General features: G+C 44.4%; 3 protein-coding genes and 1 pseudogene across 12 annotated transcripts in view; all 4 read right to left on the minus strand.

Annotated features, from left to right (window-relative positions):
* Positions 1-4,001, minus strand: part of LOC124010777 — an 11,664-nt pseudogene extending 7,663 nt beyond the window's left edge. The window contains exon 1 of one of the 2 annotated variants that reach the window (XR_006834489.1): positions 3,845-4,001. The product of XR_006834489.1 is annotated as a glutathione peroxidase 3-like, transcript variant X2 (transcript). The remainder of the gene's footprint in view (positions 1-3,844) is intronic. The other variant, XR_006834488.1, reaches the window with a different exon arrangement.
* Positions 4,002-15,096: 11,095 nt separating this feature from the next.
* LOC124011196 (E3 ubiquitin-protein ligase synoviolin-like) lies at positions 15,097-27,774 on the minus strand. Of its 2 annotated transcripts, none has more exons than XM_046324309.1 (16): positions 27,590-27,774; positions 26,671-26,816; positions 26,477-26,569; positions 26,004-26,156; positions 25,786-25,834; positions 25,244-25,347; positions 24,940-25,066; positions 23,012-23,111; positions 22,758-22,823; positions 22,467-22,583; positions 20,845-21,005; positions 17,790-17,939; positions 17,397-17,534; positions 17,016-17,199; positions 16,806-16,909; positions 15,097-16,376 (listed from the first exon to the last, which is right to left on the minus strand). In XM_046324309.1, exons 2-16 carry the CDS (start codon positions 26,800-26,802, stop codon positions 16,177-16,179), a joined length of 1,878 nt encoding a protein of 625 aa, XP_046180265.1. In that variant the 5' UTR covers positions 26,803-26,816; positions 27,590-27,774; the 3' UTR covers positions 15,097-16,176. The 2 variants fall into 2 exon arrangements, with proteins under 2 accessions (XP_046180265.1, XP_046180264.1); XM_046324308.1 differs by having other exon boundaries at positions 27,396-27,653.
* A 1,499-nt stretch (positions 27,775-29,273) lies between these two features.
* On the minus strand, positions 29,274-53,044 carry LOC124010921 (mothers against decapentaplegic homolog 5). 7 transcript variants are annotated; one of them, XM_046323726.1, is made up of 10 exons: positions 52,896-53,044; positions 48,074-48,164; positions 47,507-47,704; positions 43,640-43,855; positions 42,626-42,904; positions 41,174-41,296; positions 37,470-37,571; positions 30,981-31,202; positions 30,427-30,683; positions 29,274-29,883 (listed from the first exon to the last, which is right to left on the minus strand). In XM_046323726.1, the coding sequence occupies exons 3-10, from the start codon at positions 47,691-47,693 to the stop codon at positions 29,740-29,742; spliced, it is 1,530 nt and encodes a 509-aa protein (XP_046179682.1). In that variant the 5' UTR covers positions 47,694-47,704; positions 48,074-48,164; positions 52,896-53,044; the 3' UTR covers positions 29,274-29,739. The 7 variants fall into 7 exon arrangements, with proteins under 7 accessions (XP_046179682.1, XP_046179681.1, XP_046179686.1 ...); XM_046323725.1 differs by having other exon boundaries at positions 47,851-48,164; XM_046323730.1 differs by having other exon boundaries at positions 41,234-41,296; positions 42,632-42,904; positions 47,851-48,164; positions 52,896-53,043.
* An 11,976-nt stretch (positions 53,045-65,020) lies between these two features.
* Positions 65,021-72,089, minus strand: part of LOC124011591 (transforming growth factor-beta-induced protein ig-h3-like) — a 41,212-nt gene continuing 34,143 nt past the window's right edge. Inside the window, exons 9-17 of the mRNA XM_046325044.1 lie at positions 70,970-70,977; positions 69,939-70,075; positions 69,282-69,412; positions 67,925-68,049; positions 66,477-66,488; positions 66,228-66,330; positions 66,048-66,097; positions 65,866-65,893; positions 65,021-65,783 (exon numbers count right to left, since the gene is read on the minus strand). Coding sequence (XP_046181000.1) covers positions 65,722-65,783; positions 65,866-65,893; positions 66,048-66,097; positions 66,228-66,330; positions 66,477-66,488; positions 67,925-68,049; positions 69,282-69,412; positions 69,939-70,075; positions 70,970-70,977 — 656 coding nt within the window. The 3' untranslated portion in view covers positions 65,021-65,721. The remainder of the gene's footprint in view (positions 65,784-65,865; positions 65,894-66,047; positions 66,098-66,227; positions 66,331-66,476; positions 66,489-67,924; positions 68,050-69,281; positions 69,413-69,938; positions 70,076-70,969; positions 70,978-72,089) is intronic.

Here is a 72,089-nt window from a genome sequence, read left to right on the forward strand (position 1 = left end):
GCCCAATTTATCTTACCATTTCTACCAAACCAGTTATGATGTTCCTGTGCACATTTTCGTGGAACAATTTAATTTAAATTATAATAACGTATCTGTTCTATTGCCAACTAGGTAAAATTAGCCTACATAAAGCCAACAAATTAAAATATTGCAAGTAGAAAATATATCCTATAAATCACACTGGCTAAGCATGGGGGTTTGTTCATTTTCTTCAACTGCATTTATCTCTCTACTCCTGCAATGAACTTGAAACATTGTATCAACTATCAACTGGGTCTGGCTTGAGCTAGGCTATCGAACTTGCAACATTGTATTAACTATTCTGGGCCCTCAAAGTTGCCCTCTGTAACGGCTTTATTCTTCCTCTTCTGAGGAGGAGGAGTAGGAAGGATCGGAGGACCAAAATGCAAAGTGGTATGTATCCATAATGTCATTTAATGAGAATGAATACAGAATACAAAAAGAACAAGAGAAACAAAATGAAAACCGAAACAGTCCCGAATGGTGCAAACACTGAAACGAAAAATATATCACCCACGAAACACACGTGGGAAAAGGCTACCTAAGTATGATTCTCAATCAGATACAACTAACAACACCTGCCTCTGATTGAGAACCATACCGGGGTACATGGCACCAGCCCTACGCATGGTGTACATAGCACCAGCCCTACGCATGGTGTCCCAATCCCTGCCAATGAAAAACATCCTCACATCATGATGCTGCCACCATCATGCTTCACTGTAGGGATGGTGTTCTTGGGGTGATGAGAGGTGTTGAGTTTGCGCCAGACATAGTATTTTCCTTGATGGCCAAAAAACTAAATCTGACCAGAGTACCTTCTTTCATATGTTTGGGGAGTCTCCAACATGCCTTTTGGCGAACACCAAACATGTCTGCTTATTTTTTTCTGGCCACTCTTCCGTAAAGCCCAGCTGTGGAGTGTACGGCTTAAAGTGGTCCTACGGACAGATACTCCAATCTCCGCTGTGGAGCTATGCAGCTCCTTCTGTGTTATCTTTAGTCTCTTTGTTGCCTCTCTGATTAATGCCCTCCTTGCCTGGTCCGTGAGTTTTGGTGGGCGGCCCTCTTTTGGCAGGTTTGTTGTGGTGCCATATTCTTTCCATTTTTTAATAATGGATTTAATGGTGCTCCGTGGGATGTTCAAAGTTTCGGTTATTTTTTTATAACCCAACCCTGAACTGTACTTATCCACAACTTTTTCCCTGACCTGTTTCAGCTCCTTGGTCTTCATCGTCTCGCTTGCTTGGTGGTGCCCCTTGCTTTGTTGTGTTGCAGACTCCCTTTCAGAACAGGTGTATATATACTGAGATCATGTGACATATCATGTGGCACTTAAATAAAGTTCAGCTGTGTGTAATCTAACTAATTATGTGACTTCTGAAGGTAATTGTTTGCATGAGATCTTATTTAGGGGTTTCATAGCAAAGGGGGTGAATACATATTTCTGAATACATACTACTACTACTTTTTCATTTCACTTCACCAATTTGGACTATTTTGTGTATGTCCATTACATGAAATCCAAATAAAAATCCATTTAAATTACAGGTTGTAATGCAGTAAAATAGGAAAAACGCCAAGGGGATGAATACTTTTGCAAGGCACTGTAGGTTGTGAGCTCAAAAGTGTCCACAATGAGAATGGTAAAGGACTGTACGCTATATATATAAAAACAAAAGTATGTGGACACCCCTTCAAATTAGTGGATTCTAATATTTCAGCCACACCCGTTGTTGATAGGTGTAAAAACAAATGCACACCGCCATGCAATCTCCATAGACAAACAGTGGCAGTAAAATGGACTTACTGAAGAGCTCAGTGACTTTGAATGTGGCACCATCATACAATGCCACCTTTCCAACAAGTCAGTTTGTCAAATGTCTGCCCTGCTAGAGCTGTCCAGGTCAACTGTAAGTGCTGTTATTGTGAAGTGGAAACGTCTAGGAGCAACAACGGCTCAGCCGCGAAGTGGTAGTCCACACAAGCTGCCAGAAAGGTACCGTTCTTTGGACTCCGGAGCAGTGGAAACGGGTTCTCTGTCTGGAGTGATGAATCACGCTTCACCATCTGGCAGTCCGACGGATGAATCTGGGTTTGGCGGATGCCAGGAGGACGCTACCTATCCAAATGCATAGTGCCAACTGTAAAGTTTGGTGGATGAATCATGTCTGGGGCTGTTTTCCATGGTTTGGCCCCTTAGTTCCAGTTCATCACACAGGTGTTGAGGTCATGTCTCTGTGCAGGCCAGTCAAGTTCTTCCACACTGATCAACAATCCATTTCTGTATGGACCAAGCTTTGTGGACAAGCTTTGTGGGGGCATTGTCATGCTGAAACAGGAAAGGGCCTTCCCCAAACTGTTGCCACAAAGTTGGAAGTACAGAATCGTCTAGAATGTGATTGTATGTGATTGTATGTTGTAGCGTAAAGACATCCCTTCACGCGAATCAGGGACCTTCTGCACACATCCACAACAGTCACCCACGAAGCATCGTTACCCATCGCTCCACAAAAGCCGCGGCCCTTGCAGAGCAAGGGGAACTACTACTTCAAGGTGTCAGAGCAAGTGACGTAACCGATTGAAACGCTATTTAGCCCACACCGCTAACTAAGCTAGCCGTTTCACATCCGTTACACTCACCCCCCTTTTGACCTTCCTCCTTTTTCCGCAGCAACCAGTAATCCGGGTCAACAGCATCAATGTAACAGTATAATTTTAAACCGTCCCCTACACATCCGTTACACCAGCATCAAGTGGAAAGCCTTCCCAGAAGAGTGGAGGCTGTTATAGCAGCAAAGGGAGGGGGACCAATACCATTTTAATGCCCACGATATTTGAATTAGATGTTCGACGAGCAGGTGTCCACATACTTTTGGTCATGTAGTGTATATTGGATAAATTACGTAACCAAACAAACATTGTAGATTCACACAATTAAGTTATGAAACAATGAATGCGAGTGAAATGGCGGGAGAGAGACTCTGGAGAGAGACGTGCCTTATGCATCTTAGCCGCACTCACCTTATTGACTCAACATTTTAAATTATACCCAAGGAAAATTATTTTCACACACAGGCTTACTGTAGGCCTAAGGAATACTCTCACAAACGGTGTCGGGTCCAAAGCAGTAGTCACTTATGGAAAAGCAATGCAATTGAGAAACTAATGCAATTTCACTTATTTGATCAATTTTATCAAATTACTTGGCTACCAAGACAAATAGTCTCGCGGCACGCGTGCTTCACGGACTGTTCCATACGCAATGGATTAGTCCGCTGAGACAGGCGCAAATCTGTCAGGAAAGGTATCTCATGTGCCATGAAAAATAAAATAAATTGCGACTGCTTGACAACAACAACAAAAAATCTCAGTCGGCCAACAGTTTATTGACCAAATAATCAACTAGTCGACTAAACTGGGTCAGCCCTAATTGTATCTGTCGGATGGTGTTGTTGTTTTTTTACGATTCTCAGGTGGCCAGTGGTTTTCTGGAAACGTCCATTCTAACGACGTGTCACTTACAATGATAGTAAGATAACAGCCGAGTTTTGCGTAATGGTTCGCGTGACGCTCCAAGGATAAGTCAATGTTTAGTCCCCCGATAGAAATAATAAATTTAACAGCAACCACTGGATTGTGAAATAAACAGAATCATAACTGACTACACCAAAACGATAAAAACAAAGTGCCACCTGTAATATATTAGCCTATGTAGCAATTTAGTTCTCCCAACCATATTTTTCAAATGAAATTATATTGTGTCAATCGTAATATCACTAGGCTATATAATATATTAATCAATTTACAGAAGGGAAATTACCTGACTGAGTGAGTAGCCTGCAGCCCAGGGCTTTAACAGCCCCAGTAGAACCAGAGGTAGGACCCACATACTCTCCTGCATGCCCCGCATCGTGAAAGTGAGAGGGACCTGTCTGCTCCTTCTCCTTCTCCTTCCCCTGGTTAATCATATATTCAGTGTGATCTCTCCACGCAGTGACAACAAGCTGACGCACATTTCACTCTCAGCCAATACAAATCCAGAGCCCAGTCTCCAATGTTATTGTTTTTCTCTCACTGGGGTTCGTGTTGTTATTTATCACTTTTATAATGCTGAAGACTGCCTTTTGACATAGAGTAGACATCCAAGGAGGTCTGTCGCCACACACACTGACAAATGACAAAATAGATATCGAGAGGTCAGTCACCACACGCTATTCACAGCAGCACATCAGCAGTTATTTTTAGTCTTTTCTCTTCTAATCAAAATCTGATGTCTATCATCATCACCATGTTTGATGTGGCAGAGATACATTTACAATTAATTAATTATACTAAATAGGCAACCATAATGTGTTGGGAGAAGTAGGCCTACCATAATGTGTTGGGAGAAGTAGGCCTACCATAATGTGTTGGGAGAAGTAGGCCAACCATAATTTGTTGGGAGAAGTAGGCCTACCATAATGTGTTGGGAGAAGTAGGCCAACCATAATGTGTTGGGAGAAGTAGGCCTACCATAATGTGTTGGGAGAAGTAGGCCTACCATAATGTGTTGGGAGAAGTAGGCCAACCATAATGTGTTGGGAGAAGTAGGCCAACCATAATGTGTTGGGAGAAGTAGGCCTACCATAATGTCTTGGGAGAAGTAGGCCAACCATAATGTCTTGGGAGAAGTAGGCCAACCATAATGTGTTGGGAGAAGTAGGCCAACCATAATGTGTTGGGAGAAGTAGGCCAACCATAATGTGTTGGGAGAAGTAGGCCTACCATAATGTGTTGGGAGAAGTAGGTCTACCAGAATGTGTTGGGAGAAGTAGGCCTACCATAATGTGTTGGGAGAAGTAGGCCAACCATAATGTGTTGGGAGAAGTAGGCCTACCATAATGTGTTGGGAGAAGTAGGCCTACCATAATGTGTTGGGAGAAGTAGGCCTACCATAATGTGTTGGGAGAAGTAGGCCTACCATAATGTGTTGGGAGAAGTAGGCCTCCCATAATGTGTTGGGAGAAGTAGGCCTACCATAATGTGTTGGGAGAAGTAGGCCTACCATAATGTGTTGGGAGAAGTAGGCCTACCATAATGTGTTGGGAGAAGTAGGCCAACCATAATGTGTTGGGAGAAGTAGGCCTACCATAATGTGTTGGGAGAAGTAGGCCTACCATAATGTGTTGGGAGAAGTAGGCCTACCATAATGTGTTGGGAGAAGTAGGCCTACCATAATGTGTTGGGAGAAGTAGGCCTACCATAATGTGTTGGGAGAAGTAGACCTACCAGAATGTGTTGGGAGAAGTAGGCCTACCATAATGTGTTGGGAGAAGTAGGCCTACCATAATGTGTTGGGAGAAGTAGGCCTACCATAATGTGTTGGGAGAAGTAGGTCTACCAGAATACATCATGTCACTAATGTCTTGCCAACATGGCAAAATAAATAAATATATATATTTAACTGCCTCCTTCAGTTTTCTGCTGTTACCATGGTGAGCTGAGCCTATTGAACGTGTCTAGAACATTTGTTAGTTATGGGCAAATGTTCTCATTAGACAAAAAACTGCCCAGTCATGGTGATGATTATAGATTGTTTGTATAGAACATTTGTCTGTTATTGCAAGAACATTCTTAAGAACACATTTAGCTCAGTCCTTTAAAAGGTTCCTAAAATGTTTCATTATGTTTTGGGAACAGTTTGGTGAGAACAATGTGGGGACAATCACAAAATATATGTTCCCAAAACACAAAAAAAACGATCCAGTTTCTTTTAGGGTGCAAAAAAACATTCACCTGACTTTACAAGAATGTTTCCAGAACACATGTTGTCAGTCTTTAAAAGGTTCCCAGAATGTTGTTTCATTCGGTTGTGAGAATATGTGGACATGACGACGAGATTGTTCCCAAAACACGATGGACATTTGGACAGCATTTAATCCTACAAAAAAAAAACATATTTTCCTTTACACTTCATATATTGACTATCTGTACATAGGGTTTAAATAGGGTGTACATAGGGTTTAAATAGGGTTTAAATAGGGTGTACATAGGGTTTAAATAGGGTATACATAGGCTTTAAATAGGGTGTACATAGGGTTTAAATAGGGTGTACATAGGGTTTAAACCTGCAATGTTTGGTCCCAAGCCAGGTCTTTCATCCTCTGCGCCACCAGGGAAGCTTCTTTTTTCATTATGGCAGATCATGAATTCCATGCGTATTTTTTACCCAGGGAAATACTGGTTTTTGGGTTATTCATTTCAGTTATTCACTATAATTTCATTTATTCACTATAACTATCATTTTACCCACCCATGTTTATAAGGTATTTTATTTAACTAGGTTAAGAACAAATTAGTATTTACAATGATGGCCTACGAACACTGCCTCGTTCAGTGGCAAAACAACAGATTTTAAAATTATTATTTTTTACCTTGTCACCTCGGGGATTCGATCTTGCAACATTTCACTCTAACCACTAGGCTACCTGCCGTACTCAATACTACGAGTGCTGATCTAGATCACTTTAGCTCGCGAAAACCTTTCTTCTCCGTATGTAGTGTTTTCAGCGGTGACATCCGCCCACGGCTACAGTTGGTGTAATATATTTTTACTTTAAAGATGATTTTGAACTACAATTCAGACGGTGTGTTTTATAATGTTTAGAAATGTCAATAATCATCGTTTTCAAACTGGTTTTCGAAAGTGATGATTTCAAAATAATCTTTAAAGTAAAAATATATTACACCAACTGTAGCAGTTTGGCACAGATTCATATACTGTGTGTGCCTCCAGTTGGCTGGCACACACATGTTCAGAGCATGCTAGATAGCTCATTAGCACTGATGGCTGCCTGTGTCTTCCTTAAACAAGTGATGTAAACATGGAGTTATCGCTGTGTTGGTACACTAACCCCACTAACCCTAACCCCACTAACCCTAACCCCACTAACCCTAACCCCACTAACACTAACCCCACTAACACTAACCCCACTAACCCTAACCCCACTAACCCTAACCCCACTAACACTAACCCTAACCCCACTAACACTAACCCCACTAACCCTAACCCCACTAACACTAACCCCACTAACACTAACCCCACTAACCCTAACCCCACTAACCCTATATGTAGTAATTTAAGTAATTTAACCTTTTTCTAATGTGAATGATATGATCCTTATGTTTCCCGAAACCGTACCCACCAATCAGGTCTTTATGGTAGAGTGGCCAGATGGAAGCCACTCCTCAGTAAAAGGTACATAATAGCCAGCTTGGAGTTTGCCAAAAGGCACCTAAAGGACTCTCAGACCATGAGAAACAAGATTCTCTGGTCTGTTGAAACCAAGACTCTTTGGCCTGAATGCCAAGTGTCACATCTGGAGGACACCTGGCACCATCCCTATGGTGAAGCATGGTGGTGGCAGTATCATGCTGTGGGGATGTTTTTCAGTGGCAGGGACTAGGAGACTAGTCAGGATCGAGGGAAAGATGAACGGAGCAAAGTACAGAGAAATCCTTGATGAAAACCTGCTCTAGAGCGCTCAGGACCGCAGACTGGGGCGAAGGTTCACCTTCCAACAGAACAATGACCCTAAGCACACAGCCAAGTTAACACAGGAGTGGCTTTGAGACAAGTATCTGAATATCCTTGAGTGGCCCAGTCAGAGCCTGGACTTGAACCCGATCTCTGGAGAGACCTGGAAATAGCTGTGCAGCGACGCTCCCCATCCAACCTGACAGAGGTTGAGAGGATCTGCAGAGAAGAATGGCAGAATCATATGAATACAAGTTATTTAAAGGAAAACCTATCAAACTAAAATCACATTTCATAAGACGTTCAACACCTGATGAAGAAAAGAGTACAGAGATGAGGACCGATGCAAAGCCAAGTGTACAGAGAGAGATAAGAGAGAGTACCTTGGGATCAGAGGAAAAGTCCAGTTGTACACACACACTGACAGACAGGACAGACAGAGAGACAGAGAGACAGAGACAGAGAGAGACAGGACAGACAGAGACAGAGACAGAGAGACAGAGAGAGACAGAGAGACAGAGACAGAGAGACAGAGACAGACAGAGAGAAAGAGAGATAGACAGAGAGAGAGACAGAGAGACAGAGAGAGAGACAGAGAGAGACAGAGAGAGACAGAGAGACAGAGAGAGAGAGAGACAGAGAGAGAGAGAGACAGAGAGAGACAGAGACAGAGAGAGAGAGAAGCATTACCACTCCTTAGTGCATCCAGCCAATACTCTTGGGTAGTACATATAGGCTGAGTACGACAGAAAGGCTCCTCCAACATGCCTTTTCATTTATTTAAAGCTGCATTTCGCTCCAGCCTTTAACAACGTTCCACCCATGTAAGAAAGAACTGCCTTCCCCTTGTTCAGTGAAACGTGAGGAATGGGAGCACTGCAGTTACTCTGTCTGGACTCCCCCGTCCCCCCATCCCCTCTCCTCCTGCTCCAGTCCTCCATGCCTTCACTGCAGTTACTCTGTCTGGAAAATGGAAGAATACAGACTGAAACAGGGAGGGACTTGTCCCTGGACTTGTCCGATAAGAAACACCCAATTTCCATAGCGAAATAAATTAAAATGTTTTCCGTTGTGTGCCCTAATGAACACGACCTTACTCTTTCCAGACCCACTCAGGCATCAGTAATATACAGACGGAGAAGGCAGGGGAAAGCCCAGAGAGACACCAGAACATGTAAACAAAACAAAAAAAACAGAACCAGGAGACGGGCAACACCGACTGAAGGACGCCTCGGGCATCAGAGGCTCATCTAGTTGCAGATTGGAAAATTGAAATGCCTTTTTAAAAATTAGATTTTAATGTGTGTGTTGTGCCTTTAGCTCCACACCCTCAAACAAGAAAATAAAAAATAAAATAAAACATTTGGTCACAAAAAAAAGAAAGGAATGTAAAAAGTTGTCAATGGTTCAACAGGATAACATGATATCAGAGGAAAATGTCATCCTGACATGTTTTTGCAAAAAGGTCAATTGTTTTCCTTAATACATTGCAGTCAATGGGAAAAGATGTCACAGGGTAGCCTAGTGGTTAGAGCGTTGGACTAGGAACCAAAAGATTGCAAGTTCAAATCCCTGAGCTGACAAGGTACAAATGTGTCATTCTGCCCCTGAACAGCCAGTTAACCCACTGTTCCTAGGCCGTCATTGAAAATAAGAATTTGTTCTTAACTGACTTGCCTAGTTAAATAAAGGTCATTTTTTTGTCCTGTTTATGTATGTCTGTCTCTCTCTACCTCATCTTTATCCATCCCTCATTCTCTTCTCTCACCCTCCGTCCCTCTCTCACTCTCCCCCTTCCTTCCTCTCTCCCCATTCCCCCTTCCCTCCTCTCTCCCCATCCCTCCTTAACTCACTCTCCCCCTTCTCTCTCCCTTCACACCCTCCATTCTCTCTCCCTCCTTCTATCCCTGCCTCCCCCTCCCCTCCCCTCTCTCACTCCCCTCTCACACCTCTTGTCTGGCTGTTGACTCTCTCTCCCCTCTCCCTTCTCTCTCCCTCCTGCCCTTCCATTATTTTTCCCTGCCTCCCCCTCCTCTCATCTCTCTCCCTCTCCTCCCCCCTTTCCCCATCCCTCCTTCCCCCTCTCTCCCCCTCCTCTCTTCTCTCCCCTCTCCTCCCCTCTTTCCCCATCCCTCCTTCCCCCTCTCTCCCCCTTTTCTCTCTCTCCCCCTCCTCTCTTCTCTCTCCCTCTCCTCCCCCTCTTTCCCCATCCCTCCTTCCCCCTCTCTCCCCCTTTTCTCTCTCTCCCCCCTCTCTTCTCTCTCCCTCTCCTCCCCCTCTTTCCCCATCCCTCCTTCCCCCTCTCTCCCCCTTTTCTCTCTCATCTCTCTCTCCCTCTCCTCCCCCTCTTTTCACATCCCTCCTTCCCCCTCTCTCCACCTCCCTCACTCTCCCCTTTTTCTCTCTCTCCCCCCTCCATTCTCTGTCTCCCACTCCTCTCATCTCTCTCCCCTCGCCCTCCCGCATACAGGCCGACAGATGGACAGACAGGCAGACAGACAAACAGGCTGGCAGGCAGGCAGACTGAGCTAATATGACTAATTTCACAGTGAGCTAAGACGCTAATATTTGTGTAAACTCTACATAGTTGTCACCGAGTAGGCTAATACCCCATTTAATGGGTGCACACTCCACATGTAAGGCTATACAGTGCATATACCGTATGTATGACCCCAATGCAATTATCCTGTCTAATAAATCCACAGTGGGATTTGAACAATTTGTTTGTTTATTGTAAAACATATTAATTATTGTACTTATTTGTAAGTTATATTACAGCATAACAACATACCAACCTTATCTAGCCCAAATTCCACTATTGTGGCTAATTCTCATTGTGTCAAGCTTCACACAGGTGCAGCTGGCCACCTGACTGACTGGCATATCTATAAACGACTATTTACCAGTTGTGCACTCTCAAGCTCCAAGAGTCGACTTTTGTTTGTTTGTGGGATGTCTGTAGACACCGCAGAAGTTGCGGGCGGTTTTAAAATGGTATTTTTTTCCAAGCATCTTACAAACACTGTCAGCAGCGCCTCTAGTTGCCTCCTTCAACCGACTCCGAGCTGGGGTCGTTCGTTTCACACCTCAGGCCCTCCGCCTGGGCTGCGAGAGGGCGGAGAGCCGTTTGAGAGAGAGATGAATGTGCTGCCAACAGACAAATCCGGGAGGCAAATCCGGTTGGCGCACACACCTCAGGCCCTCCGCCTGGGCTGCGAGCCGTTTGAGAGAGAGATGGATGTGCTGCCAACTGACAAATCCGGGAGGCAAATCCGGTTGGCGCAGGCGAACCTAATGATTCAACTCGTTTGGACAGAGGGCAGGTACTATTAAAATGCACTCAGATCGGGAGTATAAGCGTTCTGACCTTTGATCAACGCTGGGAGCAATATTTGGTTGTTAGGGAAAATGTATGGGAATAAAAAGTACATACATTTCTTTAGGAATGTAGTGAATTAAAAGTTGTCAAAATTATAAATAGTGAAGTACTACTTAAAGTAGTGCTTTAAAGTATTTTTACTTAAGTACTTTACACCACTCCCTAGTAGTCTTGTTGTGTGTTCTATGTCAGAGAAATATTCCTCTCGAGGCGCATTTAAAGTTACGAGTTCCAAAGGAAGGGAAACCTGCATTTCTGACAAGCAGTCGATGCACAACAATTCATGCAATCGCGGAGAAAACAGACGTTTTGATGGCCTTTGTTAAAGAGTGGGGTTTCCCAGCTTTCCACTACGTTATTTCCCAACTCCTAAATATGCGCGAACTGCACCATTTTAAACCCGGAGTTTTTAGCAGCGTCATTTAAGCACGTTACCACTTGCAATTGGCTGTGAGTGTTGGCTGTGACAGTGCTGCTGGAAAATATACTATTTTAAAACCGCCCGCAAGGGGAGAGTGGGGCTAAATGTAACACGGGTCAATTGTAGGGTAACACGGGGTAAAACGCCACCCTTACCTCCCAAAAATGTTTGGGGGAGTGACTTAAAAAGACATTGTGATGAGACAGGTGACAGTTTTCGTTGAGCAAGAGTAATGGCAACCAGGGAAAGTGTTGGGGAGGGAAATGGTGACATTCAGTGGTTTCTGTGAGAAGTACAGGCAGTGGACCTATTACCCTAACAGGTAGACCTACCTATTCACTGTGTCTATGCAGGTTTTTTGGGAGGACATAAATTCATCATTAGGATGCTAGCTAGTTAAAATATCAAATTTGGGATATAGCTAATGATTAGCCCATTAAGATGAATACAGATAGACAACCCCATGCTTCAGACTCTTAATTAATCTTTAACAAAGAATTTTACCAATATATTATTGGAGTTATTTCTGGAGGTGGAAATTATATTTTAAATGGTGTCAGCATCATTTTAATTCAGTTTATTTTGGAGTTGAATTGAATGAGTAGTTCCAATTGAATCAGTACTATGTGGAGATTGGTATGTATCTTCTTTCCCCAGGGAACAACAGTGTGCCAGACTGCAGTACTAGGAGCATATGTAATATTGCTCTTGACAAGTAGAGCATGCTACAACCTGCCTGTTCTCATACTGTCCCAGAATCACAGAGTGGAGTCCAGACAACATCTCTGACCAGTCTATCACAGTGCCATCCGTTTTGTCACCAAAGCCCCATACACTACCCACCATTGCGACCTGTACGCTCTCGTTGGTTGGCCCTCGCTTCATACTCGTGCCAAACCCACTGGCTACAGGTTATCTACAAGTCTCTGTTAGGTAAAGCCCCGCCTTATCTCAGCTCACTGGTCACCATAGCAGCAACCACTCGTAGCACGCGCTCCAGCAGGTAAATCTCTCTGGTCACCCCCAAAGCCAATTCCTCCTTTGGTCATCTTTTCTTCCAGTTCTCTGCTGCCCATGACTGGAACAAATTGCAAACATTTCTGAAGCTGGAGACTCACATCTCCCTCACTAGCTGTCAGAACAGCTCACTGCACCTGTACATAGCCCATCTGTAAACAGCCCATCTATCTACCTACCTCATCCCCATATTGGTATTTATTCATTTATTGTGCTCCTTTGTACCCCAGTATGTCTACCTGCACATTCATCTTCTGCCGATCTACCACTCCAGTGTTTAATTGCTATATTGTAATTACTTTGCCACCATGGCCTATTTATCTCCTTAACTTACCTCATTTGCACTCACTGTATATATACTTTTTGTTTTCTTTTGTTCTACTGTATTATTGACTGTATGTTTTGTTTATTCCATGTGTAACTCTGTTGTATGTGTTGAACTGTTTTGCTTTATCTTGGCTAGGTCGCAGTTGCAAATGAGAACTTGTTCTCTACTAGCCTACCTGGTTAAATAAAGGTGTTCTCTACTAGCCTACCTGGTTAAATAAAGGTGTTCTCTACTAGCCTACCTGGTTAAATAAAGGTGTTCTCTACTAGCCTACCTGGTTAAATAAAGGTGTTCTCTACTAGCCTACCTGGTTAAATAAAGGTGTTCTCTACTAGCCTACCTGGTTAAATAAAGGTGTTCTCTACTAGCCTACCTGGTTAAATAAAGGTGTTCTCTACTAGCCTACCTGGTTAAATAAAGGTGTTCTCTACTAGCCTACCTGGTTAAATAAAGGTGTTCTCTACTAGCCTACCTGGTTAAATAAAGGTGTTCTCTACTAGCCTACCTGGTTAAATAAAGGTGTTCTCTACTAGCCTACCTGGTTAAATAAAGGTGTTCTCTACTAGCCTACCTGGTTAAATAAAGGTGTTCTCTACTAGCCTACCTGGTTAAATAAAGGTGTTCTCTACTAGCCTACCTGGTTAAATAAAATAAAAACTAAAGAGCTTCATTCATAATAGTTAACATACAACAGTGGAGGCTGGTGGGAGGAGCTATAAGAAGGACGGGCTCATTGTAATGGCTGGAATGGAATTAATGATACGGTATCAAACATATGGGAACCCCGTTTGATTCCGTTCCATTTTACTCCATTCCAGCCATTACAATGAGCCTGTCCTTCTATAGCTCCTCCCACCAGCCTCCACTGAAATACAACATGGTTTAAATTGATTCAGCGCCATGGCAAGATGTCACTGAGAAAACTGTCCGTTAAACCCACTGTTCCTAGGCCGTCATTGTAAATAAGAATTGATTCTTAACTGACTTGCCTAGTTAAATATAGGTTACATTTTTTTGTACTGTTTACACGGTTGTCTCTTTTCAGCAGCTGGTATGGATCCATCAAGGAGACGACACCTCTCGTCTTTGCCAGTAACCCTCCTGACCAGAACCAACAGTACAGAACTAACATGACCCTCTATCTGACATGGTGCACAATACAAGGTAGAGAATGCCATTTTTGGACAGGCCCTGATGCTGTCCGTCTGTTGAAGTGCTCTCTCTCTCAGGTTGCTGACCACTCACAGCTGCAGACAGTCAACACCTCATTCCAATAAGACTGATGCATTTTTTTTGCACAACAACAAAAAAAATACATTCAGAACGTCCTCACTGAATATAGTAATAACTAGGCAACGTTTAATCTGATCAATAGACGACTGACATCTGCAAAGGGGGAGGGGTCTCCTCGTTTTATTTTTATATTCCGTCACAATGTGTTGTGTGTGTTATTTCATGTCGACACCTTGTCACGTCAAATGTTTGGCTTGACAATGAGCAAGAGGACAAACACTGACACACAGGCTATAGTCATTCCACTTTGGAAAGTTTTATTTGTAAACTTTTCTGACAGGACCAAAAAAAAAAATTTTTTTTTTTTTTTTTACAGGTATTGTTTCCTACTTGCCAGCAAGCTAAAAGTAAAGTCGGTGTGACCACTTCCAGAAGTAATGGAGACAACAGTAGATTCGTTTGTCATGTTCTGTGATTGTACATTGAAGTTAACTTATTTAAAATAATATAATAATAATAAATGCCATTTAGCAGACGCTTTTATCCAAAGCTTACAGTCATGTGTGCATACATTCAACGTATGGGATATCACCTGTTGTTTTAGCATTTATGGAACAAATACCTCTTCCTTCTCACCGGCATCCATTTATACTGGAATTTTCTAGGGGCTTTATAAGTTAAACAGAATATACTGAGATCGGTGTTACTCTTGTAATTACAATAAACACATCGAATGTGAATGAAAATACTGAAGTGGGCCATTTCTTCTAGGTTGGTGCGCCTTTCCCCAGTTTAGGGCTGGATTCAATCCATAAAAATAAATCGCTTAAGATCCGCGTTAAAATTAAGGTATTTTCCGTTTGAGCCGAGATACGCAGCATCTACCGTGAAAGCAGTGTCTGCGACTGCGGGAACATTGCCTTTGGTCAAATCGCGCTACAAAGCGGATCGACAGTGCTACGTGTTGATTGAATAGAGTCCCTACACTAACACTATATAGTAAATGTGAAAACATTTAAGAGGGGAAACACAGATGCGATAGGTTTTCCCACAAGCTGAGTACAGTTCGTGTTGGTCTGTCTTTCCTGGACAGCACAGATGAATATTCCTGTTAGTGAACCCATCCATGTAGTACATACCAACAAAGCCATGCATGCTGAGCTCTGATAACAGCAACGTTACATTTCAATGGTTTATTCTGCAGTATGTACAGGTCATCCCTAGTAAAACATTTTTTTACAGTATGTACAGGTTAAATCAACCCAATTTCTTATTAAGTTATAATGCTCACACCTGCAGCAAAATCTTGATATCCCAGAGAGGGTATTAAGTCGTCCATCACAGAGAGGGTATTAAGTCGTCCATCACTCGGGACGCTATGGCTACAACCTATTCCCTAGGAAGTGCACTACTTGGACCAGACACCTATGCACTACATAGGGAATAGGGTACCATTACAGACAAAGCCAGATTGAAATTTAACATTGCTTCCTTTAAGTCAATGGGTCAGACCTCCCTGTAACACATTTACATTTAAGTCATTTAGTAGACGCTCTTATCCAGAGGTCTGACAAGCTGGACAATAAGGAGGATTAATTTTATAGTCACGGGGGAAAGAAGAAGAAGAGAAAGTAACCTTTCACAGTCGGAAGGACAAGTACCAGTGACCTGAGATTTAGAAACACTGTTCACTTTGTCGTCACTGAACAAGAACTCAGGCCAGGTGTGTATTTGAAGAAGTCCGGTCTCAGGCCAGGTGTGTATTTGAAGAAGTCCGGTCTCAGGCCAGGTGTGTATTTGAAGAAGTCCGGTCTCAGGCCAGGTGTGTATTTGAAGAAGTCCGGTCTCAGGACAGGTGTGTATTTGAAGAAGTCCGGTCTCAGGACAGGTGTGTATTTGAAGAAGTCCAGTCTTAGGACAGGTGTGTATTTGAAGAAGTCCAGTCTGTGTGTTGAATATGACTCCTCAGTATTGGGTAAACGGGAGGAGGCGGGGGGGGCAAAACCTGCATATGGATCATAAGATGTCAGGCAGTACTTTCTTTTTCTAATCTTACTTTCGTGTTCCAACAACAACAAAAAGGTTGTGGAACAACAAGTTGGTCCTTCCTCCTATCTCTTGGCTGTCTGAGTTCAAACAACACAAAACACAGAGTCAGGAAGAGAAAGGAGAGAAATAAAATACAGCTATAATTATTAATTGGTCATCAAATGTATTGATTGATAAGTCAGTTCCCAGAATGCACCAGTTGGCATGTTTTAGTGGTCAGGAGGAGGGGGTGTGGTCTCGAGTTTGCGGAGACGACGGCGCCTCAGCTCTGAAGGGTTGGGCTCTCCGTCTTCCCCGACTTCCTCTCCATCTCCTTCCTCTTCATCCCGCTGGTCTTCACTGTCGCCCAACGTGGTAGAGTCTGGCTGGGAGAAACCTGTGGCCCCATTCACAGCTTCAGGTTCAGCGGCTGGAGAGAAGAGACAGAGGAGCGAAACTAAAGTGAGAAAATGTGTCTACAGTGTAAAAAAAATACAAATAAATGTAACGGCGCTTTAAAATCCCACTCACGGCTAGTCCGGATTCCTAACTGAATAATTCTATTTCACAATATCTGTCAGTGAATGGGAAGATTTCCCTGACAGTCATTCTCCTGGGTTTCTGCACTAGTGGAGACTTAGTGCCTTCGGAAAGTATTAAGACCCCTTGACATTTTCCATTACATTTTTAATTTTTTTTATAAATTAGCAACATTTTCTAAAAAAAAGTTTTCGCTTAGTCATTATGGGTTATTGTGTGTAGAAAAACGTTTTTTTCTCTCTTCTCTTTCATCCATTTTAGAATAAGGCTGTAACGTAACAAAATGTGAGGGGGGGGGGGGGTCAAGAATGCACTGCACCTGTACTGCTCTGAGAGTCGTTCTCCTGGGTTTCTGCACTAGTGGAGGGAGGAGATGATCCGCTGGCCTCTCCAGCCGCGCTGCTGGTTTCTGACTGAGGAGGACTGAGGAGCATGATAATCATATGCCAAACAATAAGGTAAATGTTGACCCGCTACGGAAAAAATGTGTTTTTTCCCCCATATAAAAATGAAAACAAGGCATCATTACATGAGTGTGGCGACGGTAGTGAGGTATTGGTCGATGTTGAGCATGGCAGCGTCCAGTAGAGTGTGGATGTTGTGGAGACACTGCAGTCTGGCCTCCAGGCCTCTACGGCCCTGCTGCTCCAGCTCCCTCAGCTCAGCCTCTGACATGGTGGACAGGGCCGGGGGAGGAGGGGGCATGGATGACACTGGGACAGAACACACAGCATGACAAGGTTATTCAAGATGCCAACCTTACAGATTTATGAACAGCCCTCCCCCCGGCAACAGCCCTCCCCCCGGCAACTTGGTAAATCAGAATGTTGAAAATGGTGGCCAATCTACAGTATATCATGATGGAGGCTTCATTTATAAGTGAAGGAGTAAGAATGACTCTAGCTCTTACCAAACGGTGGAGGGGGTGGTGGCATAGTCAGCCACGGAGCTGAGGGGAACGGTGGGGGTGGGAAGGAGTGGAAGGGGAACCCAGGCATAGGGCCTCCTGGAGCAGGAGCAGCACCGACTGTACTGGCCCCAGTGGTGCCTGATTCACACAAAGAGAAATTATGACTTCATTGTTCACAGAATGTTAGGATGGACACTTTAGGGCTGGTCTCCCAGACCCAGAGGAAGTCTAGTCCTGGACCAAAAAAAACATGCTCAATTGAGAATCTCTATTGAACGTGCCATTTTGTCATCTAGGTCCAGGAAACTACTTCTTCAATTGGTTAATAGCTAGCTATTATACTAGAATGTCAAAATGCCAGTCTAAGTACCAGAGAGGAGAAACGACACTCACCAGCTCCCTGAGTCTGAGCTGCCTCTGTGGCCCCTGGGGTCTCTGTGGCCCCTGGGGCGCCAGCAGCACCAGCAGGGGGGGCCGCTCCAGGGAAGGGCCCCCAGAAAGGAAACAGCCCTGGGGGGAAGTGGGGCATCATTCCAGGGCCAACTAGAGGAGATAAGAGACACATGTCAGTCAGCTGCTTGCTTGGGAGTCAAACCAGTTTATATCTAGTAACTAAATTAAACTTACTAGATTCCTATAAGATACACAGATACACAACTTCTTTAAACCATTACTGGGTTAGAATCAGATACACAGTAACTTCCTGAAACCATTACTAACTAGGTTAGTATCAGATACACAGTAACTTCTTTAAACCATTACTAACTAGGTTAGTATCAGATACACAGTAACTTCTTTAAACCATTACTAACTAGGTTAGTATCAGATACACAGTAACTTCTTTAAACCATTACTAACTAGGTTAGTATCAGATACACAGTAACTTCTTTAAACCATTAACTAGGTTAGTATCAGATACACAGTAACTTCTTTAAACCATTACTAACTAGGTTAGTATCAGATACACAGTAACTTCCTGAAACCATTACTAACTAGGTTAGTATCAGATACACAGTAACTTCCTGAAACCATTACTAACTAGGTTAGTATCAGATACACAGTAACTTCCTGAAACCATTACTGGGTTAGTATCAGATACACTACATGGCCAAAAGTATGTGAATGTCCCTTCAAATTTGTGGATTCGGCCATTTCAGCCTCACCGGTTGCTGACAGGTGTATAAAGTCGGGCATACAGCCATGCAATCTCCATAGACAAATATTGGAAGTAAAATGGCCTTACTGAAGAGCTCAGCGACTTTCAACGTGGCACCGTCATATGACGCCATATTTCTAACAAGTCAGTTCGTCAAATTTCTGCCCTGCTAGAGCTGTCCTGGTCAACTGTAAGTGTTGTTATTGTGAAGTGGAAACATCTAGGAGCAACAACGGCTAAGCTGCAAAGTGGTAGGCTACACAAGGACCGCAGAGTGCTTAAACACATAAACGTTGTCTGTTCTCGGATGCAACTCTCACTACAGAGATCCAAACTGTCTCTGGAAGCAACGTCAGTACAATAACTGTTCGTCTGCAGCTTCATGAAATGGGTTTCCATGGCCGAGCAGTCGCACACAAGCCTAAGATCACCATGCTCAATGTCAAGAGTTGGCTGGAGTGGTGTAAAGTTCGCCGCCATTCGACTCTGGAGCAGTGGAAACTTGTTCTCTGGAGTGATGAATCACGCTTCACCATCTGGCAGTCCAACATCAAATATGGGTTTGGTGGATGCCAGGAGAACGCTACCTGCCCCAATGCATAGTGCCAACTAACGTTTGGTGGTGGAGGCATAATGGTCTGAGGCCGTTTATGGTTCGGGCTTTGCCCCTAAGATCCAGTGAAGGGAAATATTAACGCTACAGCATACAATGACATTCTAGACGAGTCTGATTTTTTTAAATCGAGATTGGTGTAGAAGAACTTGACTGGCCTGCACAGATCCCTGGCCTGCACAGAGCCCTGACCTCAACCCCCATCTAAAACCTTTGGGATAAATTGGAAAGCTGACTGCGAGCCAGGCCTAATCACCCAACATCAGTTCCCAACCTCACTAATGCTCTTGTGGCTAAGTGGAAGCAAGTCCCCACAGCAATGTTCCAACATCTAGTGGAAAGCCTTCCCAGAAGAGTGGAGGCTGTTATAGCAGCAATGTTCCAACATCTAGTGGAAAGCCTTCCCAGAAGAGTGGAGGCTGTTATAGCAGCAATGTTCCAACATCTAGTGGAAAGCCTTCCCAGAAGAGAGGAGGCTGTTATAGCAGCAATGTTCCAACATCTAATGGAAAGCCTTCCCAGAAGAGTAGAGGCTGTTTATAGCAGCAAAAGGGGGACCAACTCCATATTAATGCCCATGGTTTTGGAATGAGATGATCGACAAGCAGGTGTCCACATACTTTTGTATGTGGTGTATCTAGTAATGTCATCAAACCATTACTAGGTTCATATCACATATCTAGTAATGTCATCAAACCATTACTAGGTTCATATCACATATCTAGTAATATCATCAAATCATTACTAGGTTCATATCACATATCTAGTAACTACCTGAAACGAGGGACCTCGTTTGCCATATATTAAACGATACTAAATGGCTGAAATTAAAATATACCGGTTTCATTTGAGGACAAAAATGTTGACAGCTGTGTCATACAGGTTGCAAAATAAATGGGAAGAGATTTGCGATGTATCGATTCCATGGTACAAAAAAAACCTACTCTTGATTCAACACTGAGTTTTTCCCAGTTAAACTATTATATAAAAATTACAACATGCACATCAAATTAAATCTTACAACTAGCAGGGTCGGGCGATCTGGAAAGCCAGTCAATAAATAACATAATACTCGTAGGAAAGGTTTTCATCTTTTGCTCACAATCTGTGGATACTATAGGACGAGAATGGTACATGGTACATTTACATTTTATGTAAATGATGTAAAACATCACAATTTAAAGATAAATGGCCCATGGAAAGCAAACGAGGTGGTCTATTGGTGATAGGTGGGATTAAAGAGCTGAGGTCTATTGGTGATAGGTGGGATTAAAGAGCTGAGGTCTATTGGTGATAGGTGGGATTAAAGAGCTGAGGTCTATTGGTGATAGGTGGGATTAAAGAGCTGAGGTCTATGGTGATAGATCGGATGGGCTGAGAGGCGGGATTAAAGAGCTGAGGTCTATTGGTGATAGGTGGGATGGGCTGAGAGGCGGGATTAAAGAGCTGAGGTCTATGGTGATAGGTGGGATGTTGATGTTTGGTAATGTATTATTGTTATGTGACTGCTTTATAGAAAAGTATCACAGCAAAAAAGCTGTAAAAACAGTGAATATATTTGTCCTCAAGAGAGGGGTTAATAAATTAAACTAAAATAAAGTTTTTTTTTTTTTAATCAATGAATGAAACTACATTTGATGTTAGACAATGGGCGTGTTGTTCTGTGTGGTGCTACCCACCGTTCCCAGGTGGACCAGGGACAGGGGCGTTGACAGGTGCTGCCGGGGCAGGAGGCTGGGCAGGCGCTGGGGCGGGAGGCTGGTTGGGGTTAGAGGCCCGGAGGACATCCATACGACATGTAGGACACGTCTGCTGTCTCTGGAACCAGGAGCGAAGGCAACTGGGACACAAAATGAAGGAAAAGGTTAGTTAGCTACACAGAGTCTCTGGAACCAGGAGCGAAGGCAACTGGGACACAAAATGAAGGAAAAGGTTAGTTAGCTACACAGAGAGCGAAGGTAACTGGGATACAACATGAAGGAAAAGGTTAGTTAGCTACACAGAGAGCGAAGGTAACTGGGATACAACATGAAGGAAAAGGTTAGTTAGCTACACAGAGAGCGAAGGTAACTGGGACACAACATGAAGGAAAAGGTTAGTTAGCTACACAGAGAGCGAAGGCAACTGGGACACAACATGAAGGAAAAGGTTAGTTAGCTACACAGAGAGCGAAGGTAACTGGGATACAACATGAAGGAAAAGGTTAGTTAGCTACACAGAGAGCGAAGGCAACTGGGACACAACATGAAGGAAAAGGTTAGTTAGCTACACAGAGAGCGAAGGTAACTGGGACACAACATGAAGGAAAAGGTTAGTTAGCTACACAGAGAGCGAAGGTAACTGGGACACAACATGAAGGAAAAGGTTAGTTAGCTACACAGAGAGCGAAGGTAACTGGGACACAACATGAAGGAAAAGGTTAGTTAGCTACACAGAGAGCGAAGGTAACTGGGATACAACATGAAGGAAAAGGTTAGTTAGCTACACAGAGAGCGAAGGTAACTGGGATACAACATGAAGGAAAAGGTTAGTTAGCTACACAGAGAGCGAAGGTAACTGGGATACAACATGAAGGAAAAGGTTAGTTAGCTACACAGAGAGCGAAGGCAACTGGGACACAACATGAAGGAAAAGGTTAGTTAGCTACACAGAGAGCGAAGGTAACTGGGACACAACATGAAGGAAAAGGTTAGTTAGCTACACAGAGAGCGAAGGTAACTGGGATACAACATGAAGGAAAAGGTTAGTCAGTGATATAAAAAGCAGAACACCAACAGGACCAGTAAACACACTAATGGGACAGAAATGGTGATGAAATATATTCATATTTTTAATTTTACCTTTATTTAACCAGGTAAGTCAGTTTATAACAAATTTTTATTTTCAATGACGGCCTAGGAACAGTGGGTTAACTGCCTGTTCAGGGGCAGAACGACAGATTTGTACCTTGTCAGCTCGGGGGTTTGAACTTACAACCTTCCGGTTAATAGTCCAACGCTCTAACCACTAGGCTACCCTGCCGCCCCATATGACTAGACAAATGTAAAAATATATATAGTAGAAATAAAGTATAAAATACATGATATATATATAGATATATATATAGATATATAGATATCTATATATATCTATATATATAGATATATATATATCTATATCTATATATATATAGATATATAGTCTATTTGACATATATTGTCTATTCGTCTATTTTCTACTATATATATATAAAAACATGTATTTTCTACTTTGATACCGTTCTGTCTAAAACAGGAATAGTATAGTAGTATCCATAAAATACCTTGCGTGGAAGATATGGTTGCAGGGAAGTTTCTTGGCTCCAGCCACCATCTCTTCACGACAGATGATACATACATTGTCTGAAGCCAGCAGATCTTCAGGAGTGGCATCTGGGTAACTGCAGAGAAACACAGAGTTAATAGACCATGGACTAGTTCATCAATGTTTATTTAAAATATATATATATTCATCCTAATAAATGATATGGTAAGAGGAATGATTTTTTTTTTTCTTCATTGTGGAGACACAAAATAACAAATAAAATAAAAAAATAGATGCATAGCACACTCACAGTGTATTCATGTTGCGGATAGCTCGCCGTGACATTATTGCATCCGTAACAGCTTTCTTGAACTGCCTAGAGAATAGAATCCAGAAATTAAAGTGTTCTACTGGTTACACCTGCCTCTAATGACAACAAAACGATAAGAGAAGGCAATCTGTTGGCCAGGTAACATACGGAGTCTTCAGAGAGCCCTGGCTGCCAGGTCTAATCATTTAGAATGGTATCTTTATTTTAGGGTTTAGAGCAGCTGTGTTGCTCACCTCATAGCCAGGTACATGGGCCGGATGGCGAATAGGGGGAAGGTGTGCACCTTTATCATGATGGTCATGAACGCCATGTACAGGAGGACCTTGATGAAACCTGGGGGGTTGGGGGGGTTTAATGTCTTAAGTATCCCACTTCAGTGTGTGTGTGTGAGATATATACACACACACACACAAAAGTTTGGGGTCACTTGGCAAAAACATTTCTCAGGCTATTCCATGCAAGAAATTGCAAAGAAACTGGGGCTCTCGTACAACGCTGTGTACTACTTCCTTCACAGTACAGCGCAAACTGGCACTAACCAGAATAGAAAAAGTGGGAGGCTCCGGTGCACAACTGAGCAAGAGGACAAGTACATTAGTGTCTAGACAGAGAAACAGACACCTCACAAGTCCTCAACTGGCAGCGTCATTAAATAGTACCCGCAAAACACCAGTCTCAACGTCAACAGTGAAGAGGCGAGTCAGATGCTAGTCTTCTAGGCAGAGTTGCAAAGAAAAAGCCATATCTCAGACTGTGGTCTTTTTATTGGCCAGTCTGTCATATGGCCTTTTCTTTGCAACTCTGCCTAGAAGGCCAGCATCCCGGAATCGCCTCTTCACCGTTGACATTGAGATTGGTGCTTTGCAGGTACTATTTAATGAAGCTGCCGTACAACGCTGTGTACTACTCCCTTCACAGAACGCAAACTGTTTCTAACCAGAATAGAAAGAGTGGGAGGCCCCGGTGCACAACTGAGCAAGAGGACAAGTACATTAGAGTGTCTAGTTTGAGAAACAGATGCCTCACAAGTCCTCAACAGGGATCTTCAGTTTCTTGGCAATTTCTCACATGGAATAGTCTTCATTTCTCAGACGAAGAACATAGTTTCAGAAGAAAGTTATTTGTTTCTTGGCCACTTTGAGCCTGTAATCGAACCCACAAATGCTGATGCTCCAGATACTCAACTAGTCTAAAGGACAGTTTTAATGCTTCTTTAAGCAGCACAACACTTTTCAGCTGTGCTAACATAATTGCAAAATGATTTTCTAATGATCAATTAGCCTTTTAAAATGATAAACCTGGATTAGCTATCACAACGTGCCATTGGAACACAAGAGTGATGGTTGCTGACAATGGGCCTCTGTACACCTATGTAGATATTCCATAAACCAGCCTTTTCCAGCTACAATAGTCATTTACAACATTAACAATGTCTACACTGTATTTATGATCAATTTAATGTTACTTTAAATGGACAAAAAGATTTTCTATAAAAAAACAAGGACATTTCTAAGTGACCATGTTCAATGAACATTCTTTTCATTTTCTGAAATGTGGCTTAATGTGGATCCAAGAAACTGGAACTGAAATTGTACAGCAAGTGTAGAGTATATTTAGCGATACCAGGTATCATACCATTGTAGAGTATATTTAGTGATACCAGGTATCATACCAGTGTAGAGTATATTTAGCGATACCAGGTATCATACCAGTGTAGAGTATATTTAGCGATACCAGGTATCATACCAGTGTAGAGTATATTTAGCGATACCAGGTATCATACCAGTGTAGAGTATATTTAGTGATACCAGGTATCATACCAGTGTAGAGTATATTTAGCGATACCAGGTATCATACCAGTGTAGAGTATATTTAGCGATACCAGGTATCATACCAGTGTAGAGTATATTTAGCGATACCAGGTATAGGTATCATACCAGTGTAGAGTATATTTAGCGATACCAGGTATCATACCAGTGTAGTGATACCAGGTATCATACCAGTGTAGAGTATATTTAGTGATACCAGGTATCATACCAGTGTAGAGTATATTTAGTGATACCAGGTATCATACCAGTATAGAGTATATTTAGTGATACGGGTATCATACCAGTGAAGAGCTTGGTGTAGAGAGTATATTTAGTGATAACAGGTATCATACCAGTGAAGAGCTCGGTGTAGAGCATGTAGACTGCTTTGTTGTCCCAGGGGTTGTCACTCTGGAGGTCGACAGTGTGGAGGGTGTACTTGATGAAGGTGGTGAACACCATGGTCATCAGGATGGCATACTAAACAACAACAGATATTATTTTGGTAAGAAGAGAAGTGCGCTGAATTATTACCAACTGCTTAGATTCATCAAGTCAACAAATATTACTTCAAAACAAAATGTGGCATACATATACCAATAAAGCATCACATATGACTGAAATTTTAAAAAAATGGCAACGTATAGTTTTACAAACCTCAAATCCAAAGACCAGCTGGACAGAGGCCCCTCGTGTGATGATACTGTGACAGGCATGGTTGACAAACAGGAAGTCCAGGACTCCCAGCAACAACATCAGAGCTAGGTGAGAGATGCAATGATTTAGATAAAATGACAGTCAGTGAGTTTTTGTCCAAGCCTACCAGTCATTTTGACTACACACACTAGTATAGGCCTTGAGGTTCTTGCCAAGATATGCCAGTTGTGTTATCAAGCTTCAAGGTCCATGTTTCAGTTTAAATGATGTGGATCCAGGACCAGGTGCAACAGTCTGATATATTTGCATATTAATTTAAGAAACACACTTGGTCCTAAAAACACCAGTTTCACATATCCGTGAATAAATCAGTCACACTCCAATAAGTAGTAACAACTAAAGTACTGATATACACACTGTAGGGTCAATTAAAAGATAGCATAACACATACTGTACTGTACACCACTGAAGGGCCCATTACAAGGTATTGGAAATCACTGAGTGGGCCTTTAACACCTTGAAGAGATATTACCCATACTCACAGAACACCCTGAAGTGGAAGACCCAGGATATATTAGGACTTCTCTCCATCTGAGTGAGAAGGTGGGGAAAATACCATTAGAACAGACAGATATGTGCTTTCCTTTCACATTCATTGCCACTTTATGGATGGTAAACATGTTTAAGGGTATAGTAAACTCAAATGTCTTAACCATATGAAATATCTATACAAATGTGTTTTCATGTAACAGCCTCTCACAAAGTCCACCCTGTCCTCAGCCAGCCAGTGGAAGCACTTGATGAAGAGCAGCAGGGTGAAGAGGCCTACGAAGCGGGGAGAGAAGTCATCCCTGAACACGGTAAAGGCCAGACACGTCTCTGTGACAGCATACCAGGATCGCTCTATCAGATGCTGAACGGAGAGGAAGGTGAATTTTAGTGATAACCTTTTAAAACACTATCATACTGACCCAAACGTGTACTGGCTTTGACATTTTATTTTTCTGATTTTCTTTTCTGGCACGAGTCTAGTATATATGGTGAATGCGTAACCAAGACAACACAGCTTGGCTCAGCTGTGTGTAGAGGGTATAATGGTTGCAACACAGGCGTAAGCACTAGCAGAATTACGTAGAAGTCCAGTGGTAGTTCATTGAACAACACAGATCTAGAACCCTAGCAAACCAAACAGGAGGTAAACAAATACTGAAATAACATATCATTGGTCCATACCTCCATCTCTGCAGCTCTCAGCTGCCCGAAGAAGACTTTACGCATGAACTTTCCCAACAGGAACACCAACACAAACGCCTGGATGTACAACACCTGACACGAAGAGGAGAGGGAAGGAAAGCCACGTTACAGGCCATACAGCTGATAAACATGTCAATCAAACAGGGGAACGTAGAGAACTAGTGTGTACTCACTGCCATACTGGGGCTACTCTTGGTGAGGTAGACCACAGTGGGGTAGAACTGGTGTTTGAGAAAGTAGGCATGGGCAATCACAGCGCCAGTCAGAGCCAGACTGGTGGCAGTCACCAGCGCTGCACGCACCATGGTGCAGGCAATATCTACAGCGGTGTGGTAGGACGACAGGGCAACACAGGCAATCAGAACATAGAGCAGGCGAGGACCTTAACATTTCATAATCCTGGTCGTTGGACAATACAATGTGGAAATTGTCCAATTGTTTCCTTACAACTCGCTAACTAACTAACTAACTAACAGCCAGTGAATATAGACATGCATGTTGACAGCTGCCTAGGGGGCAAGTGTAAACAGAGAGCAATGATTGACATCAACTAAATTAAATTTGATTTAGCTTTAATTTCGCTTAAACTAAATCCTGCATTGTTGAAATGCCAAGTTGTATCTATCAAGCTGGGTAGACGTATCGGTTGGCAAGTAAATAAAAGACAGGCTAGTTTAACATACTAGTACCCTATTCAACTCAGTCACATAAAGCTAATACTTAGCTAGTTAATAAGAGTGTAGTTGAAGGCTTGTGTAAACTAATCTGGCCTGGAAGGGACGGTTCTCTCTGCATACCCAACTAGTTTAGCTAACGTTGCCTAGCTGTACTACTGTCACTGAAGTACGAAACTAATTTGGACAACTAGCTAGCTACCTTGCTGACGTTAGCTACTCACGGTTTCCGATGGCGTTTTCGCCACGAAATGAACTTGCTGAGTTTTGATCCAAACGCCTTGATTGAGGGCGTTCACTAGGATTACAAATATATATATATCTCTCGACTTCAACTATATCACGACCAATTAAGTTCCCATTCTTCAGAACATTTCTACTGTCTAGTTTACTAACATATATATATATATATACACACCCCAGGTGCCAAAGACGCCTGAGTCGCTCGGATACGTGTTTCTTCGGCTTGCACTTCCGAGTGGCTACGTCACTTCCGGGGAAATCCAAACTAGGTAAACCCAGCCCTTCAAGGGGATGATTAAACGGAGAAAAACAAAAATCTGTTGGAATAGCAAGTTTACTGGCGTAATATTACAATATAAATTGTAATGACACTCAACCTGAAGAATGTGTCAGTGTTGTAGCTAATAGCGAGTTATAACTAAAGGTCCTCAATGGGAGTGCATGGGTTTTCACACCGGCGTACCCCGGTGGCGTTTTGCCATTGGATTTGTGTTCCCTGGTGACCGTTAATAGACCATCTTTTAGTAGACATGCGGTATAAAAAAAAACACGGACCAATAGATGAAGCAGAAATATTTTACCTATGGGGATCTGGCAAGTTGACTTCCTACCACCAATCAAATGATGCGTTTTATTAACCGTAATGATTGTAGTGGCGCAACCCTTACATTTCAGCATCATAAAAAAGGTACACACCAATGCATGTTTTTTTTTCTCCATAGAAGTTGTCCTAACAGGCAAGCAGGGACAAAACCAGTCAAAAATAACAGCTAAATAAAATGTCATTGTTGCCCATTACAAGTTCACATTGCGCTAATGAAGTTGATCATATATCAGAATGCCAGAAACTACACAACAACATACCTAGCCTCCACAGGACCCCCCCCAAAAAAAACCATTAAAAAAAGAGGGCACGAAATGGTTAATTAATACAGAGTCACTTGAACATATGTACAGAGAATCGACAAGCATCGTTGACATTGAAAAACTCTCATCGGGGCGGCAGGGTAGCCTAGTGGTTAGAGTGTAGAGGTGGCAGGGTAGCCTAGTGGTTAGAGTGTAGAGGTGGCAGGGTAGCCTAGTGGTTAGAGTGTAGAGGTGGCAGGGTAGCCTAGTGGTTAGAGTGTAGAGGCGGCAGGGTAGCCTAGTGGTTAGAGTGTAGAGGCGGCAGGGTAGCCTAGTGGTTAGAGTGTAGAGGCGGCAAGTTAGCCTAGTGGTTAGAGTGTAGAGGCGGCAGGGTAGCCTAGTGGTTAGAGTGTAGAGGCGGCAGGGTAGCCTAGTGGTTATAGCGTTGGACAAGTAACCGGAAGGTTGCAAGTTACATTTACATTTAAGTCATTTAGCAGACGCTCTTATCCAGAGCGACTTACAAATTGGGTTCAAACCCCCGACCTGACAAGGTACAAATCTGTTGTACTACCCCTGAGCAGGCATTTAACCCACTGTTCCTAGGCCGTGATTGAAAATAAGAATGTTCTTAACTGACTTGCCTGGTTAAATAAAGGTAAAAAAAATAACAATCAGTTAAAGTTATGAGGATAAGTGTGATGTTCCTAGCTTGTCATCTGTTCAAAGCATTGAGTAAATGAATCCACCATATCATATTTATTAGTTAGACATACTTTATTTAAGGCAGTAAATCAGTGTTTTTTTTTTTTTTCTTCTAGCGATAGAAACTATTTTTAAAAAGTTAACATTTTGTTATGAGATCTGGGTCTAATAGTGAACATAATGATATCTATACCTTAAGATGGCAAGAAATTAAAGTTAGAGTAAAATCACAAGTAGTTTGACTGTGGTAAAGGCAGAGTAGTGATACATCATTTTCTTTTAGCTGAAACTTACAGAAAGAAAAATCATTACCAAACATAAAAACATTTTTTTTAATGCAAAATCAGAAACATTTAAGGTACATGCTTTCAAGTCCTACTACTCTCAATAGAAGCACATGGTTGGTAGTGATGACTCAGAGCAGTAGTTTGTCCAATATTTTGTGCCGCTACTCTGAATATTCTGTCGGTTTTAACATCTATCTTCTGCTCTTTCTCAACATAATTCTGCTGCTCTGGGTACAAAACCCCTTCTGCCGTCAGATTGCGGAAACAGTTCAGCCTTTGAAGACCTGCTTTTGCTCATTAAACATTGCAAAAAAAATTATAAAGATAAGTTTGGAAAAAATGTGAAAGAATCTCCCAGCCTGGCAAGCCACCTTAAGGACATTGAAGAGATGGGAGGTTGAGAGTCTGGTCGGTTGGGGGGGGGGGGTTAACCATTAGTGTACTGACGAGATGGGGGGGGTTGAGAGTCTGGTCTGTGGGGTAACCATTAGGACACTGAAGAGATGGGGTTGAGAGGAGAGCCCATTTGTGTCAGCACTTTATCCAGCCATTGCAGAGGGCCGTGAAGATGAACTTCTATCCAACAGGGGGTACTGGTGACATCTTGTCGGTGATACTCAGCTCCCCAGCCCTGTTGGGTGGGAGAAAGAGAGATAAAGCTGGGTCATATTCACGAAAGGAGGTAAATGGTCAGAAAAGGAGTGAAACAGCAAATTATCCAATAAGAAATCCTAATTTTCCATTGCACAATGTTATGGGGAGGCAGGGTAGCCTAGTGGTTAGAGCGTTGGACCGAAAGGTTGCAAGTTCGAATCCCCGAGCTGACAAGGTACAAATCTGTCATTCTGCCCCTGAACAGGCAGTTAACCCACTGTTCCTAGGTTAACCCGCTGTTCCTAGACCAGTTAAAAATAACCCGAATTTGTTCTTTAACTGTTCCTAGACCAGTTAACCTAGTTCAAAAAAAATAAGATTTTAAAAAGCCTAGTAAAAAATATTAAAAAAGCAATGTGCCCTAATGTTATTCTCAACACTGCAGATTCGCTCTCAATTAAATTATTGTAATTTCCACAAAATGTTTTTTTTTTAAATCAATGGCCAAGATGATAAAAACAGTGAATTGTACATAGTACTGAAACTAGTAGAAACTTTCAAATCAAAATGTACATATCACCTTTACAAAGCTCATTCGGATGGTGCACATCTTGGTCAGTTCGTAGACAGCCTCAAAGCCATGGTTCACAGACTGGGCCAGTAGCTGAGCAAATTCCTGGTTGTTAAAGATCTTCAGACTGCAGCCACTAGGGATCTTACACACCGTGGTGGGGTGGAAACCGTGATGATAGTTACAGTTACGACTCTGAACGAAGATACTGGTGTCACTCAGACACTCTGCATACACCTCACCCCCTACATAGTACAGGTGGACCCCTGAGGAGAGAAAGAACGAGAGTTACAACTCTGAACAAAGATACTGGTGTCACTCAGACACTCTGCATACACCTCCAACAGTACAGGTGGCCGAGAGAGAGCAAGTTAAAAAAATAAGCTAAATGCTAAGTGTTTCTAGCTCCACCAGTAGAGTAATGACACCTGGCTAAATTTCTGGCGCCAACAGTAATAACAAAACAAAAAATGCATGTTTCTCACCATTCCTTCCCACACGTTCTCTGAACCTCATATCCACTTTAAACGAATCTATTCATCTCAATGTGTTGCCCTGCTCACCTTTACCGATGTGGCGGCGTGTGTTCTCTATGGTTGAGTTACGGTTGACGTTGGAGAGCAACCCCAGGCAGAAGCGGTTCTTGTTGTTGGAGGGGTCAGTGAAGCCATCCACCAGGACGCTGGTAGAAGAAGCATGGTAGGCCTCACCCACTCTGTTGTTCAACTCATAGTACACAATACTGCACCAGTGGCTCGGTTCCTCGTACTCCACTGGCTGCACATCTACAGGGACAAGGTGGAGAGGTTGTTCAACACAATACTGCACCAGTGGCCAGGTTTCTCATACTCCACATCTACAGGGGCCCTTCTGTGTTGTAAAGGAAAAGGGACGCGTAATCTTGAAAATGTACAATTTAATTTGATCAATTCATGAACGACGTGGTGCATTTGTTGTGCCCATGGTTCCTTCCTACTCTCGCGACAATTACACCTAACGAGGCCGATGAAATCAACACCTCGCTGGGAGCCCAGCCTCGCACAGGTGATAAGCGTGAGGCTCGTATTCATTACTTTAATTATCCAGCTCGGTGCGAACACGAACGAGTCGCGCCATTTTGAAAACACACTGGACAACGAGCCAGTCTTACGTTGCGCCAACTAAACTGTCCCTTAGTGGTAGAGAGTGCTCACCCTCTGGAGGTTTGTGATTAGGAAACATGAGAACCATGAGAACCAAACAATTAGTTATCTTTAGAATTGCTTAGCCTGGCTATAGCAATAAGTAAGATGGCTAATGAGACCGAAATGACAAAGCCTAATGTAGCAGGAACGATTGTCACCTGCATTATAGAGTATTTACATTAAGTTCTTCAAAATATTATATTCTCATTCTAAAAAGGGAAGGAATTAGAAGATGTTACGTCTCTATTCAAGGCTTATATGCACTATTCCTATGCCCTCTCCTGGTATGACCTGATACTGGGCTTTCATTTTATTTTATTTTTTACCTTTATTTAAACTAGGCAAGTCAATTATGAACAAATTCTTATTTTCAATGACGGCCTAGGAACAGTGGGTTAACTCCCTTGTTCAGGGGCAGAACGACAGATTTGTACCATGTCAGCTCGGGGGTTTGAACTTGCAACCTTCCGGTTACTAGTCCAACACTAACCACTAGGCTACCCTGCCGCCTCTACACTCTAACCACTAGGCTACCCTGCCGCCTCTACACTCTAACCACTAGGCTACCCTGCCGCCTCTACACTCTAACCACTAGGCTACCCTGCCGCCTCTACACTCTAACCACTAGGCTACCCTGCCGCCTCTACACTCTAACCACTAGGCTACCCTGCCGCCTCTACACTCTAACCACTAGGCTACCCTGCCGCCTCTACACTCTAACCACTAGGCTACCCTGCCGCCTCTACACTCTAACCACTAGGCTACCCTGCCGCCTCTACACTCTAACCACTAGGCTACCCTGCCGCCTCTACACTCTAACCACTAGGCTACCCTGCCGCCTCTACACTCTAACCACTAGGCTACCCTGCCGCCTCTACACTCTAACCACTAGGCTACCCTGCCGCCTCTACACTCTAACCACTAGGCTACCCTGCCGCCTCTACACTCTAACCACTAGGCTACCCTGCCGCCTCTCTACACTCTAACCACTAGGCTACCCTGCCGCCTCTACACCTAACCACTAGGCTACCCTGCCGCCTCTACACTCTAACCACTAGGCTACCCTGCCGCCTCTACACTCTAACCACTAGGCTACCCTGCCGCCTCTACACTCTAACCACTAGGCTACCCTGCCGCCTCTACACTCTAACCACTAGGCTACCCTGCCGCCTCTACACTCTAACCACTAGGCTACCCTGCCGCCTCTACACTCTAACCACTAGGCTACCCTGCCGCCTCTACACTCTAACCACTAGGCTACCCTGCCGCCTCTACACTCTAACCACTAGGCTACCCTGCCGCCTCTACACTCTAACCACTAGGCTACCCTGCCGCCTCTACACTCTAACCACTAGGCTACCCTGCCGCTACACTCTAACCACTCTAACCACTAGGCTACCCTGCCGCCTCTACACTCTAACCACTAGGCTACCCTGCCGCCTCTACACTCTAACCACTAGGCTACCCTGCCGCCTCTACACTCTAACCACTAGGCTACCCTGCCGCCTCTACACTCTAACCACTAGGCTACCCTGCCGCCTCTACACTCTAACCACTAGGCCGCCGCCTCTACACTCTAACCACTAGGCTACCCTGCCGCCTCTACACTCTAACCACTAGGCTACCCTGCCGCCTCTACACTCTAACCACTAGGCTACCCTGCCGCCTCTACACTCTAACCACTAGGCTACCCTGCCGCCTCTACACTCTAACCACTAGGCTACCCTGCCGCCTCTACACTCTAACCACTAGGCCACCCTGCCGCCTCTAAACCACTAGGCCACCCTGCCGCCTCTACACTCTAACCACTAGGCCACCCTGCCGCCTCTACACTCTAACCACTAGGCCACCCTGCCGCCTCTACACTCTAACCACTAGGCCACCCTGCCGCCTCTACACTCTAACCACTAGGCCACCCTGCCGCCTCTACACTCTAACCACTAGGCCACCCTGCCGCCTCTACACTCTAACCACTAGGCCACCCTGCCGCCTCTACACTCTAACCACTAGGCCACCCTGCCACTACACTCTAACCACTAGGCCACCCTGCCGCCTCTACACTCTAACCACTAGGCCACCCTGCCGCCTCTACACTCTAACCACTAGGCCACCCTGCCGCCTCTAACCAACCACTAGGCCACCCTGCCGCCTCTACACTCTAACCACTAGGCCACCCTGCCGCCTCTACACTCTAACCACTAGGCCACCCTGCCGCCTCTACACTCTAACCACTAGGCCACCCTGCCGCCTCTACACTCTAACCACTAGGCCACCCTGCCGCCTCTACACTCTAACCACTAGGCCACCCTGCCGCCTCTACACTCTAACCACTAGGCCACCCTGCCGCCTCTACACTCTAACCACTAGGCCACCCTGCCGCCTCTACACTCTAACCACTAGGCCACCCTGCCGCCTCTACACTCTAACCACTAGGCCACCCTGCCGCCTCACTCTAACCACTAGGCCACCCTGCCGCCTCTACACTCTAACCACTAGGCCACCCTGCCGCCTCTACACTCTAACCACTAGGCCACCCTGCCGCCTACCTCTAACCACTAGGCCACCCTGCCGCCTCTACACTCTAACCACTAGGCCACCCTGCCGCCTCCACCCTGCCGCCTCTACACTCTAACCACTAGGCCACCCTGCCGCCTCTACACTCTAACCACTAGGCCACCCTGCCGCCTCTACACTCTAACCACTAGGCCACCCTGCCGCCTCTACACTCTAACCACTAGGCCACCCTGCCGCCTCTACACTCTAACCACTAGGCCACCCTGCCGCCTCTACACTCTAACCACTAGGCCACCCTGCCGCCTCTACACTCTAACCACTAGGCCACCCTGCCGCCTCTACACTCTAACCACTAGGCCACCCTGCCGCCTCTACACTCTAACCACTAGGCCACCCTGCCGCCTCTACACTCTAACCACTAGGCCACCCTGCCGCCTCTACACTCTAACCACTAGGCCACCCTGCCGCCTCTACACTCTAACCACTAACCACACTCTAACCACTAGGCCACCCTGCCGCCTCTACACTCTAACCACTAGGCCACCCTGCCGCCTCTACACTCTAACCACTAGGCCACCCTGCCGCCTCTACACTCTAACCACTAGCCACCCTGCCGCCTCTACACTCTAACCACTAGGCCACCCTGCCGCCTCTACCTCTAACCAACCACTAGGCTACCCTGCCGCCTCTACACTCTAACCACTAGGCTACCCTGCCGCCTCTACACTCTAACCACTAGGCTACCCTGCCGCCTCTACACTCTAACCACTAGGCTACCCTGCCGCCTCTACACTCTAACCACTAGGCTACCCTGCCGCCTCTACACTCTAACCACTAGGCTACCCTGCCGCCTCTACACTCTAACCACTAGGCTACCCTGCCGCCTCTACACTCTAACCACTAGGCTACCCTGCCGCCTCTACACTCTAACCACTAGGCTACCCTGCCGCCTCTACACTCTAACCACTAGGCTACCCTGCCGCCTCTACATTCTAACCACTAGGCTACCCTGCCGCCTCTACACTCTAACCACTAGGCTACCCTGTCAAGTTCACCAGTTGCCGCCATATTGGAGTTCCCTTTCATTTATGATTATGGCAAAGATGGTACATAGTAAATACCTGTGATCTCAGTTTATTTGTATAAATTAGCACATTAAAAAAAAAAGCTACAGTTTTTGCTTGGTCATTGTGGGCTAGTGTGTAGATTGAATACATGTTAGAATAAGGCTGTCATGTTAAATGTGGTCTGAATACTTTCTGAAGGCACTGCATGTCTCGGCGCTCAGGCTGCCCTCGCTCCAATCAGTTCGTTGCGGAGAAGAGGGCACAGCTGGCACTGTTCCCTTACTAGTCCGCGGTGCAGGTTCTCTTGACAATCATGTAGCATTCTTTAGGGGGCTTGGTGTTCCCGATAGTCACTTCCTCTCCTGGGTGCCCGTACCACAGCTGAGTCTAAGTTGAGGGATGCGGCGATGGTTTGGGTTATTGGTCGGGTCGCAGCTCCTGTGAGCTCCGTCTTCGGGTTATGAGAGGCTACTCCAAGAGAGAGGGCAACCAGGTTCTGTGAGTATCCCCCCCATCACCTGCCTTGGTTAAGCACCGCTTGACTCGTCCCAGAAGGGTCCGGGTCCATCCGGTCCTACGTAGACACCAAGCTAGCTAACAAGCGTTGCATAGCGTGCTAGCCAGTTTAGCCAACTTGCTGGGGTGAGCTAGTTACTGCTAGCTATTCCGGCTTCCTAATGGTGAAATTGCTAGGTTAGCCCACTTGTTTAGTATACGGTAAAAAAATATATATATATATATTTATATATTTTTTTAATCACTTAGTTATTCTAAACGGACCGTGCTGCAGTCAAATAGGATAGCTAACCTAGCTTAGAATTCTTATCATGGCTAACATCAGCTAGCATGCATAACAGCTAGCATGCATAACAGCTAGCATGCATAACAGCTGGCATGCATAACAGCTGGCATGCATAACAGCTGGCATGCATAACAGCTGGCATGCATAACAGCTGGCATGCATAACAGCTGGCATGCATAACAGCTGGCATGCATAACAGCTGGCATGCATGCATAACAGCTGGCATGCATGCATAACAGCTGGCATGCATGCATAACAGCTGGCATGCATAACAGCTGGCATGCATAACAGCTGGCATGCATAACAGCTGGCATGCATAACAGCTGGCATGCATAACAGCTAGCATGCCACAGATAAACGAGTTCGAGACCTCTACATGCTATCTGTACAACCTTCCTGTACTCAGTTCGCCCCGGGAGACTAAGTTGTCCAAATGCAGCCTTCGACACAAGTCACGGCTATGTCCTTAGCTTTGAGCCATTTTCTTTTTCCACGGCCCTCCTTCTGAAGAACAACGGAGGTTGCACGCCCTGTGTCTGGTGCAAGATTTATGCACGTACATTGAACGGACCCAAGCTATACTGTTGTGACCAGCTTCGGGGTCTGTTATGCCAATCCAGCTGGTGGCAGGGCGCTCCTTCAGCAGCGTTTCTCCACCTGGATTGTGGAGGCTATTTCCCTGTCATGCAGCAGCAAAAGGTTAAAGGTCACCTAGCGGTGTGTGTGCCCACTCCACAAGGAGTCTGGCAGCGTCTCGAGTAGTTGTTTAAAGAGTTGACTATAGGAGACGAGTTGGGCATCACCACACACGTCCTCAAGGTTATCGCCTGAATATCACTGCCCTCAGTGTAGCCCAGTGTGCTTACGACTGGGAAAGGGTCACTAAGGAGCACTCAGTGTGCTCAATACCCAGACTGCCACATCTGGTTGGGTCGGGTATGGATGGTTTGTCATGGGCCGTTTCATTTAGTATCTGTTGGGGTCGGCTTGGGGAGAGATGATATATTTCTCCAAGGTATGTTGTAGCGAAGTTAACTGCCTGAAAGGTTACAAAACCTTATGACTGTAACTACTGTTCCCTGAAGGAGGGAAACGAGAGACAACACTTGTTTGGCCATGAGACCCATTTCTGGGCTCTGGGGAAGAACGGTATTAAATTGAAAGAATTTAAATCGAGCCACTTATCACCTGTGGAAGGCGGGGCTTCCAGCGAGGCATGGATTTCATTGGCCTTGTCATGAGTGATTGTAGATCCTTCAACAGAAGTCGCAAGAGTATGACGTACCTCGTTTCCCCTTCCTTCCGGGAACAGTAGTTAGCCATAACGTTACGATTTCAATTTGTATTGACTGCTATGTGATCAGGACGACGTAGACAATTAGAATGAATGACGGATAATGTCTGAAAGCAGGAATTCCTGTGATCACAAGAAAATAAAAAATAAATCATCCCATGTTAAATAAAGTGTCAATTCCGACTCCTCACCCCCACTAGGCATGTTCCTGGGCCCGCTGCTGCTGGTCTCCATGGACCCCTCCTGTCCCATCTGCTCGTCAGGGGGCATGTAAGCCGGGGGTGGGGTATCAGCTGGAAGGGAAGACCACAATGGACGGATAGTTAAGGAGACCAGCTGCTGCAGATGACAAATGGCTGTCCACACACGTACAGCGGACGGACACATACACAAGAAGAGTCGAACGTCCACAGTCACACACACACACACACACACACACACACACACACACACACACACACACACACACACACACACACACACACACACACACACACACACACACACACACACACACACACACCGACAACTCCCAAGAGGAGTGAAAACCCAGCCACCACCACAGGATCTTTCTCTACCCGGAAACAGGTGTAGGGTTTCACACACATCCGTCACATGGAACACTAATGTGTGGCTCTATGGACAGTCCCATTTGTTTTGTATTACACAACCACTTATGGAGGACAGAAATGGAGAAAAATGGGGCGTGGCTGGGGACAATTGGTAATGTTTTTGTTTTAATGAGAAGGCTAATCTTCCTACAGACCAGACATCTACAGGTTACCACCTTGCTTAGAGGGTGGCCAGATTTCTCTGGAGATGTACCTGGGGGGGGGCAATTCAACACAGAGGTGATAGCACTGCAGTGTTTCATACCCGGGGGGCAATTCAACAGAGGAGTGATAGCACTGCAGTGTTTCATAACGGGGGGGCAATTCAACACAGGAGTGATAGCACTGCAGTGTTTCATAACGGGGGCAATTCAACACAGAAGTGATAGCACTGCAGTGTTTCATATCCGGGGGGGGGCAATTCAACACAGGAGTGATAGCACTGCAGTGTTTCATAAGGGGGGATTCAACACAGAGGTGATAGCACTGCAGTGTTTCATAAGGGGGGGGGGCAATTCAACACAGAAGTGATAGCTCTGCAGTGTTTCATAAGGGGGGGCAATTCAACACAGAAGTGATAGCTCTGCAGTGTTTCATAAGGGGGGCAATTCAACACAGAAGTGATAGCTCTGCAGTGTTTCATAAGGGGGGCAATTCAACACAGAAGTGATAGCTCTGCAGTGTTTCATAAGGGGGGGGCAATTCAACACAGAAGTGATAGCTCTGCAGTGTTTCATAAGGGGGGCAATTCAACACAGAAGTGATAGCTCTGCAGTGTTTCATAAGGGGGGCAATTCAACACAGAAGTGATAGCTTTGCAGTGTTTCATAAGGGGGGGCAATTCAACACAGAAGTGATAGCTCTGCAGTGTTTCATAAGGGGGGCAATTCAACACAGAAGTGATAGCTCTGCAGTGTTTCATAAGGGGGGCAATTCAACAGAAGTGATAGCACTGCAGTGTTTCATAAGGGGGGGGGGGCAATTCAACACAGAAGCGATAGCTCTGCAGTGTTTCTGTACTACCATTTAACTTCTACTTCATTACATTTCTAAAGAAAATGTACATTCTCCCTGACACCCAAAATGACTTGTTACATTTTGAATGCTTAGCAGGACAAACAATGGTCCAACTCACACTAAACATCCCTGGTCATCTGCCTCTGATCTGGAGGACTCACTCAACACAAATTATTTGTTTTTAAAATGGTGTTTGAGTATGACCCTGGTTATCTGTAAATAAAAAATGTTTTTAAAGTTGTGTGCCCTCTGCTTTGCTTAATATGAGGAATGTTAAGTGTCAAAAGTAAAAGTACGGATAATTTAAGTATATTTAAAACCCAGATACTTTTACTCAAGTAGAAGTATGGAGTATATTTTCCACCACTGCATAGAAGTGATAGCACTGCAGTGATTCAGACCTGGGGGGCAATTCAACACATAGAAGTGATAGCACTGCAGTGATTCAGACCTGGGGGACAATTCAACACATAGAAGTGATAGCAATTTCAGACACATAGAAGTGATAGCACTGCAGTGAATCAGACCTGGGTGGGGGGTGCAATTCAACACATAGAAGTGATAGCACTGCAGTGATTCAGACCTGGGGGCAATTCAACACATAGAAGTGATAGCACTGCAGAAGTGATTCAGACCCTGGGTGGGGGGCAATTCAACACATAGAAGTGATAGCACTGCAGTGAATCAGACCTGGGGGGGGGCAATTCAACACACAGAAGTGATAGCACTGCAGTGATTCAGACCTGGGGGGGGCAATTCAACACATAGAAGTGATAGCACTGCAGTGATTCAGACCTGGGGGGGGGGGCAATTCAACACATAGAAGTGATAGCACTGCAGTGAATCAGACCTGGGTGGGGGGCAATTCAACACATAGAAGTGATAGCACTGCAGTGATTCAGACCTGGGGGGGGGCAATTCAACACATAGAAGTGATAGCACTGCAGTGAATCAGACCTGGGGGGGGGCAATTCAACACATAGAAGTGATAGCACTGCAGTTCAGACCTGGGGGGGGCTGCAGTGATTCAGACCTGGGGGGGGCAATTCAACACATAGAAGTGATAGCACTGCAGTGGACCTAGGGGGCAATTCAACACATAGAAGTGATAGCACTGCAGTGATCAGACCTGGGGGGGGGCAATTCAACACATAGAAGTGATAGCACTGCAGTGATTCAGACCTGGGTGGGGGGCAATTCAACACATAGAAGTGATAGCACTGCAGTGATTCAGACCTGGGGGGGGGGGCAATTCAACACATAGAAGTGATAGCACTGCAGTGATTCAGACCTGGGGGGGGGTGATAGCACTGCAGTGATTCAGACCTGGGGGGGGGCAATTCAACACATAGAAGTGATAGCACTGCAGTGATTCAGACCCGGGGGGGGGGTGGCACAACACATAGAAGTGATAGCACTGCAGTGATTCAGACCTGGGTGGGGGGTGGCAATTCAACACAGAAGTGATAGCACTGCAGTGATTCAGACCTGGGGGGGGGCAATTCAACACACAGAAGTGATAGCACTGCAGTGATTCAGACCTGGGGGGGGGCAATTCAACACACAGAAGTGATAGCACTGCAGTGATTCAGACCTGGGGGGGGGGCAATTCAACACATAGAAGTGATAGCACTGCAGTGATTCAGACCTGGGGGGGGGGCAATTCAACACACAGAAGTGATAGCACTGCAGTGATTCACACAGAAGTGATTCAGACATGATAGCACTGCAGTGATTCAGACCTGGGGGGGGAATTCAACACACAGAAGTGATAGCACTGCAGTGAATTCAACACATAGAAGTGATAGCACTGCAGTGATTCAGACCTGGGGGGCAATTCAACACACAGACCTGGGGGGCAGTGATAGCACTGCAGTGATTCAGACCTGGGGGGGGGCAATTCAACACACAGAAGTGATAGCACTGCAGTGATTCAGACCTGGGGGGCAATTCAACACATAGAAGTGATAGCACTGCAGACCTGATTCAGACCTGGGACCTGGGGGGCAATTCAACACACAGAAGTGATAGCACTGCAGTGATTCAGACCTGGGGGGCAATTCGACACATAGAAGTGATAGCACTGCAGTGATTCAGACCTGGGGGGGGCAATTCAACACACAGAAGTGATAGCACTGCAGTGATTCAGACCTGGGGGGGCAATTCAATCCTCTTTCCCACACTGCCATTCTGCCTGACTACAACGGCCCGTGTCTCTGTTGTGGATAAGTGCAGCAGCAAACGTCACTGGCTGGGGATATATTCACCAGAACAGGAGGTCAGACCCCATGCAGTGTCCAGAGATGGGTGCACTGACTGGCGCTCACCAGTCACCCTGATGCAGACCGTCGGTATACACTTTAGACTGTCCCCCTGGCTGGCAGAAGACCCTGGTTCGTATCAGAAATGGTTAGAAAAATCAAACCAAATTGTTCTCCACAAATTTCTGATTCCATTTTCATCAGAAAAAAAGGGGAAAAAATTGTTATTTTAAATGGCAATCTTACTTGCCTTTTACATTTACACACAGAGGCCAAAGGTAGTGTGAGACCAGGTGACATGGACAGAGGCCAAAGGCAGTGAGAGACCAGGTGACGTGTACAGAGGCAGTGAGCGACCAGGTGACGTGGACAGTACATCATAAAGGCCAAAGGCAGTGTAAGATCAGGTGACGTGGACAGAGGCCAAAGGCATGGAGAGACCAGGTGACGTGGACATCACATCATAAAGGCCAAAGGCAGTGAGAGACCAGGTGACGTGGACAGAGGCCAAAGGCAGTGTGAGACCAGGTGACGTGGACAGAGGCCAAAGGCAGTGAGAGACCAGGTGACGTGGACAGAGGCCAAAGGCAGTGAGAGACCAGGTGACGTGGACATCAGAGGCCAAAGGCAGTGTGAGACCAGGTGACGTGGACAGAGGTCAAAGGCAGTGTGAGACCAGGTGACGTGGACAGTACACCATAAAGGCCAAAGGCAGTGTGAGACCAGGTGACGTGGACAGTACATCATAAAGGCCAAAGGCAGTGAGAGACCAGGTGACGTGGACATCACAGAGGCCAAAGGCAGTGTGAGACCAGGTGACGTGGACAGTACATCATAAAGGCCAAAGGCAGTGTGAGACCAGGTGACGTGGACAGTACATCATAAAGGCCAAAGGCAGTGAGAGACCAGGTGACGTGGACAGTACATCATAAAGGCCAAAGGCAGTGTGAGACCAGGTGACGTGGACAGTACATCATAAAGGCCAAAGGCAGTGTGAGACCAGGTGACGTGGACAGTACATCATAAAGGCCAAAGGCAGTGTGAGACCAGGTGACGTGGACAGTACATCATAAAGGCCAAAGGCAGTGAGAGACCAGGTGACGTGGACAGTACATCATAAAGGCCAAAGGCAGTGAGAGACCAGGTGACGTGGACAGAGGCCAAAGGCAGTGTGAGACCAGGTGACGTGGACAGAGGCCAAAGGCAGTGAGAGACCAGGTGACGTGGACATCATAAAGGCCAAAGGCAGTGAGAGACCAGGTGACGTGGACAGAGGCCAAAGGCAGTGTGAGACCAGGTGACGTGGACAGAGGCCAAAGGCAGTGAGAGACCAGGTGACGTGGACAAGTGTGAAAACCCAGTGTGAATACATAACATATGCTGTTAGCCTATTATATTGTAAAAGCAGCTATCAATAAACACATAGGTGCATGATAAAGGATAGGAGTGAATACTGACATCTACCTGGAAGCTGGAAGGGGCTGGAGGGTCCGGAGCTGGCAGGCGAGTTGGGGTAGGTGCCCACCCCTCCGCTGGAGGCTGGGGAGGAAGGGTAGGGGGAGTTGGGGGAGATTGGGAAGGAGGAGCCACTGCCCCCGCTGTGCTGCTGAAAGGACTCTGGGAAGGTGGCGTTCACGGGCATGTGGGGCTCGTTGTGAGTCATGTTCCTGAACTGGACCAAGAGGCTGTGTTGGGGGTTGAACTCACTGTGGCGAGGCACCAACACCGGAGGCAGCACTGGTGGAGAACGAGATTTTAAATATACATATTGATTTGAAGTGGTCTTTATATCAAAAATGTTTAATAAATAAAAACCTTGGGACACTAGTATTTAATTTGAAACCAGTGAAAACAAAGGTACTACACACTAATAAAGGAATCTGCTAAATGACTTAAATGTAATGTAAATTAATATTCTCATGACCTGTTGTCATCGGGGGCTGTGGTACATGGTGTCAATAACAGTTGCCCCCCCCCCCAAATTTAATTCTAAAAACATGCTAATATGATGCAGATCCTACTGATCAGACCATCTGTAACTGCGCTCTGCTCCTCCCACGACATGTGACTGACAGCTTTGTCTTAACCAATCCAAGAGCAGATATCATGTCACTCAGAAGAGACACAACACATCCATCTCTAGGGTAGCAGCCAGAATGGCCTCATATTGTTTTGGAGGAAAATCACCTTGAGACATATTTCTTAGAAATTAAAAACAAATAGTACAAGTAGTCAAGGATTCAGTACTCTCCTTCAATTGGTTAACTGGTCAAGAATGTAGTACTCTATTTCAACTTAAGTCAGATTCTCCTTACTGTGTACATGTTCAGTCCCTGCAGAAGGACGTCCACAACAGCCACAAAGCCAGCACGTATAGGCTAGGTCTTTCAATGCATCAGATCAATACTATAGTAGGAACGAACATGACTTAAGATACCAGTATGTACTAGCTACAAGCTAGTGGTTACGTACCTGGGCTCTCTACTCTCTTGTAGTGGTAGGGGTTAATGCAGACCTCCTTCTGCTTGGAGCCAAAGGGGTATTCACACACCTCCAGAGGCTTGAGCTCGTGGTGAGACTGTAGGTCGGGCCACCTCCACACTCTGCAGTAGATAACGTGGGGGAGACCCTTCCTGTGAGACACCTGGAGACGACCGTCCAGAGACCGAGGGATGGTCACACACTTACCTGGCAGGGCAGGAGAGAGACGGGTTTTAGGGAAAGGTTTGAAAATATCTGGACCAAGTATGATTGCTCCTATAAAGTCATCTAGCAGACTCTCTCATCCAAACAGACAGTGTCTCTCTCACACCTGGCCCGGACCAAGTATGATTGCTGCTATAAAGTCATCTAGCAGACTCTCTCATCCAAACAGACAGTGTCTCTCTCACACCTGGCCCGGACCAAGTATGATTGGTGCTATAAAGTCATCTAGCAGACTCTCTCATCCAAACAGACAGTGTCTCTCTCACACCTGGCCCGGACCAAGTATGATTGCTGCTATAAAGTCATCTAGCAGACTCTCATCCAAACAGACAGTGTCTCTCTTACACCTGGCCCGGATTCAGTGGGTTTTGTCCAACATGTCTCTGGACCCACTCACTGTCACAGTCATACTCTGGACCTAGTTTTGTCCCATGGAATAAATGTTGTGGATCTTAATGTTTTTCCTCATAATCCTGGACTATCGGACCACCATTTTATGACGTTTGCAATTGCAACAAATCTGCTCAGACCCCAACCAAGGAACATCAAAAGTTGTGCTATAAATTCACAGACAACACAAAGATTCCTTGATGTCCTTCCAGATTCCCTCTGTCTACCCAAGGACGCCAGAGAACAAAAATCAGTTAACCACCTAACTGAGGAACTCAATTTAACCTTGTGCAATACCCTAGATGCAGTTGCACCCCTAAAAACTAAAAACATTTCTTATAAGAAACTAACTCCCTGGTACACAGAAAAACCCGAGCTCTGAAGCAAGCTTCCAGAAAATTGGAACGGAAATTGCGCCACACCAAACTGGAAGTCTTCCGACTAGCTTGGAAAGACAGTACCGAAGAGCCCTTACTGCTTCTCGATCATCCTATTTTTCTAACTTAATTGAGGAAAATAAGAACAATCCGAAATTCCTTTTTGATACTGTCGCAAAGCTAACTAAAAAGCAGGATTCCCCAAGTGAGGATGGCTTTCACTTCAGCAGTGATAAATTCATGAACTTCTTTGAGGAAAAGATCATGATTATTAGAAAGCAAATTACAGACTCCTCTTTAAATCTGCGTATTCCTTAAAAGCTCAGTTGTCCTGAGTCTGCACAGCTCTGCCAGGACCTAGGATCAAGAGAGACGCTCAAGTGTTTTAGCACTATATCTCTTGACACAATGATGAAAATAATCTTGGCCTCTTAACCTTCAAGCTGCATACTGGACCCTATTCCAACTAAACTACTGAAAGAGCTGCTTCCTGTGCTTGGCCCTCCTATGTTGAACATAATAAACGGCTCTCTATCCACCGGATGTGTACCAAACTCACTAAAAAAAAAGCCAAACCTTGACCCAGAAAATATATATTTTTTTAAATCTATCGGCCTATATTGAATCTTCCATTCCTCTCAAAATTTTTAGAAGAGGCTGTTGCGCAGCAACTCACTGCCTTCCTGAAGACAAACAATGTATACGAAATGCTTCAGTCTGGTTTTAGACCCCATCATAGCACTGAGACTGCACTTGTGAAGGTGGTAAATGACATATTAATGGCATCAGACCGAGGCTCTGCATCTCTCCTCGTGCTCCTAGACCTTAGTGCTGCTTTTGATACCATCGATCACCACATTCTTTTGGAGAGATTGGAAACTCAAATTGGTCTACACGGACAAGTTCTGGCCTGGTTTAGATCGTATCTGTCGGAAAGATATCAGTTTGTCTCTGTGAATGGTTTGTCCTCTGACAAATCAACTGTAAATTTTGGTGTTCCTCAAGGTTCCGTTTTAGGACCACTATTGTTTTCACTATATATATTTTACCTCTTGGGGATGTCCTTTGAAAACATAATGTTAACTTTCACTGCTATACGGATGACACACAGCTGTACATTTCAATGAAACATGGTGAAGCCCCAAAATTGCCCTCGCTAGAAGCATGTGTTTCAGACATAAGGAAGTGGATGGCTGCAAACGTTTTACTTTTAAACTCTGACAAAACAGAGATGCTTGTTCTAGGTCCCAAGAAACAAAGAGATCTTCTGTTGAATCTGACAATTAATCTTAATGGTTGTACAGTCGTCTCAAATAAAACTGTGAAAGAACTCGGAGTTACTCTGGACCCTGATCTCTCTTTTGAAGAAAAGATCAAGACCTTTTCAAGGACAGCTTTTTTCCCATCTACATAACACTGCATAATTCAGAAACTTTCTGTCCAAAAATGATGCAGAAAAATTAATCCATGCTTTTGTCACTTCTAGGTTAGACTACTGCAATGCTCTACTTTCCGGCTACCCGGATAAAGCACTAAATAAACTTCAGTTAGTGCTAAATACGGGCTGCTAGAATCCTGACTGGAACCTCCCTACACTGGCTTCCTGTCAAGGCAAGGGCTGATTTCAAGGTTTTACTGCTAACCTACAAAGCATTACATGGGCTTGCTCCTACCTAGCTCTCTGATTTGGTCCTGCCGTACATACCTACACGTACGCTACGGTCACAAGACGCAGGCCTCCAAATTGTCCCTAGAAATTCTAAGCAAACAGCTGGAGGCAGGGCTTTCTCCTATAGAGCTCCATTTTTATGGAATGGTCTGCCTACCCATGTGAGAGACACACACTCTGTCTCAACCTTTAAGTCTTTACTGAAGACTCATCTCTTCAGTGGGTCATATGATTGAGTGTTGTCTGGCCCAGGAGTGGGAAGGTGAACGGAAAGGCTCTGGAGCAACGAACCGCCCTTGCTGTCTCTGCCTGGCCAGTTCCCCTCTTTCCACTGGGATTCTCTGCCTCTAACCCTATTACAGGGGCTGAGTCACTGGCTTACTGGGGCTCTTTCATACCATCCCTGGGAGGGGTGCGTCACTGATGTGATCTTCCTGTCTGGGTTGGCGCCCCCCCTTGGGTTGTGCCGTGGCGGAGATCTTTGTGGGCTATAATCGGCCTTGTCTCAGGATGGTAAGTTGGTGGTTGAAGATATCCCTCTAGTGGTGTGGGGGCTGTGCTTTAGCAAAGTGGGTGGGGTTATATCCTTCCTGTTTGGCCCTGTCCGGGGGTGTCCTCAGATGGGGCCACAGTGTCTCCTGACCCCTCCTATCTCAGCCTCCAGTATTTATGCTGCAGTAGTTTGTGTCGGGGGGCTAGGGTCAGTTTGTTATATCTGGAGTACTTCTCCTGTCCTATTCAGTGTCCTGTGTGAATTAAGTGTGCTCTCTCTAATTCGCTCTTTCTCTCTCGGAGGACCTGAACCCTAGGACCATGCCTCAGGGCTACCTGACACGATGACTCCTTGCTGTCCCCAGTCCACCTGGCTGTGCTGCTGCTGCTCCAGTTTCAACTGTTCTGCCTTATTATTATTGGACCATGCTGGTCATTTATGAACATTTGAACATCTTGGCCATGTTCTGTTATAATCTCCACCCGGCACAGCTAGAAGAGGACTGGCCACCCCACATAGCCTGGTTCCTCTCTAGGTTTTGGCCTTTCTAGGGAGTTTTTCCTAGCCACCGTGCTTCTACACCTGCATTGCTTGCTGTTTGGGGTTTTAGGCTGGGTTTCTGTACAGCACTTTGAGATATGAGCTGATGTACAAAGGGCTATATAAATAAATGTGATTTGATGACTACAGACAGGGTCACTCACTGGGCTGTCCTGGGCTGCTGAGGGCTTTCTCCAGGTCCTCCATGGCTCCCTTCTTCTTCTTCAGTTTCTTGACCAGAGCGTCAACAGCCTTCTCAGCCCATTTCTCCTCCTCGTCCCCCTGCTTCCACCCCAGCAGACGCTTCACAGCTGGACTGGTGAAGGAGAAGAGGCTGGACATAGAGGTCATGGTGCTGCTGTCTGTGGTGAGAGGGAGAAATTTACCAGAAAGTTAGGTGATTGACGAGTCCTCTTCTTGGATCACAGTCAACAGGGAGGGAGAATGTTTGTGTGTGTGTGTGTGTGGTGGTTGGGGGGGTAGAGAAAGGAGGCTTAGCCTTGCACACCAAGGACAGGAAATAGAGGCAGGACGCAGGCAGGACACAGCTGCTCAGGAAAGGAAAGCCTGCCGTGAGGTGGGATGTACCCTGGCACTGGGTCACAACCAACCCCACTGAGGGGAGTGCAGTTTGGGGAACAAGTCCAGCTGAGATCCCCCCCTCTCTGGGACACAACAGCCCAGAGGATTTACAAACGTAGGCAAATACAAAATAGGGGGGGAAAAAGGACCTATTCTCTCCTCTTCTCCCTCTCGCTTTCTGAGTCTCTGGTTTAGTCCATATGTGGTGACCAGCGCCTCGGTTAAGGTCTAGTGTAGAACCTGGGGGGGGAAGAATAGCAGCTGTTAGAAATATATTGCAACACAGAATCCTCAGGTTAGGTGACATCTAGGACTGGGACGATAACAGCATTACCATACACCTTAGTATCGCGGCAAGGGAACAAAACATGTTGGAAACATCGACCTGGCCAAGGCTTTCTACTCTGTCAATCACCCTATTCTTATCGGCAGACTCGGCCTTGGTTTCTCAAAATGACTGCCTCGCCTGGTTCACCAACTACTTCTCAGGCAGAGTTCAATGTGTCAAATCGGAGGGCCTGTTGTCCGGACCTCTGGCAGTCTCTATGAGGGTGCCACAGGGTTCACTTCTCAGGCCGACTCTCTTCTCTGTACACATCAATGATGTCGCTCTTGCTGCTGGTGAGTCTCTGATCCACCTCTACGCAGACGACGCCATTCTGTATACTTCTGGCCCTTCTTTGGTTATTCTATTAACAAACCTCCAGACAAGCTTCAATGCCATACAACACTCCTTCCGTGGCCTCCAACTGCTCTTAAATGCAAGCAAAACTAAATGCATGCTCTTCAACCGATTTCTGCCCGGCCCTGCCAACACGGCTAACATCACTATTCTGACTTAGAATGTGGACAACTACCTAGGCGTCTGGTTAGACTGTAAACTCTCATTCAGCATCACCAATCCAAAATTAAATCTAGTTGGCTTCCTATTTCGCAATAAAACCTCCTTCACTCATGCTGCCAAACATACCCTTGATAAACTGACTATCCTACCGATCCTTGACTTGAGGCCATTTTGTAAATTACATCGCCAACACTCTACTCAGCAAATTGGATGCAGTCTATCACAGTGCCATCCGTTTTGCCACCAAAGCCCCATATACTACCCACCACTGTGACCTGTATGCCCTCGTTGGCTGGCCCTCGCGTCATATTCGGCACCGAACCCACTGGCTCCAGGTCATCTATAAGTCTCTGCTAGGTAAAGCCCCGCTTTATCTCAGCTCCACTGGTCACCATAGCAGCACCCACCCGTAGCACGCGGTCCAGCAGGTACATTTCACTGGTCACCCCCAAAAACTATTCCTTTCTTTGGTCGCCTTTCCTTCCAGTTCTCTGCTGCCAATGACTGGAACGAATTGTAAAAATCACTGAAGCCTATTATCTCCCTCTAACTTTAAGCATCAGCTGTCAGAGCAGCTCACAGATCACTGCACATAGCCCATCCAACTACCTCATCCACATATTGTCTTTTTTTTTTTTTGCTCCTTTGCACCCCAGTATCTCTACTTGCACATTCATCTTCTGCACATCTATCACTCCAGTGTTTAATAGCTAAATTGTAATTAATTCGCCGCTACTGCCTATTTATTGCCTAACCTCATTTCCACACCCTGTTTTTAGACTTTTCTATTGTGTTATTGACTGGATGTTTGTTTATTCCATGTGTAACTCTTGGTGTCTCACTGCTTTGCTTTTTCTTGGCCAGGTCGCAGTTGTACTGCTTTGCTTAATCTTGGCCAGGTCGCAGTTGTAAATGAGAACTTGTTCTCAACTGGCCTACCTGGTTAATATAAAATAAATAAAAGCAATGTCATCTAGAGCAGTGGTTCCCAAACTGTGGGGCGAGTCACCTTATTTTTTTTTAAAGGAACTCAGTCTGGCTTGAAACTTACTCTTGAAAGTCGTAATAGTAAAATGCACAAGGTGCCATTTCAAAACTGGGTAGTGCATCATCATGGGGCAGCAGGGTAGCCTAGTGGTTAGAGTGTAGAGGCGGCAGGGTAGCCTAGTGGTTAGAGTGTAGAGGCGGCAGGGTAGCCTAGTGGTTAGAGTATAGAGGCGGCAGGGTAGCCTAGTGGTTAGAGTGTAGAGGCGGCAGGGTAGCCTAGTGGTTAGAGTGTAGAGGCGGCAGGGTAGCCTAGAGGTTAGAGTGTAGAGGCGGCAGGGTAGCCTAGTGGTTAGAGTGTAGAGGCGGCAGGGTAGCCTAGTGGTTAGAGTGTAGAGGCGGCAGGGTAGCCTAGTGGTTAGAGTGTAGAGGCGGCAGGGTAGCCTAGTGGTTAGAGTGTAGAGGCGGCAGGGTAGCCTAGCGGTTAGAGTGTAGAGGCGGCAGGGTAGCCTAGCGGTTAGAGTGTAGAGGCGGCAGGGTAGCCTAGCGGTTAGAGTGTAGAGGCGGCAGGGTAGCCTAGCGGTTAGAGTGTAGAGGCGGCAGGGTAGCCTAGCGGTTAGAGTGTAGAGGCGGCAGGGTAGCCTAGCGGTTAGAGTGTAGAGGCGGCAGGGTAGCCTAGCGGTTAGAGTGTAGAGGCGGCAGGGTAGCCTAGCGGTTAGAGTGTAGAGGCGGCAGGGTAGCCTAGCGGTTAGAGTGTAGAGGCGGCAGGGTAGCCTAGCGGTTAGAGTGTAGAGGCGGCAGGGTAGCCTAGCGGTTAGAGTGTAGAGGCGGCAGGGTAGCCTAGCGGTTAGAGCGTTGGACTACCAACCGGAAGGTTGCAAGTTCAATCCCCGAGCTGACAAGGTACAAATCTGTCGTTCTGCCCCTGAACAGGCAGTTAAACCCACTGTTCCTAGGCCGTCATTGTAAATAAGAATTTGTTCTTAACTGACTAGTTAAATAAAGGTTCAAAATGTCATAGTCATTACATACTTTAGAGCTTTTTATAAAATTGTCAAATGCCCATAGATAGACCAAACAATTACAACACTCAAATATCACATGAATACACCGAATTGTATAGAATTGCAAGAAAATGTGCTTTAAAAAACAGCAACATTTTCTTTGTGCCCCTTGACTAAATATGTGTAGAATAGCAGGAAATAAGCTTTAAAACCTGCTAAATTCTCCCAACCAACAAGAGGGGTGTGAACTGTTTGTGTCATGAACAGTGCTTGTTGCCATAGAAATAGACTTGGAGCACGCAGGAGGAGGGGAGGGGGTTTGGAAAACCCTGATCTCGAGTCACATGTATTTATCTACCACGCTATAGCACACAATATTTCACATACAGCAGGTTTTTAAAAGGCCAAAGAGTTTGGTATGCTTGAGATAGTAATCTAAGCAACAGCCCCACAAAGCCCCAATCTGGGCGATGTATGGATGGGATAGACAGCCTGACGGACAGACAGACCTCTGGGTAGACAGACGGGAAAACCGGTAGACAGACTTCTGGGTGGAGAGGCAGGGGAAAACCGGCCGATAGACAGGCAGACATATCTGGGTGGACAGAGACCGAAAGACGACAAACACAGGCATGGCCGCACAGCTGTTGAAAACAGCCCTAGCAGAGGATGTGAGGTCACTGAAAGCTGCTTCCTCTCCCATCCTTTCCCATCATATCCCTCCCTTACGGCACACAGCTGTTCAACAGCACTAGGCAGTTTACCCCTTCATTGGTACAATAGGGGAAAAGCACTAATTGAGCTCTATAGGCAATACAATATACCCTACACTTCAGTCACCACAGGAAAAATAAATAAGCTTTGCATGTGTCACGATTAAGTGAGATGACATACAAGGAAAACAAAAATGTAGAAGAGACTAGGTAGGCCATTTACTGACTCTAAAGATGCACGTAGGCCTGCTTCATCCATGAAGATATGGACAAGCAAGCTCTCTAGACACAGCCTGACCAAATAATATGCTGGTTTCTGTGAGGCTGTAATGGCATGTGACCGATGACAGCGATACAATAACTTTAATGACAGGAAACATGCACAGATCCCCAGAGTCCAGCAACTGATCACATCACACCTCAGTATTTTCCTGCCTGGATGTCCTGTAAAGCAGGGTCAGGAAGCACCAAACAGTGTGCATGTTGAGACAATTCTGACATGGCATGCTCTGGCTACAGGGTGAAAGTGGAAAATGGAGAAGAAAAAAGGATGAGTCGGGTAACTAAACATGAGATGTCTCCCCATCCAAGGTCGTACTCAAAGAGGATTATTGCCTAATTGCCAAATGGGATGATCATTTGACACCAGAAACCCACAGTGACATCTTCACTGCAGGATGATACATCAAAAACTAACTTACTTGACCCATAATCACAACCATTATACCACTTGAAGCTTGTCCTGATGCCCATATAAACGTAACTAGTTACACTGAACAACGTGACAAATTTAACTTCCAAGGTACACAACATGACATGCCTAACTTAAACTCGAAAGCACAGGTACCTCAAATTCCACTTGATGTGTATACACATAGTTAGCTAGCTATGTATTTTGTGTGAGATAGCTACATACATCATTCATAGATATGTGATTAGTTATGGCTATGAAGAGTGGAAAATATATAAAATTAATTTTAAAAAAAAACTCATCCAATTTGGCTAACGTGAACTTAGCTAAGTACGTTTTGTTCAGCTAAGCTTAGCCAAGTAGCGTTAGCTTGCTCAACACGCTACATGTTCATGAACTAACTTCGCTAGCCTGTTGGGTTAACCGAATTGATGTTTACAAATCACTAAGTTATTCGTGTGGTTTTACATGGCTGACGTTAACACGTCCTATTTAGACCACAAATCTCGTTTTTTTTTGTTTTTATCCCACTCGAAGTCTAGCTAGTTTCCTCTTCCCCTCTCCAGATAACTTTTGCAAAATCCCTTCTCTAGCTAACTGGCTAGCTAGCTACAACAACCCCCCCATCTGAAAAACTACCCAAGCCTAACTTCACTGATTAAAAACTTGGTCATTTCCTATTGGAAACATGCTTATCTAGTAGATAAAACTATAGTTTTTTTTCCCGTCGCATACCTTTGAATAATTGAGTCAGGCTGGTCGCTTCCTTATGAATTTCTCTCTATTTAAAGCAGTCCGACATGGAGTTGTGTTTTTTAATTTCCGACTTGTTTCCCGACTCCTCCGTCCTGGCGTCACGCCTGGGAGGCGGAGCGCATATCCCTCCGCGAAACGACCGATTTTTACTTTCTTCTTTTTTTTTTTAAATTTTTGTCACAGTCTTCTTCAAATGAGAGCTATTCCACGTTTTTTTTTTAAAGTGATGCTGAGACAAAAACAATAATTGCAACCATACAACTCTATGCACAAGGACTACTTTATACAACTCTATGCACAAGGACTACTTTATACAACTCTATGCACAAGGACTACTTTATACAACTCTATGCACAAGGACTACTTTATACAACTCTATGCACAAGGACTACTTTATACAACTCTATGCACAAGGACTACTTTATACAACTCTATGCACAAGGACTACTTTATACAACTCTATGCACAAGGACTACTTTATACAATTTCCGTAGAACATTTTACTAAAACATTTATTTGAAGAACAGTGCAGATGCAAAGTTTGGTAACAGAATATGAGTTTGTGCCATAATTCTGTTCCCAAACTTTGTATCCGCACTGTTCTCCAAGTAAATAATAATTTACTACATTTGTAACGCGCTTTTCATTATACAGGACAATCTCAAAGTGCATAAAATAAAAAAACAAATATAAACTATTTTAAATTACAAATAAAATGTGTTTTTTTGTATAATTTTCTGTGGAAATTATTAAAAGCAGTCATTGTTCATAGAGTTGTATGGTTTGGTTAACTTTGCAATCATTTCTCTTTGTTTGACAATTTAAAGTGAACCATCTGAGTCTCAGAATCACTCTGTTTCTATGGAATTGCCCATGAGCTGTTTGTAAAGAAATATGTCGTAAATAAAAATCATCATAATCGTACATCGTGGTCCGATGAAGCAGACGCTAAGCCATAGGACTGTTTCGCTAGCAGACTGGAATATGTTCTGGGATTCATCTGATAACATTGAGGAGTTTACCACACTTTCATTAAAAAGTGCATCGACGAGGTCACCCCCACAGTTAATTTATTTATTTCACCTTTATTTAACCAGGTAGGCTAGTTGAGAACAAGTTCTCATTTACAACTGTGACCTGGCCAAGATAAAGCAAAGCAGTATGACAAACAGAGTTACACATGGAATAAACAAACATGCAGTCAATAACACAATAGAAAAAGTCTATATACAGTGTGTGAAAGTGAGGTAGGATAAGGGAGGTAAGGCAATAAATAGGCCATAGTGGCAGAATAACTCCATATAGCAATTAAAACACTGGAGTGATAGATGTGCAAGTAGAGATACTGGGGCGCAAAGGAGCAAAATAAATAAAATAACAGTATGGGGGATGAGGTAGTTGGATGGGCTATTTACAGATGGGCTATGTACAGGTGCAGTGACTATGTACCCCAGTCAGAAGCCATGGATTACAGGCAACATCCGCACTGAGATAAAGCTGCCACTTTCAAGGAGCTGGATATTAATCCAAACATCTATAAGAAACCCAGATATGACTGCTGACGAGCCATCAAACAAGCGTGTCAATACAAGACTAAGATCGAATCCTACGACACCGGCTCTGTCACTCCACAGATGTGGCAGGGCTTGAAAACTAGCACGGATTACAAAGGGAAACCCATCCACAAGCTTTCCAGCGATGCTAGCCTACCAGACAAACTAAATGCCTTCTTTGCTTTGCGGCAAAGCAGCTATTCTGGACAACTGTGTGATCTTGCTTTCGGTAGCCGATGTGAGTAAGACCTTTAAAAACAGGTTAACATTCACAAGGCCAGATGGAATACCAAGGCACAGTACTCAGAGCATGCGCTGACCTGGGATGATGGCAAGTGTCTTCACTAACATTTACAACCTATCCCTGACCCGGTATGTAATACCAACTTGTTTTAAGCAGACCGCCATAGTCCCCGTGCCCAAGAACACCAACAGTCATTTAGGCTGGTTATCGCCCCGTAGCGCTCACATCTATATCCAAGAAATGCATTGAAAGGCTGGTCATGGCTCACAGCAACACCATCATCCCAGTCACCCTGGACCTATTCCAATTTGCATTCCGCCCCAACAGATCCACAGATGACGCAATCTCTATTGCACTCCCACACTGCCTTCACCCACCTGGACAAAGGAACACCATAGTCCCCTCCAAGCGCATCACCAAGCTCAGGACGCTGGGACTGAACACCTCCCTCTGCAACTGGATCCTGGACTTCCTGACAGGCCACCCCCAGGCGGTGAGGGTAGGCAACAACTTATACATCACTCTGACAATCAACATGGGGGCCCCTCAGGGGTGTGTGCTTAGTCTCCTGTACTCCCTGTTCACCCCCGACTGTGTGGCCGCGAACGACTCAAAACACCATCGTCAAGTTTACTGATGACACGACAGCGGTAGGACTGATTACCGACGACGATGAGGCAGTCTATAGGGAGGAGGTCAGAAACCTGAGCGTGTGGTGCCAGGAAAACAACCTCTCCCTCGACAAAACAAAGGAACCTTTTTGTGGACTACAGGAAACCGAGGGGTGAGCACCCCCCCCCCCCATCCACATCAATAAAACTGTGGTGGAGCAGGTCCAAAGCTTCAAGATCCTCAGTGTCCACATCACTAAGGAATTAACATGGTCCACACACACCCAGCCACAAAGTTGCGAACAGGGCACGACAGCACCTCTTCCCCCTCAGCAGGCTGAAAAGATTTGACATGGGCCCTCATAACCTCAAAAAGATTTCACAGCTGGACCATTAAGAGCACCTTGGCTGGTTGAATCACCGCTTGATATGGGCAACTGCAAGACACCCTCAGAGGGTTGTGAGTACGGCCCAGGACATCACTTGGGCCGAACTCCCTGCCATCCAGGACCTCTATACCAGGCGGTGTCAGAGGAAGGACAACAAAAAGAAAGGTCTCCAGCCACCCAAACCATAAACTGTTCCCTCTGCTACCGCACAGCAAGCGGTACCAGTACACCAAGTCTGGAACCAAGAGGGCCCTGAACAGCTTCTACCCCCAAGGCATAAGTCTGCTAAACAAGACTGCTAAACAAGACTGCTAAACAAGACTGCTAAACAAGACTGCTAAACAAGACTGCTAAACAAGAATGCTAAACAAGAATGCTAAACAAGACTGCTAAACAAGACTGCTAAACAAGACTGCTAAACAAGTCTGCTAAACAAGTCTGCTAAACAAGTCTGCTAAACAAGACTGCTAAATAGCTAATCAAATGGCTACCTGGACTACCTGCATTGACCTCTCTCGCACGGACTCTCTCACACACACACACACACACACACACACACACACACACACACACACACACACACACACACACACACACACACACACACACACACACACACACACACACACACACACACACACACACACACACACACACACCACTGCTGTCTATTAACTATCCTGTTCTGTAGTAGTAGTAGTAGTAGTAGTAGTAGTAGACAATGGACCTGATCGGACAGCTCAGAGCCTCTGCTCTTTTCTGTCCATGTACACACCAGTGATGACTGGTGGGAGGAGCTATAAGAGGACGGGCAATGGAATAAACTGAACGGAGTCAAACACATTATACATATGGAAAGTGTTCCATTGATTCCATTCCAGACATTACAATGAGCCCGTCCTCCAGTCAGCCTCCACTGATACATACGGTAGCTACCTCAATTACCTCTTACCTGTGCACATTTTCCTCATTACTGGTGTTCATTTTTACTCATTATTCACTGTGTATATATTCCTTGTGTCACTATTTAAATGTTTTTTTATCTTTAATTTGTTGGAAAAGGACCTGTAAGTAATCATTTCAATTTAAGTCTACACTAGTGGTTCCCAACCATTTTCGGTTAATGTACCACTAAGTACATTTTTCTCTACCCGGAGTAACCCCGGAGTACCCCCTCGTGTGCATTTTACCAGTAGACCTATGGTCTCATGAGTCTCATCAAGTACCCCCTGTGGATAGGCCATGTACACACCAGGGTTCCTAGTACCCCTAATTGGGAAACACTGGTCTACACCTCTTGTTTAAGAAGTATGTGACAAATAACATTTGAGTTGATAAAAATGAGGAAGCAATAGATTTTTATTCAAGAATAGGGCTAGCTAGAATAAATTGTGAATTGCATTGCTTTTCATGTATGACTATATATTTTATACAAACATGCAATAGGCTCCATTCATTGTAACAGTATATAGTTTAGCTAGGCTACATTGTAACAATGTTTCAAGCTTTGAATTCTAGGGTTGTGCTTCGGCTCTGCTACGTCACACAAGTTGGCTCCAGTCAGTCTGGGGTTCACTTCACGAGAGAGAGGCTACCAATGGAAAGTGTGTCCCGCAGTAATGTTGCTCTCCCTACCAAATGAATTACTTGTGTTCCCGCGACAAACACGTTTTCCAGCTGCTATCTTTTCTATGGCACTTGTCTTTCCACCTTAGAATGAAATTATGAAGTCATGTGTGGACAAGTTAGAATCACGTGAAACCGCTTACACACACTCACAACAAACGCAATTGAACAACCACCGACCAAAAAGCAGAGTTGTGGTGAAGTGTGTGCCGCTCGTCTGTGTTTGTTGGGTTGTGGTTTGTCTGATTCGACACGTCCAATCGGCGTATGTTCATCATTAAGACAGTGGCTACAGCCGCTCCAAAAGATGCAACTGGAAGGATCCGCCACTAGTGGGCAGTCTTCCTTCACACGTAGCAAGTTATTTTTTTGAAGAGAGGCTGAAAGACAGACAGGAAGGAGCAGACCGACAGACAGCGACAGACAGGAAGGAGCAGGCCGACAGGTAGCGGCAGACAGGAAGGAGCAGGCCGACAGACAGGAAGGAGCAGGCCGACAGACAGGAAGGAGCAGGCCGACAGACAGGAAGGAGCAGGCCGACAGACAGGAAGGAGGAGGCAGGCAGACAGAAAGACAGGGAGGAAGGAGAAGGCAGACAGCAGTATATTAGACGTTGGAATATGAATTTTCTAGTTAAATAAATAAAATAAAAATATTGGAATATTGAAGTTATAAAAACCAAGTATATAGATGAATTGATGTTTTAATCAGATAATGGACAGTTAATTATTTTTTATTTAACCTTTATTTAGCCTATTTAACTAGGCAAGTCGGTTAAGAACAAATGACTGCTGGCGATAACCAGCCTAAATGGCTGTTGGTGTTCTTGGGCACGGGGACTATGGCGGTCTGCTTAAAACAAGTTGGTATTACATACCGGGTCAGGGATAGGTTGTAAATGTTTGTGAAGACACTTGCCATCATCCCAGGTCAGCGCATGCTCCGAGTACTGTGCCTTGGTATTCCATCTGGCCTTGTGAATGTTAAACTGTTTTTACAGGTCTTACTCACTGCGGGGAGGGTGGCTGGGAATACAAAAAATAATTATATATATATATTTTTTTATTTTATTTTTTATTCCCAGCCCCCCAAGGACAAAACATACATCAGGACAATGAGATGTGTGTCCTGTATATAGCCTCCACACTGACTCTGTACCGGTACCCCCTGTATATAGTCTCCACATTGACTCTGTACTGGTACCCCCTGTATATAGCCTCCACACTGACTCTGTACCGGTACCCCCTGTATATAGCCTCCACATTGACTCTGTACCGGTACCCCCTGTATATAGCCTCCACATTGACTCAGTACCGGTACCCCCTGTATATAGCCTCCACATTGACTCAGTACCGGTACCCCCTGTATATAGCCTCCACATTGACTCTGTACCGGTACCCCATGTATATAGTCTCCACATTGACTCTGTACCGGTACCCCCTGTATATAGCCTCCACATTGACTCTGTACCCCCTGTATATACCCCCTGTATATAGCCTCCACATTGACTCAGTACCGGTACCCCCTGTATATAGCCTCCACATTGACTCAGTACCGGTACCCCCTGTATATAGCCTCCACATTGACTCGGTACCGGTACCCCCTGTATATAGCCTCCACATTGACTCTGGTACCCCCTGTATATAGCCTCCACACTGACTCGGTACCGGTACCCCCTGTATATAGCCTCCACATTGACTCAGTACCGGTACCCCCTGTATATAGCCTCCACATTGACTCTGTACCGGTACCCCCTGTATATAGTCTCCACATTGACTCTGTACCGGTACCCCCTGTATATAGCCTCCACATTGACTCTGTACCGGTACCCCCTGTATATAGCCTCCACATTGACTCAGTACCGGTACCCCCTGTATATAGCCTCCACATTGACTCAGTACCGGTACCCCTGTATATAGCCTCCACATTGACTCGGTACCGGTACCCCCTGTATATAGCCTCCACATTGACTCTGGTACCCCTGTATATAGCCTCCACACTGACTCGGTACCGGTACCCCTGTATATAGCCTCCACATTGACTCAGTACCGGTACCCCTGTATATAGCCTCCACATTGACTCTGTACCGGTACCCCCTGGTACCGGTACCCCCCCTGTATATAGCCTCCACATTGACTCAGTACCGGTACCCCTGTATATAGCCTCCACATTGACTCTGTACCGGTACCCCTGTATATAGCCTCCACATTGACTCGGTACCGGTACCCCTGTATATAGCCTCCACATTGACTCTGTACCGGTACCCCCCCTGTATATAGCCTCCACATTGACTCTGTACACTCCACACTGACTCGTACCGGTACCCCTGTATATAGCCTCCACATTGACTCAGTACCGGTACCCCCTGTATATAGCCTCCACATTGACTCTGTACTGATACCCCCTGTATATAGCCTCCACACTGACTCTGTACCGTAACACCCTGTATATAGCCTCCACACTGACTCTGTACCGGTACCCCCTGTATATAGCCTCCACACTGACTCTGTACCGTAACACCCTGTATATAGCCTCCACATTGACTCTGTACCGGTACCCCCTGTATATAGCCTCCACATTGACTCTGTACCGGTACCCCCTGTATATAGCCTCCACATTGACTCTGTACCGGTACCCCCTGTATATAGCCTCCACATTGACTCTGTACCGGTACCCCCTGTATATAGCCTCCACACTGACTCTGTACCGTAACACCCTGTATATAGCCTCCACATTGACTCTGTACCGGTACCCCCTGTATATAGCCTCCACATTGACTCTGTACCGGTACCCCCTGTATATAGCCTCCACATTGACTCTGTACCGGTACCCCCTGTATATAGCCTCCACATTGACTCTGTACCGGTACCCCCTGTATATAGCCTCCACAATGACTCTGTACCGTAACACCCTGTATATAGCCTCCACATTGACTCTGTACCGTAACACCCTGTATATAGCCTCCACAATGACTCTGTACCGTAACACCCTGTATATAGCCTCGTAATTGTTATGTGATTGTGTTACTTTTTATTATTTTTTACTTTCGATCATTTGGTAAATATTTTCTTAACTCTTCTTAACTCTGCACTGTTAGTTAAGAGCTTGTAAGTAAAGCATTTCACGGTAAGGTCTACACGTGTTGTATTCGTTGCATGTGACAAATAAAGTTAGATTTGATTTGAGAGACAACACCACACTCCAGGCTGTATCACAACCGATCGTGATTGGGAGTCTCATAAGGCGGCGCACAATTGGCCCAGCGTCGTCCGGGTTTGGCCGGTGTCGTCCGTCGTTGTAAATAAAATAAAATGTTCTAAACTGACTTGCCTAGTTAAATAAAGCGAGACATAAGACAAGAACAATGTTACAGCAGTAACCTATGGGAGAACCATGTATCCACTGTCTCCTTACAGCAGTAACCTATGGGAGAACCATGTATCCACTGTCTCCTTACAGCAGTAACCTATGGGAGAACCATGTATCCACTGTCTCCTTACAGCAGTAACCTATGGGAGAACCATGTATCCACTGTCTCCTTACAGCAGTAACCTATGGGAGAACCATGTATCCACTGTCTCCTTACAGCAGTAACCACTGGGAGGGAGAACCATGTATCCACTGTCTCCTTACAGCAGTAACCTATGGGAGAACCATGTATCCACTGTCTCCTTACAGCAGTAACCTATGGGAGAACCATGTATCCACTGTCTCCTTACAGCAGTAACCTATGGGAGAACCATGTATCCACTGTCTCCTTACAGCAGTAACCTATGGGAGAACCATGTATCCACTGTCTCCTTCTCCTTACAGCAGTAACCTATGGGAGAACCATGTATCCACTGTCTCCTTACAGCAGTAACCTATGGGAGAACCATGTATCCACTGTCTCCTTACAGCAGTAACCTATGGGAGAACCATGTATCCACTGTCTCCTTACAGCAGTAACCTATGGGAGAACCATGTATCCACTGTCTCCTTACAGCAGTAACCTATGGGAGAACCATGTATCCACTGTCTCCTTACAGCAGTAACCTATGGGAGAACCATGTATCCACTGTCTCCTTACAGCAGTAACCTATGGGAGAACCATGTATCCACTGTCTCCTTACAGCAGTAACCTATGGGAGAACCATGTATCCACTGTCTCCTTACAGCAGTAACCTATGGGAGAACCATGTATCCACTGTCTCCTTACAGCAGTAACCTATGGGAGAACCATGTATCCACTGTCTCCTTACAGCAGTAACCTATGGGAGAACCATGTATCCACTGTCTCCTTACAGCAGTAACCTATGGGAGAACCATGTATCCACTGTCTCCTTGGGAGAACCATGTACCACTGTCTCCTTACAGCAGTAACCTATGGGAGAACCATGTATCCACTGTCTCCTTACAGCAGTAACCTATGGGAGAACCATGTATCCACTGTCTCCTTACAGCAGTAACCTATGGGAGAACCATGTATCCACTGTCTCCTTACAGCAGTAACCTATGGGAGAACCATGTATCCACTGTCTCCTTACAGCAGTAACCTATGGGAGAACCATGTATCCACTGTCTCCTTACAGCAGTAACCTATGGGAGAACCATGTATCCACTGTCTCCTTACAGCAGTAACCTATGGGAGAACCATGTATCCACTGTCTCCTTACAGCAGTAACCTATGGGAGAACCATGTATCCACTGTCTCCTTACAGCAGTAACCTATGGGAGAACCATGTATCCACTGTCTCCTTACAGCAGTAACCTATGGGAGAACCATGAACTGTCTCCTTACAGCAGTAACCTATGGGAGAACCATGTATCCACTGTCTCCTTACAGCAGTAACCTATGGGAGAACCATGTATCCACTGTCTCCTTACAGCAGTAACCTATGGGAGAACCATGTATCCACTGTCTCCTTACAGCAGTAACCTATGGGAGAACCATGTATCCACTGTCTCCTTACAGCAGTAACCTATGGGAGAACCATGTATCCACTGTCTCCTTACAGCAGTAACCTATGGGAGAACCATGTATCCACTGTCTCCTTACAGCAGTAACCTATGGGAGAACCATGTATCCACTGTCTCCTTACAGCAGTAACCTATGGGAGAACCATGTATCCACTGTCTCCTCAGAAGGAAAAGCAGTCCGGGTAATGCTCTTGGGGAGACGGAGGAAACCAACCCCCTACAACGGGTCTAGAATTTCAACAGGCGGAAACAGAACTGCGTTCCTGGATCAGAATGTAAGCAAACAGCAATGTCAATAACAGATGGAAGAGACATGGTGATACTGTATTTCAAGACCTGATGAACAGAAAAACTATTTTGCTTTGTTGTTTTCACTCATCTCCTTTATCACTCCTTTAAGTTTGATTCTTTCATTCAAGGTTTAAAATAGGCCTACAGTTTACTCTTAAGTCCTCATCTATTTACTTAGCCTATAGGCTCTGCTTTTAGCCTATAAGCTCCATACTCTACAAATCACCCATAGACAGATACTCTCCCTTTGATGAAAGGAAATGAATTGGTTTGTGTGATCTTTATTGACAGCTCTCACATGTAACGCAGGAGATACAATACCCATTCGATCTGTTCCCCAAATTCCCGGCCGCACCTTGGGTGTTCTCCTCTTGACATAAGTGGGCCACTGTAGGTCAAGCCTGGTCATGTTATTAGGGGTGTATCAGGGGGGGTAACAGATGGACCACAGGTCAACCATTGTACAGGGGCTGAAGGCCTTCTGTTCCGGTGAGAAACATCTGCCTCTATCAATACAGAGAGAATGACAGGATCTTATTATAACAATGATCTGTTTGTGCTCTCTTGCCAACTTTTATGATCATCAAAATGGTCATTAAAATGACCTTTAGGAGTTGGAAATAGAGCACAAACTGATCTTGGACCAGTTATACACTGGTATGTAGGTACAACTGGTGAATGTTAGGTCAAGACACCCTCTTCGCTGATGTCGGTGAAACATCTTGCTCTGTCAGAGATGAGTAATCACTGTTGGAATTACAAGTTTAATATAGGAAGAACAAAGCTCTTAGGCTTAGTAAGCTACCTGTATTTCCTCCCCTAGTAAGGGTAACAGCTGTCTTCAGGCTTGATAATGTTATGGCTAGGTGTCTAGTAGAAGTGTTAAAGCCACGGGAACAGGACCAGTAGAGGAATACATGAGGTGAAAGCAGTACTAAAGCCAATGTGTTTGTAATTGTACCACATGTGTTCCATATTACAGGGGAATAACGGGCGCTAGGCTGACTTCCTCATGGTCCAGAAGGGCACAGTTTAGGTAAAGAAGGACTGAAACAGAGGATTGAACTTAAACAATGGGTACATTGACATAGAAAACCCTCTGAACTTGCATGACTTTTGCATTTAGAATGGTGTGCCAATCTACCATGTCTTGCTGAAACAATATACTGTAGGCTACTAGTAGCATGTAATACACTACATGACATCCAGCAACAACATTACGTCTCTACATGTTTGGTTACTGATGTAATAGTAAGGATGTAACAACGACAACTCTTCCTGACATTCTTTGCTCCATCTGTTACCTTGAGCAACAAGTCTCTTATCAAATCAGAACTCTGACATTAGAGAGAGTTCCAGAATCCGGTGGGAATTCCAGAACTCTAATAAGTGCCGTGACCTCCATAATTTGTCTCACAATATTTATACTTGTTAAATTGTTTCTTGGCATGCAGACCAGTCAGTGGCCTTCAGTTCCTGACCAGGGCTCCTAGCCAGTGGTCTCTCTGCCCCCTGTAGCTCCAACAGCTTGGTAGTGTCTGCTCCAGAGTGTAAAACACTTTGGAATGTTTCATTCATTGTTCCGGATCATTTGCCGGGAGGCCTGCCAACTGGGAGCTGGCTATTGCACACATATATCTGTCTCTCTCCCTCTCTCTCTCTCGCTCTACCTTACAACATTCTCATACATGGCCCCCCTCCTGAGTCTCAACCAAGAAACTGGAACTCACAGTAAGGGTTCCTATGTTCTAATTTCTTGACAGATAACAATTCTTCCTTTTCTCCCTCCAGAGAAAATACATAAACTTCAAAAAGATGTTATAACTTAACATTGAAGTCAATGTTAGTGAGTGGTGAATTGAAAGTATTGGTCTTGGATTCAAGTATTATTGATATCACAATCACATGGATAAGAAAAAAAAATGTCCTTTTCAGTTCCTGTACACTGAGGTGTTGACTTTGTTCTACTGAAGGATCTGCGAGGGCGGTTTTCAGCAGGAGTTAGTTCAATTCAAACCGAAGGAAGACATTGTTCTCAGACATTGGATAGGCTACGTCTCAAACGGCCCTATACAGTCCACTGCCTTTGACCAGAGCCCTTGTAGTACACTATAAAGGGAATAGGATGCCATTTGGAACACAACAAACGGCACCCTATTCCCTATACAGTCCATTGCCTTTAACCAGAGCCCTTGTAGTACACTAGAAAAAGGGAATAGGATGCCATTTGGAACACAACAAACGGCACCCTATTCCCTATACAGTACACTGCCTTTGACCAGAGCCCTTGTAGTACACTATAAAGGGAATAGGATGCCATTTGGAACACAGATAATATGATATAATATACACAATTGCTGTGCCAATGTCTTGAAACACTGACGTGTTGTCATGGATAGAAGTTTTAAAAAATCCAAACAAAGTCCGGGGCTACAAAATGAACATTTTATTTTTGAAATGTGAGACCATTGCTCTTTGGTTTCCACACAAAAAATATATTGCTACAGTATGTTACACATGGAAAGCATGTGACTTGACTGTGGGTGCATTATTGTTTTCATTAGGTTTAATGACGAAAAAAAAGTGAAAGAGAATCAGAACTCAAGAGGCCATGACTTCAACCTTGATTTGCGTGTGCACGAATAGCTTTTCCATTCCAGCCAAAACATGCAAAACATGCTACATCTATCATATCAAAACAAAATACAGTATACATTTCTCAACCAAAAAAATCTGCTCTGCGTTTACATTTAAAAACAGAAGTCACGTGTGAACATTCAAAACACTGATGAAACTACAGTATATGTAGTCATAGCTAGTTGCTGTTTTTTCTTTTGGTTGACCATTTTTACATGAAAGAAAACAGACAAAGTTAATTCTATTTCAATTCAAATCTTTGGTTTTTGGTATATGAAAGCAATTCTATAACATATTCCACTAAGAGATATCCCATCTCTGTGTTCATCTAATGCTGGGTTATTATTGATCATCTTTGACTAAATTAGATCGATAAGACTCCCTTTTAGAGTTCCAAATAAGAATATTTTCCATCAACAAAAGTAACAATCCCGTGATTTTGTGTTGATGTACTGTAGGCAATTATGGTTTTTTTTTTCTCCTCTTAAATTTGTCTTACTGGACGCGACTCATCGTCCTGCTGGAGAGACTTTTCCTGACTTTCTGGAAGAGATCATCTGAAACAAAACAAAGATCATAACAACATTTAACACCAGTTCAACAAAAGACACTGAGAGATATAGATCAGAGAGTAGTTACCATTTTTTACTCCGATTCTTGAGTCCGTCTGTGAAGAAAGGAATAGATATACATTTACAAATACAAAAAAACACATATTTTTAAGATAATTAACATTCGCATAGCTGCGGATTTACAAAAACGATCATCTAATAAGACAGTCAAAAGAGACGTGATAAGTTAACCGTCTATAAATGTCTTACTCTCATGGAAGAGACTGGGGCATCAGCCTGTTCCCTGTCAACCTTAGGAGCTGGAGGAGATAGAGAGAGAGAGAACAAGACAGAGTTGGAATGACAATTGTAGGATAATACAGTACGTTATATACAGTAATGTGAGATGGTTTATTCGGTCTTCATGGACAGTGAAGTGATTGCTCTTACGCAGTGGCTTTATGATGGCTCCCACAGCGTGGACAACTCCATTGGTGGCCATCAAGTCGGCTTCAACCACTGGGACCTTGTTGATGTACACGGTCTGGTTCCTCTGAAGAAGAAAGATATACAGGGTATATATAAGATGAAACTTAATATTTTCATAACAGGGGTTCAAGACAATCAAGTCATGTTGAAAGAATGTATACATTGTACACCAATGATGTAAGCAATAGAAGTACACAACAAAATAAGTACCTCTTTTCTCCACTGAAAACAAAATCATCAATTAAAAGAAAAACATGTACATGTCAGTACTGATATTACATGGTAGTACATGTTAGTACTGATATTACATGGTAGTACATGTCAGTACTGATATTACATGGTAGTACTGATATTACATGTCAGTACTAATATTACATGGTAGTACTGATATTACATGGTAGTACATGTCAGTACTGATATGACATGTTAGTACTGATATTACATGGTAGTACTGATATTACATGGTAGTACATGTCAGTACAGATATTACATGGTAGTACTGATATTACATGGTAGTACATGTCAGTACTGATATTACATGGTAGTACATGTCAGTACTGATATTACATGGTAGTACATGTCAGTACAGATATTATATGGTAGTACTGATATTACATGGTAATACATGTCAGTACTGATATTACATGTCAGTACTGATATTACATGGTAGTACATGTCAGTACTAATATTACATGGTAGTACTGATATTACATGGTAGTACATGTCAGTACTGATATTACATGGTAGTACTGATATTACATGGTAGTACATGGTAATACTGATATTACATGGTAGTACTGATATTACATGGTAGTACATGTTAGTACTGATATTACATGGTAGTACTGATATTACATGGTAGTACATGTTAGTACTGATATTACATGGTAGTACTGATATTACATGGTAGTACATGTCAGTACTGATATTACATGGTAGTACTGATATTACATGGTAGTACATGTTAGTACTGATATTACATGGTAGTACATGTTAGTACTGGTATTACATGGTAGTACATGATAGTACTGGTATTACATGGTAGTACATGATAGTACTGATATTACATGGTAGTACATGTTAGTACTGATATTACATGGTAGTACATGATAGTACTGATATTACATGGTAGTACATGTTAGTAGTATCAATATCAAATGTGTGTTATAGGATCAAATTGTTACAGGATCATGTGTTCTAGGATCAAATTGTTCTAGGATCAAATTGTTCTAGGATCATATTGTTCTAGGATCATGTGTTCTATGATTACATTGTTCTAGGATAAACATTTTCTAGGATCCTATTGTTCTAGGATCAAATTGTTCTAGGATCAAATTGTTCTAGGATCATGTGTTCTAGGGTCAAATTGTTCTAGGATCCTATTGTTCTAGGATCATATTGTTCTAGGGTCAAATTGTTCTAGGATCAAATTGTTCTAGGATCAAATTGTTCTAGGATCCTATTGTTCTAGGATCATATTGTTCTAGGATCCTATTGTTCTAGGATCAAATTGTTCTAGGATCATGTGTTCTAGGGTCAAATTGTTCTAGGATCCTATTGTTCTAGGGTCAAATTGGTCTAGGATCAAATTGTTCTAGGATCAAATTGTTCTAGGATCTTGTGTTCCAGGATCAAACAGTTATAAGGGCCTACTGTACCATGTTCAGCTCCAGCTTGTCTCCCTGCAGAGGCTTCAGTCTGGTATGGGAGCCCACTCCTCCACTGACCAGAATCTCCTTAGCCATGTGGTACTTCAACACACTGGCCAGCTCCTTGGGGTTGCCTAGACAACAAGCTGATATTAGAACACCTACCGGACCATGTTGCATCTCTATGGTCTAGACGTTTACAAACAGAGGAAATAGGAAAACTATAACACTGAAGAATGAACATTGATTCAAAAGTGAAAAGTAATCGGTTGTGCAAGATACAACACGGAACTGATGAGTTAAGGTACTTAGCATATACTTTAGCATTACAGCTACATTCTTATTGCTGTGGCCAAGTCATTGAACATGAAGTTATTCAACATGATGCTGATGTTATGTGTGTAAACGTGTCCTGCTCATCTAAACAGTTGTTGTGAAATGGTTAGGGCAATCATTAACAAACAGCACTGTTTATTTGTTTTTATAAATTATTTGATATACCCAAAACGAGTGCAACTGTAGCTCCAGTATACTGTAGGTAGGTCATACTGTAACTGAACAACTGGCTCCAGTTAACCACAGCTGTTTGGCGTTCATACGTGTGCTAGCATCCAAGATGCATTCCATCGTGTCATCATTTCCTGGGTGTAGTAGATAGGTTATTAGGTTCATTCCAATAGTTCTGTCTGTCTAACCGAACATATTCTCACTGTGGGACAAATCAGGTTGTCCTTATGTGCCACTGATTTGTATTTTATATTTTAAAGTGATTTGTTTTGCAAAGCCAGTCGTGAAACCTGATCACAGTTTGGTTGAGGCAGGATGCCAGACACCCAAATACACTACATATGGCATACACTACATATGGCATACACTACATATGGCATTCACTACATATGGCATATACTACATATGGCATTCACTACATATGGCATTCACTACATATGGCATACACTACATATGGCATTCACTACATATGGCATTCACTACATATGGCATTCACTACATATGGCATTCACTACATATGGCATACACTACATATGGCATACACTACATATGGCATATACTACCAATGGCATACACTACATATGGCATTCACTACATATGGCATATACTCCATATGGCATACACTACATATGGCATACACTACATATGGCATTCACTACATATGGCATTCACTACATATGGCATACACTACATATGGCATACACTACATATGGCATACATGTGATGGAGCACATATGGCAGAGAGGTATCTGTTATAATTATCCTAGTCTTACATTTCCAGACCTCAACCCTTTGTTCTTGTTTGAGACTGGCTTTGTTTGAGAAACACTAGAATGTCTGGAGCCAGGGCTGTCCTTACCCATGAGTTTGTTGAGGTCAGCCTTTGGCAAGGCGCTGAAGGCATCGTTGGTGGGAGCGAACACGGTATGGGGACCGGCCTGGTTCATCAGCTCTGTCAAGCCAGCCGTCTGGATGGCACCGACCAACAGACTGGCACAGAAGGGAAAGCACACTTAGAAAGACCCTCCTCAAGAGGAAGACAGAAGACATGACAACTGACTGATTCCCAACACACACAGTTTTTTTTATATAAAAATATTCAGAGGAAGAAACAGAACTTAAACAGTTGACTAATAGGAAAGTTTAAAAAGCATCGACGAGTTGTGGTTTCTGATGTGCCAAATGTACCGAACATGTATGAGTTGAATCATGTGGCAGAACAGAACAGATCGCTGGTAGTGAAAAGATACAGAGTAAACAGAACATATCTCTGAATGTGGGTGGAAATGAATCAACATGGTGCCTTTCAGTTCTGGATAAAACATTAGACTCTTGGAGGGACTTCTCAGGATATCTAGCTACAGAACGTAGGCAGAAGCTACTATCTTTTTTTGCTCATATGCTTACATGTCTGTTCTTGCTCTTATGAAATTGAATTATATTGCCTCAAGATATTATTGAGGACACACTTGGTAATCCTTTTCATTGAATCATTCACTGATTCATTGACTCTCACCTGAATCGGTTATCAGCCTTCAGGACATCCATGATAGTGCCCATTGGGGGAGTCAGGACCTTGTCGACTGTGAACATGCTACCGAAACGGCCGATCTTGTCGTGGGCAACGATACAGGAGTTCTCTATGCACAGGCTCTGTTATTTTGAGAGAGAGACAGAGAGAGACAGAGAGAGAGAGAGACAGAGAGCGAGAGAGATGTTTGTTTGTTTTACCCGTCACCATGACAACATCCCAAATAGCATCCTATTATTTATATAGGGCAGTGGGTTGGACCAGTGTTCCCTCTAAGCTGCACACGGGCATGCAGCAAGATGGAACTCTACTCAACTTTCTACTTGTCCCCTTTAGTTAACACTATCAACGTTTCACTCTACTGTGGGAATTGTGATCGAATCAACGCAGTACTAGCCACTTTCAATGTAACATATCGAAAGAAAATGAACTATGCAAGAGTTAGTATGCAAAACTGACTGTGCAAGAGATTTTATTGTAGGTAGAGCACATTAGAGTATGATTCTATTGCATTGACAGGCACAACTCAGGCCTGTAATCGGTGCACCATAACCAATCAGAGCTGCAGTAGGCCTATAGGCAAATATCCATTGCTATATATGGATCTGTGCCGTTCACATTGAACTGGACTGTGTTTACAGCATGAGCACTTGTTTTGAGATCAAAGCTGCATGTAGCCACCTGTGCACATTTGTTCATATCCTTTGCTAGTTAGTGAGTTATTAGCCCAGTTCTAGTTCATTTCTAGTCAACATTGGTGGAATGGTTGTTTCCGACAAGAGCACAAAACATATGCATTTCTAGACATCTTTGAAAAGCCAGTCAGGTAAAGAGCTTTTTTTAATGTCTTAAATGGACAGTGTTGTAATTTGAGACAGGTTTGAATAAGCTTAGTAGCGAATAGACAGAGGGTATCATAATGTGTCTGTTTCTCTCTAATAATGGTATGAGAATAATAATGAATTTTATGTTGTCAAGTGGTTTCTTTCATCAAACAACATAACATTTCCAGTCACCTCCTTGTCTGAAGGACAAGTTAATAAACAGGTTAATGTCAAGCCCTGCATGTTTTTTTTCAAAAGTCTCATGGGATGTAGACCTACATTGAACACCACACATTTGCTGCTATGACAGAACAGCTAATTCCATGTTAAAATGTTATGGGATGCATTTCCTCCATTGTTTTGATGGTAGGTCACTCTGATAGGCCTACATTATAATCAAATAGCCACAGCAGCCTACTTGACCACTGCTAAAACTGTAACTTAAAGTAGGTACAGCCTCAAGGTTCACAGTAAAAGCGTGCCGGAAGTTGCACAGAAGTGTGCGCTCAGCAGACTTGAAATGTGCTCAGTGTCCCAAAATATTAAGAGGGAACATTACCTTTGGCCAGAGCCATATGGGCCTTGGTCAAAAGTAGTGCACTATATAGGGAATAGGGTGCCATTGGGACCTGGTCAAAAGTAGTGCACTATATAGGGAATAGGGTGCCATTGGGACCTGGTCAAAAGTAGTGCACTATAGAGGGAATAGGGTGCCATTGGGACCTGGTCAAAAGTAGTGCACTATATAGGGAATAGGGTGCCATTGGGACCTGGTCAAAAGTAGTGCACTATATAGGGAATAGGGTGCCATTAGGGATACACTTGGATTCCTTCCTGTCTGCCCTTTACTCTGAAATGATGGCTCGCAAGTGGTCTCTCTCTCTCTGTGGAAAAAAGCTTCTTGTGGTCATCTGGAAATTCCATTACAAAGCAGAAATGTGAGAGCTGTTGCCAGAACAACCTTCATCTGCCACCCGGGAGAGAATAGAGCAGAGCTGTGAAAAACAGTGTGAAACAACATTCTGGATAACGATTCTACAGTATGAGGATGTTGTAGAGGGATTCTCTCCCTCTCTCCCGTGTCATTGGATGAAAACATGTTTTGGGGGTAAAAGTCCACCAATCAGGCTGCCTCCTGTCTCTCATTTGGAGAAAATGATGACCAGCCATAAACTGTTCATTGTAAAAATGAAAACAGCACAATAACACTTTGTATATAGTTAGGAATAGTGTATTTAGGCTAATCTCTGTACTGAGTTAACCCTTAGGAAGAGGCTAATCTCTGTAATGAGTTAACCCTTAGGAAGAGGCT

The sequence above is a fragment of the Oncorhynchus gorbuscha genome, linkage group LG23, assembly GCF_021184085.1.
Source record: "Oncorhynchus gorbuscha isolate QuinsamMale2020 ecotype Even-year linkage group LG23, OgorEven_v1.0, whole genome shotgun sequence".
Taxonomy (NCBI): Eukaryota; Metazoa; Chordata; class Actinopteri; order Salmoniformes; family Salmonidae; genus Oncorhynchus; species Oncorhynchus gorbuscha.

What these genes read in the sequence shown, in the direction of transcription:
- LOC124010921 (XM_046323726.1), bottom strand. Translation starts at nt 47,693, where the DNA reads ATGACCTCTATGTCCAGCCTCTTCTCCTTCACCAGTCCAGCTGTGAAG. An exon ending in ACGCCGCCACATCGGTAAAG is followed by an intron (nt 30,684 to 30,980) that starts GTGAGCAGGGCA and finishes TTCTCTCCTCAG; the next exon opens with GGGTCCACCTGTACTATGTA. An exon ending in TCCGAATGAGCTTTGTAAAG is followed by an intron (nt 29,884 to 30,426) that starts GTGATATGTACA and finishes CCCACCCAACAG; the next exon opens with GGCTGGGGAGCTGAGTATCA.
- LOC124011196 (XM_046324309.1), bottom strand. Translation starts at nt 26,802, where the DNA reads ATGGTGCGTGCAGCGCTGGTGACTGCCACCAGTCTGGCTCTGACTGGC. An exon ending in AACCATATCTTCCACGCAAG is followed by an intron (nt 21,006 to 22,466) that starts GTATTTTATGGA and finishes TTTGTGTCCCAG; the next exon opens with TTGCCTTCGCTCCTGGTTCC. An exon ending in CGACTCTCAGAGCAGTACAG is followed by an intron (nt 16,377 to 16,805) that starts GTGCAGTGCATT and finishes TCTTCTCTCCAG; the next exon opens with CCGCTGAACCTGAAGCTGTG.